The 60,717-nt window shown below is 34.9% G+C and overlaps 2 protein-coding genes across 2 annotated transcripts; both read left to right on the top strand.

Annotated features, from left to right (window-relative positions):
* Window positions 1–17,234: 17,234 nt before the first annotated feature.
* On the top strand, window positions 17,235–26,423 carry LOC149410566 (ATP-binding cassette sub-family C member 4-like). Its single transcript, XM_089648288.1, has 6 exons — window positions 17,235–17,431; window positions 20,464–20,671; window positions 22,041–22,272; window positions 23,731–23,887; window positions 25,023–25,283; window positions 26,318–26,423. The coding sequence occupies exons 1-6, from the start codon at window positions 17,235–17,237 to the stop codon at window positions 26,421–26,423; spliced, it is 1,161 nt and encodes a 386-aa protein (XP_089504414.1).
* Window positions 26,424–27,516: 1,093 nt separating this feature from the next.
* Window positions 27,517–53,853, top strand: LOC149410565 (putative multidrug resistance-associated protein lethal(2)03659). Its single transcript, XM_089648287.1, has 17 exons — window positions 27,517–27,616; window positions 28,180–28,415; window positions 30,987–31,088; window positions 32,449–32,870; window positions 33,742–34,275; window positions 34,473–34,599; window positions 34,944–35,094; window positions 35,609–35,848; window positions 45,662–45,771; window positions 45,873–45,987; window positions 46,865–47,024; window positions 47,339–47,525; window positions 48,495–48,667; window positions 49,637–49,753; window positions 50,788–50,982; window positions 51,599–51,797; window positions 53,207–53,853. The coding sequence occupies exons 1-17, from the start codon at window positions 27,517–27,519 to the stop codon at window positions 53,243–53,245; spliced, it is 3,207 nt and encodes a 1,068-aa protein (XP_089504413.1). The 3' UTR covers window positions 53,246–53,853.
* The last annotated feature ends 6,864 nt before the right edge of the window (window positions 53,854–60,717 follow it).

The following is a 60,717-nucleotide window of genomic DNA, read 5'->3' as shown; positions in this document are numbered from 1 at the left end:
CGTACATTGGTCGACATTGGTATTCTTGAGTTTCTTCGTAGGTACCTATATACTTAGTCGACAAACGTCAAAAGTCATTCGGAACTAACAACGAGTGGGTTGAACCAGTCGAAACCATAGATTGGAGTGGACTGGATAGGACTGGACTCAAGGACTGGAGAACCAGATTTAGAGTCTGCTGTTATACAACATGATGTTTCCGGATTTGCTTAACAACACCGAGGCACCCAAAACCGTTATTTTAGTTTTTTTTTAGTTGTTTTACTGCAAATATGTGCACATCATTGTATTATTATACATGTTCTTACTTGTTCTATATTACCACCATGATACGGGAATTTGCATGTAATTATTATATTATTTCCTAATTTAATTCTTAGGAAAGGAGTGCTAATCAATATAAGAAGGCAAAAAAGTACTTATACAGATAAAAAAATAAAAATAAATGTTTTAACTACAGAGAGATGATAAGCAATTTAAAAGTGTTTTATAAAAACTATTTATATGCACGATATAAAATATCTCAAAATAATTCTAACGTGCGTAGTTATATATTGTTATCGGAGAATGAGATATAATAATAACGAGTTTATTCCGAATTGTGGAGAGTTTGGCGCAATCCCACACATCCCATAAATCATAAACAATAATATTACAACATTAATTTATTTAGAAAATACACATATTTAGGAAATGAAATGAAAAGAATTTGGCATTCTCAGACTATAAAAATATTACCATTTGTTATTTCGGCTACTGGCATTATAATGCCTAGGTATACATGGCACTCTCATTCAAAATTTAGGAGTATTAGATCTGTCAAAGAATTTATACATAAAAACGAAAAAAATCAGTCATTTTAATTAAATACATGTAGGATTGCGAAAGATTTTTTAAATATTTATATTGAGGGATCAGTAGGATTTATAGGTCCAATTAGGAGTTCTACCGAGCCGAACCCTCTGATATGAAAATATCTGGAGTCGGTGAATTATTTTCCCATTTGATCTCTGGTGATTTGACGTGTTGTTTTTGTATTATTTTGTATTTATTATGCTTATATAATGCAGTTGCATAATGTGGATTGACTAGATGATCAATTGTGGAAAAGTGTGTGAAAGGGTTTAGTTTTTCCTGTGGGGAAGACTTAACCCGGACATAAAGTCGGAAAAAAATACAATAATAAGAACAGCACCAAAAATGACGTTAAGGCGAAGCTTAATACTAAATCACTATTTTTATTAATCTTTATAACGAATTGGTGTACATTATGAATACAAAAAAATATGATTTAGATAAATTGAAGGTTTTCCTATCGTTTCGCTGGAGTAGATAAAATTAAAAAATAAATTACTCAAAAAGAATTATAAATGTAAACTACAATTTTTTTTCAATAGAAATGTATGAAGGCGTGAAGTAAACAACTTTTAAAAAATACAGTATTATGGCTAAGATTATCTGCGACAGTTTCACTTGATTAACTTTTTTGCTTAGTTATTAAATTATTTTCAAAATAAATAAAAACCAGTTTTGTGCTTGAAATTGATGCCTATTACCTACAATATAAGGTATGCCAAGAATATAGACTTTTTTAGCTTGTAGCTTTGACGGGGCTAACAACTTTCTCCAGCGTGGTGCGATCCTTTAGTCTGGATTCTGGTGGGATTCCATGATAAGGACATTTTTGGAGTTGTTTGTCCTCTACCTTAAACCTGCTACCCGGACTCTTTATGAGGGCTGCAAAACCCGATATTCGCCCTTCCGTGAGCATTTTGGAAGCACTGCAATATCTGGAAAGGCCAAACATCATGCGCACCTCTTCTTAAAGTTGGTCTAAAGCTTGCACGTATTAAGGGCCCAGTCTACGTTGGAATGAAAATACCCTATTCTGCGTTGGCCATTTGATCTTCTTTTTTATGCGAATACCTCGCAAGAGTCCCAACTTCTCCTAACCTTCTAATGCCTGTGAAACTACGTCATCCCCAATTCGGGTAAGGAGTGAGGCTGAAGGTAGTGGAGAGGGAGAGTAAATGGGAGCAGAACAAGTTAACGATGGCAGAGTGATCGCACGCGGTGACGCGAGTGGGGTAAAAAGTTTATTTTTATTATCGTTAAAATAAGTTCAATACTATGAAATGTATGTTATATCTCTGCTTACTAGCAGATTTAGTGTGTGATGGGAACTCTTGATTAAGTAAAAGGTTCTTTACTCTTAATTGCGTGTATTTACGTTACAATAAATTAAGTCTGGATTTAGCTAAACTGTTTACTACCCGAGGGTTGGTAATTCTCTGTTTCTACTCGCTTGAAGTCTGATAAGGATACTCCACAGGCAATTGCTACACTCTAGCGACATCTGTCGGACTCTGGAGTAAGCTTTATGGCTGGTGTCATCTATCGCTAGAATACCCAACTTTTTACCATATATTACATAATATCATCAAAGATTTTTAAAAAATTGTTATTCTATACAAATACTTTGATTTGAAGTCGAGCGTCCATTTTTTTAAACTTTATCCACTGTGTACATTGTAAGCTCCTACAAACTAATCTTTCACATATTTCTAAACGGTCGGATGCAGGCACTTTAGGCGTTTACAATACGCCTACTGTTATATATACTCGTAATATACTGTTACTGTTATATATATGAAAGTCTGCAAAAAATATTATAAGAACTTATGTATATAAGTTCTTGTAATAGTCTTATATGTAAGTTCTTATAATATTTTTTGCAGACTTTCAGAAAAATGAAATACTGACAGGTGAAAAATGAAATAATAATTATAATATTTTTTGCTGACTTTCAGTAAATGAAATACTGACAGGTGAAAAATGTGATCATTGACAGGTGAAAAATGATGACATACGCAATCGAAACGAAACGGACACATACAATTATAAATCAGACAAGAATACGAAGCCAATTTGAATAATCTTGGGAGGCTGATGCTCTCATTGTAAAGTACAGAGGATGGTCAGCAGGAGTATGAATATCCTTCTACGTCTTAGTGTACAAAAAGGAAAAGTAAATAAAAAAACTGTGTTAAAAATAATTTTACAGAATGATGGACATCTAAAAATACTAGTTTTATTTTTAACACCGTATGTGCACCAATTTTACTACCAAACGAGGTAAAAAATGCAAGAAATCATTGGGTTTTTATTTCAAATTCTTCCTTTACCAATAAACTTGTAAAAATATACATAATCCCCAAAAAAATCTTCATGCCAGCAAAAAGAATAAACAACTAAAATGACAGTTGGAGAATTGTATGTTGTGTTTGGTGGTATTATGATGGTCTGGTAACAAAATGATATACCTTTTCAGGGAAAAAATTACATGTTAAGCCCCCGCATACTCAATTTCAACCGATTTATAACAAGTTTCTTGTTATCGCCATAAGTTTTTAAGTTTTATGCAAGGATATTATCTTCAATGCAACTAAATCATTTGTCGAGAGATTTTTGCTCTATTTCAAAAGAGTCGTGTTTTATCAAAATTTTTCATCATTTTCGCTTAATTGTTATAGTTTTTTTTTAATATTAGCGCGCTCCCTTTAACATTCGTATTTAAATATCTCCCTTTCAAACCATCTTTGAACGCTTACTACGGGGTCTCAAGTGAATGCCAAATTGGTCTCTACCTGAAATGTTTAACGAAACATTATTCCTACGTAATACATTTTTAGTACAAGTTTTCAATTGGTTTTCTACTATGTACGCAGTAACTTTTGGATCCAATTTAAAAATAATGAAAAATTAAATATTACATTTAATACAAATAACTAAAATCAAAACCCAATTCATATCACCAAAAAACAGAATTTGAACAATTGAAACAAGAAAGTTTTAGTCAAGTTCTGTTATTATGTAACTATCAATCAACAGGCCCACGATGAAATAATACCGATACTGGAAATGAACTTTCACAGAACTTGAATTTTCCTTTAAAATTTGATGACTTTTTGAAATTCTGTCCGTACAAACATAGATAGAATCTATGCATGGCGTCCAAATTTTTAGACGGCATTTATTTTACAAACTATTAAAAAAATTATAATTTAATAATATATTTTTTTTTAAATATGTTTTAGTGGTGCCAATATCATAAAGATATGAAGAAAAAATGATAAAACATGTTACGTTAAAAATGTAAAACTTTACGCAGTTATGGGTTAATTAACGCCATCTGTATTAATTTTGACTAAGAGCCTCGTCCCACAGGTCGGTAAATTATTGACAAAAGCCGAGTGCTGTAAAGGTGCGAGAAATGTGGCGCGATGTATATTGCATAATCTCTACACACGGCAGATAAGATGTCAGTATTGCAGATTTCTGTTTTCGCATTTACAGCATTTACGCCGAATGTAATTATCTTATCATCGTCAAATTGACTCACGGGTGCTATTATAGCCCGGTATATCGGTTGACTTAAAGCTTGGCTTAGTTGGAATGTGGAGCTTAGCGCGGCTTGGAACATAATCCGTATATAGTTTGGAAGCCAAGATATCAGCAATACCTACTACATGTGTCGTATATGATTTTATTAAAGGAAAGTACTCGGTTTTCTATGTTGCGTGAATGGTATATCTATGTTCCTACGTCATCGGGAGATAGCCAGCTTTCAAAATGTCAAATGTTTGAGGCGGGCTACTTTACGAGTTGATTTTTTGATAAAGTATCCCACTTTAATCAGCATGGTGCTATACGCGAGGATACTAATTTTAAATAGTATTTGTTTTGCTGCAGTCAATGCACTATTAAAAAAGATAAAAAAGAACGGAAGAATATCCAATTCTCATTCAAATAAGTGAGGAAACTTCTTTTTTTGTAAGATATTAAATACGCAAAAATCAAAAGTCTTCTTGACCATGCAATTTAATAGAAAATTTTTGCGGTAAAAAAAAAACAAGATAAGGTAAATAAAATTTAAAGATTTAGGCATTGAGCTCTAGTATTGATAAGATAAGCGCAGACCCGTTTTTCAAAATTTAAAATCAGTTTTAATTTTGAAAGGCTATTAAAATAATTTTCTGTTAAAAATGTTATTATTTATTTTATTTTTTTAAATAAAGACAAACACTCCTAGGTTATGAATAACCTGACAATATTTGAAAATCTCCTAATACCATTACAGTAAGCGGCATATGTTGCTTATGTTATGATGGAGGACTTATCCAGCCGAGGAATTGAACACACTACGCCTGGGTGGGACCCAAACGCTATGTCAACTCGGCCACCGACCGGTCGAATATTATAGGTAGATACTTTACCGCTTGTATGAATTCTCCAAAAAAACACATAACACAGAGGAAATCAAAGTTATAGAATTATTTGAACCGGAGTTGCAGACAGTCACAACCGAAATTTATAATTTTGCTGTGTTATGCTGTGTATTTATTTTCTGTTTTTGTGCTTTTCGATTTGTGCGAGAAGTGAAAAAATAGCACGAATTCAGGGATGTTAAATGTAAAATAATGCGAATACATAGTAGTTTTAGTGAGAAAATAACCTTCCTTCCTTAGGTTTTTATTTTATTTAAGTTTTGGAGTTTCTGGGCCCATAGCCGTGGAACGATAAACCCTCTGCCGCTACCAAATCGAGCAACTAGGAATTCTGCAACAATAATTATTTTTCGCCTGCATACACTACTTGGAAACAAATTCACCTCAAATATCGACATATTTAATAAAGGTATGTTTACCAATATATAAAACAAACCTGAATGATGTTTTTCTGTAGCAATATATTATTATTTAGGAGTATCGCGTAGGAGCGAATAATTTTTTTTCTTCATATTCGCCTTATTGTAAATTACTTGTATTCACTTGTAAATTACGTGTTATCAACCTATACTATTATTTTTATGCAGATGGACTATTAAAACTGGTTTATTTATTGTTTTCTCTTCTCTTATATTATGTACATTTTAATAGAAAATAATATGTATTGTGTTAATTTTTTAAAGTTTTTTTTGTTGTTGTTATTTAAACATTAAAAACTTCTATTGTCACTGTATTATGTAATAAAATCTTTTAAAATATATATCAGCTTTTCACTTACATATTTCCGAAGGTAAATATTTACCCACGCCAAACGTTAAAAGTCATCAACAACAAGTGGTTCGACCCACTCGTTGTTCGAGTGGAATGACTTCGCAGAGAATCGTAACGCCTCGAAACGAAACGTTTGGCGTATGAAAATGTGTACCATCGATGAGATTCAATAATAAGAGTGTCGACCAATGTATGTATTTTTTTTGACGGCGATTGCGAGCATTGTAATCGGTAATGTAAACTGCAATATTATTGGAAAATATGGCTTAGTTTTCCACAACAAAGTACAACACCACAAAAAAACAATATGTGAACAATGGCCAACATTAAAAACACTTAAGAAAATCTATTGTGAAAACATTGTTTCACTCATTTTTCTTTTGTGAATACCGCGCAAGATTCTCAACTGTTCCCAACCGTCTGAAGCCAGTGAGACAGTGACAAAAAGTATGTTATCTACAATATATAGGTGGTAGGTTTCTCCTTGCGGAATCTTAAGTATGTTTATTATGTACAATATATAGGTGGTAGGTTTCTCCTGGCAGAATCTTAAGTAAGTTTATTATGTACAATATATAGGTGGTAGGTTTCTCCTGGCAGAATCTTAAGTAAGTTTATTATGTACAATATTTATAGGTGGTAGGTTTCTCCTGGCAGAATCTGTGATGTTTTGAATATCCACATAAATAAACGATAAATAATAAACGAACGTGCTCTAAAATTTTTTTGTCTAGACTAGCAACATGGGATAGATTATAGGCCTTAAGTAAACACATTCCCACAGAAAGGGATAAAATACGGGCAGTCGGTCTTTGAACTTGAGTACGTTGACAGCTCCGAGAAATCAATACAAGTCAGAAGTGATATGTGAAATTACAGTTAATTATTGAATTCAAATGGTATTAGAGAATATTGTGGAATATTGAATTAAAGAGAAATATTATTGATCCGGTGTTTGTGTGAAGTGAAAGTGTGTTAGATTAAACGTGATTTCGTAAATATGTAGTTCAAACTAAGTGACTTGTCTTAAAAACATGGAAATGATAAAAATAATGATTGCGTTTTTAAAACAGAGTGAACGTATAAAGGCAGGAAGTGTTTAATCGGGCTAGGTTATTGATTTGGCGAGATGGCATTCTATCCACGGAGACCGAAATCCAGAGAATTAAAAAAATCATAAACTCGGGTTCGAATCCCAACAGAGATTAGGGAGGTACAATTGTATTTACAGAATTATTTAATTACCCTTTTATAAGCGTAGGGAGGGGACCAAAATTGAACAGATTGCAAGGATTTCGCTAAAATGAGGAAAGAAGCCGATAGGGGGGAGATCAAAAATTAAAGTGATTTAGCTATATAGTGTAACCAGGTAAGCTTCCCGCTGAGAATGAGAGATGACTAACTGGGTGAGTTTTTTATATTATTTATTAAATTTCAGAGGACCCTTTTAAAAAACGGATACAACCGAGGTACAGGAACTAAGTTTACGACACCTGCCGCCCAAATAATGTTATCATTAAAAGGGATGTGCTAGGCGAACTGTCAATCAGCTGTGAGCGAGAGACGAGTCAGCGACCTTTTCATATGTAGGCCGATAACTTTTGTTTTAGGGGAACGCCTTGGACCGAGGGTCATATCGAAAATTTACCTACCTGCCGATCTGTTATTCTTTTAAAACATTACGAATCAAATCATGACGTTGTCCCTGCGGTAGGTATTGAATCGCCGACGAAACATAAAATACCTATTACAAATTAGGCCAACCAATATAAATTTGCAGTATAAAAATACCTATCTACAGGGTACCTACCACAACACTGGCGTACAATTGAAACAGCGAACACTATGAGGCCGAGAGGCACGGTGTACAGTCAGTCAAAGGGGAAGTTTTGCTAGCGTATGACCGCCCGAATAGAAAGCGATCGGATGCAACCAGATAGAACAAAATGAATACTTTTCTTCTGTTATTTGACTTTCTAATTTAATACTTTTCATCTATTGTTTGACTTTCTAAGTTACGAATTGGGATGCACAAAAACAAATCTAGTGTCAAAAGAGGGAGATGGTAATCTCCGAAATAAAACTACCAACCGAACAACTTTTCTCAACAGGTACCTTTCGAGAGGTAGGCAGCCTCTTTAAATTAAATGCAAAAATCAAACCAATTATCCGTTTATACCTTACCTGAGAGGATAGGTATTCAGTAGAAGTTACCCATATCTAATACACGAGGATGCTAGTAACCTCATAAAATAAACACTGGAACCAAATATTAAAATACAGACAGTCCTCATCCTAAATTTGGCATTTCGAGTAGACCTTACATATATCTCACATGATAATTGGCTGAATGGGTAGGCACACAACCTATCGCTAAAGGCAGGCTAAATGTCGACAAGATCGTCGTGTGTTATTTATGTTATTGACCTAGAAAGGGATGTAAATCCCCGACGACGAGGGAGTTTTCTAGAGGTGGCACGTAACTTAGGACCTTACGTGTCACATTTTCGCGACTAGATTCGTGACAAGGGATGTCATGGTTTTCCCCTTCTACACTCAGTAAAGTAGATTTTCCTGGAGGTGTTTGAGGTTGGGGCAATTCTGAAATTGGTGATGAGACCTGGTTTTCTTTATTCTGGCGTGACGGTTGCCGATTTGGAACAAGGGGAGACCCGGCCGGTTGTGATATCCAGACACGCAGATATCGATCGCCTTGCTCAAATTATAATCCATCGGTTTTGTTTGGTAAAGAGGAGGAGCCAATCTTAACTTGAAAAAAATTTCATTTCCTTTCCTCTCCTTCCCCTCCCAAAATATATACATGGATGGCGCCGACAACTAACACCATAAATTTATCGTATGTATATCACATATATAAAATCTAACACTTTATTATATTCACATTACCCTACGATAGATAGAATCACGTAGCTAGTTGGGGGAGCAGGCGACTTAGAAGATAAGGTTTATAAAATGGCTTTAAAACACAGCGGTAATGGATTCAACTCACTCTATCTCAAAAGAACCAAGGGATACCACACATACATAGATAACTAGGTTTCTAAACCGAGAAACAAAAAACCAACACAACGTTCGGTGAAGCCTTTTTATACTGAACCGTCACGTGAAATGAGTACGTTCAAGGTCGTACGTCACGTAGACAAACTAGGATGTACACACTTGAAGGGGTGTGTAATAAAGAAAGACGGCAGGGAGGACCTTCCTACCCCGGATATATAAAACCAAAGCCTTATGGAAAAGTTACCTACGGGACTTAAGGAAAATTTATCGTAGAAAGAAGAGAAGAAAAAGTTTGAAGTAGAAAGGGTAGATCATTACAAATCTTAAGTAAGTTTATTATGTACAATATATAGGTGGTAGGTTTCTCCTGGCTGAATCTTAAGTAAGTTTATTATGTACAATATTTATAGGTGGTAGGTTTCTCCTGGCAGAATCTTAAGTAAGTTTATTATGTACAATATATAGGTGGTAGGTTTCTCCTGGCAGAATCTTAAGTAAGTTTATTATGTACAATATATAGGTGGTAGGTTTCTCCTTGCGGAATCTTAAGTAAGTTTATTATGTACAATATAAAGGTGGTATGTTTCTTCTTACGGAGTCGTTTAGTATGCGACACCATAATTATTTTCTCTGGAGTCAGGAGATCAAATACCGCCTGTTTTGGGACCATTTACCAACACAGCCACTAACCAGTCAAATGTTTACAATAAAATATTCTTAGGTCGTAGCGTTGGTAATATAGTTTTAGTGATTTGTCTTATATGTAATATTTTTCTTGTTTCTATATTATTTTATGTTACTGTTACATGTTTTACTAATATTGTTTAAAATTCAGTTTACTATTCAATCACTTCGGACTTCAAAAACGTAAATACCCTTAGAATTCTTTACTGCTCCTTGGTTCGCCCCCATCTTGAATATGCTTGTGTTATCTGAAATCCTTTTTATGCTGTCCACATTCGACACATTGAATCTGTTCAACATCGGTTCTTAAGAGGGATTGCTAGGAGGTTAGGATTAGAAAAAGGCAAATACTCATATGATGAAATTGAACTAACTCTAAACCTCTCTCCTTTGGAAGTCCGTCGGGAAAGAAATGACCTCATTTGCTTCTTCAAAATTATAAATGGTATTATTGATTCACCTACTCTACTGCAACTCATTCCCTTCAATATCCCCTCGCACAGACTCAGAAATAATGAACTGCTCTTCCTCAACCATCATTCAACAAATTTTGGATTTTTTGAAAATTATTCACCATTGTCCAGAATGTGTAGACTGGTCAACTCAAGTCGAAACCTTAACTTTTTTGGGATAAGTCTGAATGATTTTTGCCGGTCGCTAAACAAGTGACGGAATATTATAAGTGTCCCGTGGTCCTGACCCACGGCGTAGTCTTGACTTGATTCGACTTGTCACTTTATTTTCTTATATTATATATATGCCTTATGTCTTTTCTTTCATGTACCTTTGTCTTATCCTGTATTTTTCATTTTACTTTATTCGTGTTATTGTTTTGTAATTTGGACGATGTCCGTTAACAAATAAATAAATAGCATTCTTTAAATTTTTTGTATAATTTTCCATAGCTCACTAGATATATTCTGTTTTTAAAATATATTATGTAAAAGCCCGGCTGGGCGTAAAACCAAATAATAAAAAATAAGAAGGTTTCTTCATAAGAATGCAATAGGAATTATACTGGATAACTTGGAGGCACTGGAGTAATGGAAAGCAAAAAACATGAACGGTCAAGTCATCAACAATCAAATAAACGTAAATAGAAGCCCAATACTTAAGTTCTTCCCATTTAACAAAGACCACTACCTTTCTAACCCCCTACCTACTCCTACAACCTCTTCCACTGGAACTCAGTCCGATTTCAACCCCATATAAGCTTAATATATTGATAACACATGTTACTGGTACAAGATAGAATAGTACTGGAAGAATTTACAATTTTAAAGTTGAATACAGAATTATACAGCCCTGATGATGCTGCGGCTGTAGTGAAATCTCTCCAATTTTGGCAAATTTTTGGGCAATTTTGTCTTAGAATTCATCTACCCATTTAGAATGAGACGCTCGAGGAGATGTTGAACTGAAGGAGGATCGAAATCCAAACTTCCGAAATTGGTGTGTTCGGAAATACTGAAATGCAGAAGTTGTACGACCCGGATCTTATTTTTGACCTTAATACTCTTTTTGGTATTAGATTCGGCGTTTTTGTATTTAAGATAGCTCTTGCTTTTATTAGATTAGCTTTGTTGGAGGAGGTTGAGAAAGTGATTCTGTATTTTCACCGTTTGGGTATCAAGGGGCGGGGGATCTGGGAGCTTTACAGTGGATCCAGGAAGGAATTGTTCAACAAAATCCTTCTCCATTTTTCACAAAATTACTAACAATAGCAACAAGAGTATAGAAAGTGATAAAAGAAAGAAAGTTTATAAATATCTAAAAATTAGACTCAGGACTAGGAAGATCAGAGGTGGAAGAATCCCCAGGCACAACGCACAAAACTTTTTTTTAGGGCAGCAAAACAGAAAAATATTGGTTTTTCTTATTATTTTTCGAAGAAGCAAAACGAAACAACTGTTGACAGCCAAAGTTTATTGTTGCCCGATAATACACGTAAATGAATAAGAGGAAGGTGTGGGGGGGGGGGGGGGATTTGGCTATTCAGATCTGGTCACCAAACACGGCTAAAACTATTTCAAGCAACGTTTCAAGTCCGAATGGTAAAACTTATATATAATGGGATGCTGATACTGAGAGTATCTTTCACTCTAGAACGTGCCGCAAGTAAACAATATATTATATTTAATTAATAAATAACGAAATACATCAAATAAAATTTACTTACGCGCGCCGGGATTTGAAGCAGAGACCTTCGGATTGCTAGTCGAGAGCTATGCTTTTAATAAATTGTTATTAAATTAACTAACTAACCATCATGCGGTTTCCCCGCAGGGGAAGGCAGAGAGGACGGACCGCCAAACAACTCGGTCTTGACACACACTCCTTGCATCATTCACATTCATACATACTCTTCTATTATTCTGACTCTTGACATGGCCCGACTCCAGTATCTGATTCACTTGATCGTGCCATGTCTTCCCGGACTTCTGCTACCATTCGCATTTGCGTCATATATTCTCCTTACACTCCTTTCTTCGCTCATTTGCTCTACAGGCCCAAACCATCTAAGCGTCTTTTTCTTAATCTTACTCATTACGCTTACATAAGCCTTGCACTCTTTGCGATCTCCACCTTTCTCACACTATCATAAATGGTTTTACCAAATGTACGCCTCAGGGATCTTATTTCTACAGCATTCAGTATACTTTCATTCTTTCTTCGCCAGTTCCATGCCTCACTTCCATACATCAGGGTAGGTACCAGCACTCCGTTGTGGACTTCTAGCTTCGCTTCTTTGGACAATTTTTTGCTAGCGCCAACTGCGTTCAGTCCTCCATCAATGGAGTTACCTGCATTTACCCTTCTTTCAATATCTCTGCCAGCCTTCCCATATCTCGTAAACGTACCTCCTAAAAACACAAACTCATCCACCTGCTCCTGGTATTCCTCATTCACAACTATATTGCACATTGCTTTCGTACTCTCTCTTTCAAGCACCATGACTTTAGACTTAGTTACATTTATCATTAACTCATTCTTCATACATCCTACTTCGTTCATCCTAGACATAAAAGACTGTAGATCTTCCACACTGTTAGCAATCAGCACCACATCAATTCTATTATTATACTTATCATATTATTTTAAACTCAAGTCAATAATTTTTTCGCTAATCGCACTGATAGGACTGCATGATTTATTTGTTGCTTTTGATAACCTGAGATTAACTACATCATAATATTTTTCGTTCAACAGTCTCTGAAGAGATAAATAGATAAATGTTTGAGGTGGACGTGTTTGAGGTAAAAATAATAATAACTGTTTTCGTTACTTCTGGTGAAAATGTGTATTTTATAAAAAAATGTATATCGTAAATCTTTCCCATACAAATTGTAAATTTAATTGCTCATGTAGAAGTCGGTAGGTACTGTACGAATTGACTACTTTAGTGTTACACTTCTAGTGATTTTCAGTTCTGTGCACAAATCTAGTTAAGTAAGTAACCTGCCCCATTTTCATGACATAATATTTACATTTAAAAGATTCACAACAACATAAAATCAGACATCAAACATCGGATCTAAAGGGACAGGTATTTTGAACCCGTTTTTTCCCCATCGCCTTCCCTTCACTCCGCCCTTTAAAAATTGGTTTAAAAAATTTAAAAAAAGATTTTAGTGTTAATACTATGTGACAATAATTTGAATGATACAAGATTTCTTGATCTCTAGGAAGACTTGTCACGATCGAGTGAACCTAATACTTAAATCGTGCCATGTCAAGAGTCAGAATAAGAGAAGATTAGGTATGTATGAATGTAAATGAGTCTACATGCCAATACTGAGTTGTTTGGCAGTCCGCTCTCCATGTCTGCTGGTGCCGGCTTTTTCATGATATAATTATTTAGATTTCAAAGATACAAAATATCATAGAATGATAACCAAATATTGACACAATTTCAAAAATCAGATCTGAAGAGCTAGGTAGGTACCTACTCCCCAACCCACCCTCTTGCCCATTTATTCCTTTCACCCCTCCCTTTATACTCAAAACGCACCCCAATTGGGGATGCTATGGTCCTACTGGCTCTAGAAAATTGTGAGAAAAACACTGACAAAACATTTTACTAAGAACTACCACGCTCGATTTCTCAAAAAAGTGTTGATTACTAATTGATTGAGTGTAGTGAAGTCATGTTTAAATTCCGACTACTCTAGCGTTTTGCATTTCGTCTTTCTGTAAATTTGTTTGTTACGTTCCGGTTCCGATTTAATACGGTGCCCGTTTTAACCTGTGGTGCGCCACAATAGCCGATAGGCACAATCAAAATAATATATATTTTTAATATAAGTAGTTATTTTGGAGAAAATACGTATACTTTATTTATAAAAAAATATATTTGAACACATTATCTTGTAAGACAATGTGTTTATAATTTACATGTACACAATTTTTTCAAAAAACAAGTAAGTTTTTACGGAAATAGAATCAGCTGACGCACGGCGATGGATTAATAGTTCTGTAAATATCCTTTTCAATATTTTTATAGTGAATTAAGTTATCGAATAAAACCTCAAAATTGTAAAGGCTGATGTCCTGGGTTCAATTCCTAAAGGCGACCAAATATTTTTCTAATTTTTCTGTTTCACACATTTCGTTTAAGAGTTGTTATTTTCAAGTAACAAATATCATTTTTTCAAATGTGAACTATTCATGTTTGTAGGTAGGTATGTGTTTAAGTACCTACTTAAAAATCTTGAGAATTCAGAGGAAATTTTGGTTTGATTAAGAATAAGAGAATGAAAGTAAAAAAGTTATAAAATAAAAATGGAAATAAAAAGGTGCGTTTTCACTGTTGCTACCGTTCACAATTGTAATTTCTTTCTAGATTTCCTATTTTGTGACAACTGGGGGCTTATTATCATATGAAATATGGACCCAGGATTTTACCCCCACGACAGGAAGCAAAGCCCCAGGAAAGGGGCCAACTTGTTTTCAATCTTCACATTTTGGTATGCTAACCAATTTTATTTCATTTTTAAAAAGAAAGACATATTCTCGCATTAAGAGGATTTAGCTAGCAGAAGAATTGAACCCACGTCTCTTGGGTGGGAAATCAGTCACGAACCGGTCGAATTATTTTTGGGTACATTGTTTATTTTAATTTTCCGAATTGTGATGGGCATACACTACCAAACCTCTCTCTCAATGTTATAGGGTAGAGACGCACTGGGTCGTTCCCAGGTCAACATTGGGTCGACACTGGGTCGCACTTGTCAACATTGGGTCGCACTGGGTCGACGTTCCCAGGTCACGTATGGTTTTACACATGACAGGTGGTCTCAGGTACTTAAGTACGCGGCGCGCAGGCGCGTCAGCTGATTTCAAATTATTTTTTTAGTTATAACAAAAATATCATTAGATGCATAGATAATATCACTCATAGATGTGAAATCAACCCATTGGAGGCGTGACGTTACCCTATCCATCTTTACACGTCCCACGCCGATCTGGATAGCTTAGATCAAGGCTGCCCAACCTTTTTAACAGTTGGGCGAAATTGACGATTTTGAATCACTGGCGGGCCACTGAATACCTGACGGTTCCTATTTCCATGGGGGGGGGGTTGTTAGAGAATTTCTATAAAACATAATTCCCCACAAAAAAAAATTCTAAATGAGTGCTCCTTTGAAATCCGTGGGGGGGGGGGGTTGTTTCTTCCCTGATAAAAAATTCCCCGCACCCAAAAACATCATATGTGATTCCCCACAACAATTTTTCGAATTCCATGGGGGGGGGGGGGTGGCTACAGGATTCCATTTCGGACGCAAAAAATATCATATCTAAAACCGGTGTATTTTTGTTTAAAAAGTAAGTTCAACAGGTTAGATTTTTTCGTCGCTGATTCTAGTTCTGAGTAGCCTAAATAGCGATAAATCGCCTTCGTTGGCACACTGGTGACCGCGCGCAAGCTGCATTGTTTGTTTTACCGCGGGCCCGCGACACTTTTTCAAATTGGCGGGTTTTTTTGAAAATGGTTCACGCGGGCCACTTATAATTCGTTCGCGGGCCTGGGGTTGGGCAGCCTTGGCTTAGATCATAATGTGACAAGTATGTTTCTAAAGGATCTATTTCCATAGAAAATGTATGGATTCTAATTAGATATCGCAATTCATTGCTTACAAAGGGTACATCGACCCAGAGTGTTTCTACCTTTAATGGTTGAAACACGTACGCATGAAGGTACCCTATCGTCACCCACCGATTTCGTTTCCAAAAACAGATTTATCGTTAGATTTTTTAAAAATAAACTAACGGTCGTATGAAGCCGGCTGTATTTTATCAAGTGGTTTACAGCCAATAATCAATTACAATGTAACAATGATTTTCAATCAGTATGTGGGTAGTGTAAAACCTAACATTACCACACAATTCGGACAGTTTAAAAGTACCTTCATTTTCACAAATAGCTGATAATCTAACCTAATCTAACCTCACCTAACTTAACTTAACCTAAACTAATGTATAGACTGTATTAGACAACACATATAATTTATCTTCCCATGTGATTAATAAAATAAAGTCTATAAATAAGTCTAAACAAAAGCTACTCTATCATGTTACAGTTGACAACGTGACTGAAATGGTTTAGGCTTTGTAAATACGCACGCGGCACGAGGAAATACTTCCTCCAAGGCATGAATATAACCGAACATACTGTTTTACTAGCAAATCTTCCCCTTGGGACAAATAGATTATATCTGACATTAAACCTTTTCGTCCCAAGGACAACATGCTGGAAGTATTATAATAAATCCTTAGATTTAAGAACATTCTATACAAGAAAAATGGCATTTAGCCAAAAAAAGAATAAAATGATTGGTGAACCCTGTAGTTTTGAGATAAACTGATTTTCAAGGCAACAATCCGTGTTTTTTTAAAGTTAGTTGTTTTGATAAATTCCTTGTATTCTTTTGCGTATAATGTTCCTAAACATAAACAAAATTGAATAACAATACGTTCTTCATTTTCACTTTTTCATAAATTTAATGTGTTAGTGCATTATTAGGGATTCAAACTTTGAACCTCAATATCTCAGTTTCATACAAATGGCAGCTAGAACCTTGTTGATTCAAGGGATCGAAATCCAAAATCCCATGTTTTAAGCCGTTATACAGAGAAATGTACAAACCCGTCAACTATACATAAAATAAAAGTGCCATTACCGTCATAATTTTTTTTCAATAGTAAAAAACAGTGAAATTACCATAATAGCAATAAATTGCCAGACAAAAACCGTGGGTTTTATTTGCTTCTTAAAAACTTCAACGATTCTTTTTATTTCCGAATATCAGAGGGCACCACTTCCGTTTACAACACTCCTAAACTGTACAGTCATTATGATAATAATACTATATTAGATAATTGTGATCATTCATGGTCATCTCACGTGGCGGGTATGTTTCCAGGTGGTTACTCGACCTGTTCAAAAAAGGTTTTAAACGACCGTTAGGGATGGGAGATATCTACGCCCCAATGAACTCTCACTTGGCTGCTAAGATTGGAGACCTGTACCAGAAGATGTGGGACGAGCAATTATTGCTGAAACTGCCACAGAAATCTCCCTCTCTTCTGTCCATACTGATCAGGGTTCATGGCCGGAGACTGCTGGTCATCAATGTGATATTTTTAGTGTCCCAAATTACATTCAGGTAACCATTTTAATCTTTATTTGAGACAAATTTTTGGTATTGCACTCAGTAATAACGGCCCTCAATATTAAATATGTTTTTACAATTCTCTGGAATGATCTCTCGGGAGGCACAATCGATCCAAGGCATAAACTAAAGAAAAACGCAAGAAACGAAATGTGGGCGTGTTTTGAGATCCAAATGTCTAACTATTTTTTTGCTGAAGGCGACACAATACCCTAAAATTAAGTCGGAAAGAAGTGAAGTGAAGAAGGCGTGTACAAAAAATATGGCCGTGGTGTAATGGGACCTATGCTTGAATTTGCCCTAGCAAATTCTTTCAAATACAATTTCAGATGTTTTTAACTGAATACCTCGGAAAGTTACTAATTCGTCGTCTAGAAAAAAAAAAATCTTTCGCTTACCACTAATTTTATAGTTGAAATATGTTTTACAATATTTTCGAACCGTTTTACAAAAACTATTTTTATGGTAACGCACTGTTTTTATTATTCTTACACTGAAGCAACTTACATCCGTGTGTCTGAAAAAAGAAGCATTATAGTTAAGGCGATGCTATACGTAGTAATGCAAAATCATGTGTTTTTGGTTTGAAAATTTGGTCGCCTAGAAATGTTTCAGATGCTTTAATTAAATATTGCGAGTAGAATACATCTTGGCCTTTGAAATAATCGAGTATTTTTTAGATAAGTCTGTTTATAATCCCAGAAAAAAATAATGTATAAGGCCTATGAAAACTGCTTTAAAGTTCAAAATCTCCTACTTACGAACCCATTTTCGGTTATGATTTTATTGTGTAATGTGGAAAATTAAGTTATTTATAAAATGATCGAAAAAAAATTAAATATTTATGCCTGAACATCCACAAAATAAAATAAAAGGCACTTTTTGGACATGTTTTTTTCTTGCATAAATCAAAACAGGCGGATGGTGTTAAACGGGAATTTAAACCTTATCGCCATCTACGTAAGGGTTGTTATTGATAGCGGCTCAATTTAAAATATTACACGACGTAGTGCATCGCCTTAAGGATTCGTTGGAATAAATTAAAATGTTAACTTTGAGCGAACCCCGTTATAAGAGCCTAACGTTAAATGCACAAATTAGTTTCACCATCTTTGCTAAATTTAAAATTAAATCAAATCAATCAAACGATGTTAGGCAGTGTAAAAGAGACAGAGCGGGTGTGCTAAATGGGCTCGGCCTGTGGGTTTCTTTCTAAACGAGATGAAGGCACTTCTAGCATGTATTATTATATTCAGTAATCCAAGACTATCTCTAGAGACCGACTGTGATAAGTTTTTAAATAATATTCAAAATAAGCAAAAAAACTACTGATTCCTTTTCAATCGTCCACAAATGGTTTAGAGTGGACATTGAAATATTACAATGTAACTAAATAATAGATATATTATATTGGTAAAGAAATGTGACAAAAATAGTGAATGCTATCTTAAAACAAATTGGTATTACCTTTTGTCTCTTTGCGTACCCATTTATAGCATTTTTCAAGATTAAAACATTATATCGTTACACAAAAGAAAACAAATTAGGTCTAATAACCGAGTGTAAGAAAAAGATAAAATAAAAAGATAAGATTAAATGAAAAGGCCTTGGGGCATATTTCGTTATTTTGTTTTGTTGTGGAAAATGGTTGGCATTCGACTATTATAAGATATGGTTCGACAGAAACAAAACACTGGGTATCGATTCTAGAATCCAAGCTGTTCGCAATTGCCGTCGAAAGTACATATATTGGTCGACATTCTTATTCTCGAGTCTCGTCGAAGGTACACACTTGCGTACGTCAAACGTCAAAAGTAATTCTACACGAACAACGAATGGGTCGAACCACTCGTTGTTCGAGTGGAATGACTTCGTCGAGAATCGAGGACCTGTTTTCAAATGCTAAGTATACATCCGCGAACTGAACTGCACCTCAACTCATGAGAAAGAAACGAAGCAACCGCAAATGGCGTGAAACGCCGTTTCCAGTTGATTCGTTCCTTTCCCGTAATTCGTGAAAGAAAGGAGTCAAATGCATCAACACACCTTTCTGCGCATGGCAAGAGACGTGTGTCTGCGCACTTTAGGTTGCTTTGGGTCTAGCTGTAATATTATGTTCAGCAAACATCGTAAATCTTTAAGAACACCAACCCAAAATACGAAAATCCCCCATTAGCACTACTGATGCCTTAAAACTTTCAATTGTGCTAAAAACAGAACATTTTAATCGTTCTGATTTCCCGGTGATATTTTTTTTTACATAAACCCCACACAGGATTATAATTTCTCTCAGGGCATATGTCATCTTTTGAGATGTTTTGTGGAGTTTTTTTTAAAGGAATGGAAGGAGAAGAAGTTCTGAGAAGAATACAAGTGTGGGAGTTGGGTAGGAATCTAGGTATCAGTGTGTCCAGGAGTGATGGACATATGAATATATCCCTCCCACTGCGACGCAAGGCGATGGGTCGAGACACCAGTTGGAGAGGTCAAGGGTCTCCCCAAACCAGCCTCTCCCGATCTGGCAAGCCATGCAGCTGGTGGGCAGATGCATCCTGAACGCACGTCACCCGATGAACCCGGAAACTCCTGCTAAATCACCAAATATAGCAAACCACTTGGGGTGACCTACGGCAGAGGTATTGGTTATCCAATAAGTGGTTCCCGGGGCGGCGGGTACCCAAACCCTGATCGCTATTTGGTCTGATAAAAATTTTGTACGGTTCCCGTTCTGTTTTACAAAATATGAAAGGGTATCGCAACAAATGCATGTTTCTTCAATATTTTGATTCAGACGCCCAAAATTCAAACTACTTTTGTACATAAAACGAAGAAGTGTTATGTAAATGACGGAGAAATGGTTATAAAGTGTCATGGCAATATGCAGTATAAAGATACTTCAAGATACATCACATAAAAGACCAAAAGAAGATACTAAATTTAAAGAAATCTCTACGCTTATACTCTCTAAAATCTCTCTGAAATCTCTACCCTATACGCTTTTGTGATTATTTGTTGGTATATTTCAGAATTGCCCAGCCCCTGTGCCTTGGTCAGCTCATATCCTACTTTTCCCCGGGACAGACTGAGATCACAGAGCAAGCCGCTTACCTGTACGCTTCTGGAGTGGCGTTCAGTATGCTTCTCAGCATCTCCATAATGCATCCGTGCCTGAATCAACTGGTCCATACAGCTATGCAGATCCGCGTGGGATGCAGCTCTCTCATATATCGGAAGGTGAGAATAAAGATAGAGAGGTATTTATATTAAGGCGACAGTATATTATATCATAGGGGTTTTCTAAATACTAAAGATTAGACAGATTACCGAGAGACCTAAACATTTAAGGCGATCCAATACCAAGTAATGCAAAATCAGGTGTTTTTGGTTTGAAAATTTGATTGCTTAGAAATACTACAGATGCTTTAATTAAATTATGCAAGTAGAACACATCTTAGCCTTGTCAGCAGACGATAATTTTTTTGATTTGACTTTTTATAAGCCTAGAAAAAAATAAAGTATCAGACCTAAATAAAACTGTCTAATGCAAAATATCCTATTTATAAAATCTGTTTTCGGATATGTTTTTTTGTATAATGTGGCAAATTAATTTTTTTATTCGATTATCGGAAGAAATTTTCATATATGTACCAGAACTTCACAAAATATGTATTTTTGCGTTGTTTATTTTTACACGAATATTGATCGATTTTCAACGTGAATTTCGGAGATTTTTTGAGATGAACATTTAATTTGCAATTGTGAAATAATCCTTATGCCGTCTACGTAAGGGTTTCACGCATTTTTATTCAGTCGCCGCCCATTGCTAACGGTATAAAGACGTTCTTTACCTTAGTGCCGCTCTGTTCTGTGAATTTTTTTCAACTAAAATCAGTTTACGTGTAATCGTTATTTTTTAATTCCTAGATATATATATTGGAGAGGAAAGATACATACATCTGGCATTCGGCTTTCTCTGATTGGTTCTCAAGTCTTGCCAAGTATTCTATAACCCACCCCAATAGGCCGCGCCCCTTCCGAATTCGATGGTCAGCTGGACTATGAGATCGCCTTTAAACTTAGCTTTAAACACGATATATGTATAGAAACTCATACCTAATATTCGCATATTGTTAACTTAATATCAGGAAATACTTTTCGTGGTGCTCTACAACTCTGCAATGAAACGAATTGTCATCATTTACAAGAATGTCATCATCATCCGGATACCTCCTTTTCATTCATACCTCCTTTTAAAAAATACCTTCACACAGAAGACAAGAGCCCTCTGAGAATCTTGTGGGTCCGGCGGTTTTTACGTCTTTCCCATTCTTTGAATGGCTGATGAATGAGTTATAAACCTCAACCAAGTTATTCGAGATGTTTTTCTGTCACCGTTTTTGCTGCCAGGGCCTGAAAATTTAGTTATACGAAAAGGGAGTTTAGTTGATTCATTATTCTTCTGTTTGCCTGATATTGATCATAGGAGTTTTTTCACGTTTTCTCATCATTAGAGTTCCCTTTTCTGCTCATATATATTTGCATCCGAATTGTGTTGATTTTGCTAGTAAATGTTTGTTTTGACTAATTTGGAAATCTTTTGCAGGTGCTGAAACTAGACGTGAAGTCCAATTCTTCAATAAGCAAAGGGCTGAGAGGAGTAGTGATCAACCTTTTGAACAACGACGTGAACCGCTTTGACGTGGTCAGCACTTTTCTCCCGGAGATTATCAGAGCTCCAATAGAGGGGGCCATCGTTATCTATATCTTGTTCTGGAACATTGGTCCGGCTGGTTTAATTGGAGTGGGTTCTCTACTATGCTTTATACCACTGCAAGGTTGGTTGGCCATTATTATTTTAAAACAACCCATGCTTACTGTTGAGCCTTTTTCCTGCAGTCCACCGTATATACCGTATATACACCGTTGAACTTTTTCAGAATATTTTGTAAACTTCTCCATAAAATTATAGCATTTCATGTCGTGCAAAACCAACCAAATGTTGTATTTGTAGTTGCTTGTTGGATATGTTTTTGACCTAAGATCTAGTTTTTCGATATATGGGATGGTGTTATACAATTTCAGTCAAGTGTAAGAGACATAAACATTGTGTATTTTTACCTATTGTTTATGGGTTACCTGTAAAAAATTGGGTGTAGGTACCTATAAGCAATACCCTTTAAATCTTTATTTAAATTGAATTTGCGTTCAAGGGCATCTTAGCCAAAGTTTGTACATTTTTATGCATCCATTTTCTTTGCTTTTACCTTTCGGTGTATTGGACCAAAACCTTCTAGATCACATCTGGGAGGTTTTTATTGGACAGACATGCTGTTGATTTTGCAGTAGCAAATATCTAAAATAGTGGGAATCTTAACGAAATAAGTAATGACGTTGTGTAAAAACAATATACGGCCCGCTGTTCGGCGAAAACCCCCTTTCCGTGGGGTTTATTTGAATTATTTCTGATGAACGTATTACTAAAATCTCAGATGTTTCTAGAGGAATCCCCCAGAAGGTTTATAATCTATCGTCTAAAAAAATAAAATCTGGTGCTTATAATTTTGCAGTCGAAAAACGTTTAAAAGAAATTTCAAACCTTTTTACATAAAATATTTTAGTGGTATTTTAGCTGATTTTATTAATCTTAAATGGAAATAGCTTACATCCGTAGGGATCGCTCTAATATAAATATATATTATTTTTACGATTTCGTCGGAAATTAAAATGTGAGCCTTGAGCAAAACCCCGTTAGAGTCTTGTGTCGCCTTACAAACAAAAGATTTTTACTGGACAGTTTTTCATACTTTAATTGGAAGTAGAAATGGGACATGGTAAAAACAAGTTACCTTTTGATCTAAATAATTAATTAAAAATATAAACAGGTTCGACTAACTATCCACTCGAGTGATTTTCGGAAAATTTATATGCCATTTTTGACTCGCAGAATTCACGCATTCACAATTTTTTTGATATATTTTTTTAAATCATAAAAATATAGCATAAATGGTAAAACAAAGGTGATTTCATGGGCACTATAGTCAGTTTATATGTCTCCTTATTAAAATTCAAAGGTATAATTTTTGCAATGAGGGCGCGAAATTTATGAACCACTAATTTATATTCCAGTTATTTAAATTGTTTCCAATATTTTCTAAAACGCAGCTTTGAAAAAACCAATTTGGCGAAGATGCCCACAAATTTCAAGGTCACAAATGTAAATAATTTTTTATTTCCACCCAGTACGTAATTTTCCTGTTTGTGATCAAGCATTGTTTTCTAATTTCTTTTCTCAGGATGGCTTAGCAAGATGAGCACCACGATAAAGAGGAGAGCCGCCACGAAGACAGACAGCCGAACCCGGATCATGGACGAGGTCATCCGGGGGATCCAGGTCATCAAGATGTACGCCTGGGAGAACTGCTTCGCCAAAGTCATCACTGAAACCAGGCTGTAAGTCAAATTGCCAAACCTTATGGTATTACTAGAAAATGTGACCTAAGATATAGATGACTAACAGTAATGCCATCAGAAAGGCAATAAGTAATAAGTGTTATGCTCTGAGCCCTTAGACAAGGGAAGGGCTCAGAACTCAGAGGTGATTACGACACCCACAGTAAGATGACTTATGCAAAAGTGTTATGCATAAGTCATCTTACTGTGAGTGTCGTAACCACCTCTGAGCCCTTACACAAGGGAAAAAATATCTGCTCTCATCAAATAAAATTTATTTGCGTATGCCGGGATTTGAACCGGCGACCTTCGGATTGCTGGACGAAAGCCTTATTCCTCGACCACGGAGGCCGTCCAAATTAGCATTGTCACTATCGACATTATCGGCCAATATAACGGCTCAATTTCACGACTCATGTGCTCTACACCAGATTTCCATTTGTGTTTTATTCCTTTCCCTAAAAAGTGTAGGTCCTCTTGAATAAACAGAACCAATGCAACTTGAATGAATGAATGAATGAATCTTATTCTTGAAAATGCGTTAGACTTTGATATTCCTCCATTTAAAACATCGATATTGTCAAAACTAAGGCTCACTTCTCCAACAGAACCTCAAACCGACATCTCCAAAAATCAAATAGTTTCTGAGAGAAACCTGATGGCCTCCTGGTTGTGTACGATGATACATAATCTAAAATAATAACCAAAACACAATATTCTGAGATAAAACTACTGTTTTATAAGGGATTAATAAATCGTATACCTACCTACTTATTTCTTATAGCCTACTAAAACAATTAGCAATTGATCAACAAATATTTGAATATTTCTCGGGAGATTTTTTAAAAATTGTTTGGGTGTTTTTACGCTAATAATTATTCCTTATAATAATTTGTTTTCCTTTGTACTATGCATAAATCCTTACCTTATAAACATAAGTTTATCATTAAAATAATTGAAACTATTTTTTAATAATTGAGGTTTTTAAAATAGGTACATAGTTCATAGTACCTATGTCCTAATTCAATCCTTATAAATATATTTTTTTGCATGAATCAATCACATATTCTCGTACTTTAAGTATAAATTTGTTTATATGTTCTTTTAATTAACGAAATAATCTTTTTTTGTTTAGCAAAGAAATTAACCTGATTAAGAAAACATTGTGGATCCAAGCAGCGACAGTATGCTGTATCAAAATGAACACTAAAATATCCACATACGTTACTATCACGCTGTACGCCGCCTTCGGGAATGAGATTACGCCATCCAAAATCTACATGCTGTATTCTCTCCACGAACTTATCAAGATGACTGTAGTAGAATTCTTTCCTCTGGCCATATTGAGAGTCAAAGATGCGAGAGTTTCCATTACGAGAATACAAGAATTCCTACTGTTACCAGAAGTAAACAAAATAACACAAGGAAAAGGAAAACACCAGGATCCGACAGATTCGCGTTTAAATAAAGACGGGCACAAATCCAGGAAAAGAACAGAACATTTTGGAAGCGGATGTTTGGAATATGGAAAGCATATACTTTTGCATCTTCCCCTTTCGCATCTCCTTTACTTCCCTACTCCCTTCAACCTAATAACATACCCGAACTGGGGATACTGTGATTATATTTTTACTCCCGATATTTTAAATGACTACGAATCAAAAAAAGGTGATCAGGAATCTAAGGGAGAAAGAGAAGTTTTAAGAAGACAAAATACAAAAGCGAATGTAACATATTTTGAAAGTGGATGTTTGGGATTAGGAAAGCAAATGCTTTCACACCTTCCTATTCCACATCTCGTTTTCTTCCCTACTCCCTTCAATCTCACAACATACCCGAATTGGGGATGCAATAGTCATAGCTTTACTCCCGATATTTTAGGAGAGTCTAACATGAATAAAATCTGGAAGAATAAAGAGGCAGGTCTGCCTGCCTGTTTTTTTAATTTGGGAAACTGGAGGAATGGAGCTGAAGGGGTTTTGAACCTGGCTGCTTCACAGTTGTCTGATTTGAACGAAAACTGGGAACATGGAGCTGCAGCGGTTTCGAATTTAGCTGCTTCAAATATGTCTGATTTGAACGAAAACTGGGAACATGGAGTTGCCGGAGTTTTGAATCTGGCCGCTTCAAAAATGTCTGATTTGAACGAAAACTGGGAACGTGGAGTTGCAGGTGTTTCGAATCTGGCTGCTCCAAAGATGTCTGATGTGAACGAAAACTGGGAACATGGAGTTGCAGGAGTTTCGAATCTGGCTGCTTCAAAGATGTCTGATTTGAACGAAAACTGGGAACGTGGAGTTGCAGGGGTTTCGAATCTGGCTGCCTCAAAAATATCTGATTTAAACGGAAACTGGGAACATGAAGTTGCAGGGGTTTCGAATCTGGCTGCTTCGAAGTTGTCTGATTTTAACGAAAACTGGAAACATGAAGTTGCAGGGGTTTCGAATCTGGCTGCTTCACAGTTGACTGTTTTGAACGAAAACTGGGAGCGCGGAGCTTCAGGAGTTCCGGCTCTGGCTGCTTCACAGTTGTCTAATTTAAAAGAAAACTGGAAGAATGATTCTGAAGGAGTAACGAATCTAGCTGATTTACAGTTTTGTAATTTGAACGTAGCCTCGAAGAATGAAGGTATCTCAGATTTTTTAAAACACTTCGAATTTAAAAAAAATACTGAAAAATTCAAGGGTTTAACAGAAGATTTCGAAAACGGGGATTTGGGATTAGGAAGGAATCTACTTTCTCATCTTCCTCTTCCCAATCTCCATTTCTTCCCCACTCCGTTCAACCTCACAACATACCCCAATTGGGGATGCCATAATCCCACTAGCTCCACTGGACAGTGGGGAGCAGCTGGGACTCTTCCACTTTATTCACGAAAAAAAAAAGTGGGAGCTGCAAGCCATATAAATCTGGCGGCTTTACAGTTGTATAATTTGAATACACTCTGCAAGAATGAAGATGCAACTGGAATGGAAAGAAATGTGATGGCTGCAGGGGATACAAATCTGGATGATTCACAGTTGTCTAATTTAAACGCAGTCTGGACAGATGAAGATGCAACTGGAAAGGAAAAAAATGTGATAGGGGATCCGAATCTGGCAGCGTTAATTTTGTCTAATTTGAATGCAGTCTGGAAAATTGAAGCTACCCCTGGAAAGGAAACAAAACTTATAGCACTGGATAACATTTCTTTAAAAGTAAGTGACCTAGTTATTTTGTTATTATTTCTTGTATCCTTTTCTTTTTTTACAGTTTTCATACCTCCACAGTATTGTATGATATCATCTGCGCTAAAAATCTTTAAAAAATTCGATTAATGTTGTTTTAAACTACCGACTATAATTTGTATTTCAACTGTTAACGATTGCGATAAAAACCCTTCCTTCTTTAAGTTTACTTTGTATTCATTTTATTTTATTCCATGTATTTTACAGATATTTCCGGGTGAACTCGTTGGTTTAATTGGATCTGTAGGCTGTGGTAAGAGCACTTTTCTCCATGCCATTTTGGGAGAAATCTACATAGAACCAGGGTCTTCTGTATATACAAACGGGAGGGTGTCTTACTGTAGTCAGCAGCCGTGGCTTTTCGAAGCCAGTTTGCGACAAAACATTCTGTTTGGGGAACAAATGGACCAGCAGAGGTACAAGAAAGTAATAAAAATATGTCAGCTGGACAGAGATATTCAAATATTACCGCGTGGAGACAAGACAATTGTTGGTGAAAAAGGTGAGTAAAACTTTAGTTAATTTTTTAGTTTTCACAGATCTGGTCGACATAATAGTAACCCATCGTAAACAGAAACGTTAGAACCAGTCAACTGCCATGTTTGATTGTAAAGCTGTAAAATAAAAACTACAGAATGAGCCACGACTCCGAAGAAGAGTAAGAAAATATCGTAAGATTCTGTTTGTCCCAACGATTGCAATTTGCTGCCCATGTGGATATAATTCTGGATGACAGGACACTGAAGGAAAATCATATCATATATAATGTACATATATAATCATATCATGTACCAGTGGAAACGACCAAAATAGTCAGTCCGAGGGAGAGGTTGACTGACTGCACAGATGAAGGTTCATGCAAGATGGGAAAGCCTGACGAATAAATAAAGTTTTTTATGAACACATTTTGTGAGGGGTCTAAATCAAAGTAGCAAAATCTGTAAATGATATAGTCAATAGGAAGAGCGACCCGCTGTCTGATTTCGGTGGGTGGACTCTAATGTATTTTCATGTTTTTAGTATGACATAATATAACATCAGTACAATCATTGCACTTTTTTTCAGGGGTGGCACTATCAATGGGACAAAAAGCACGAGTATCACTGGCGCGCTGTGTGTACCGCAAATGTCAAGTCTATCTTCTGGATGATCCCCTTTCCGCAGTTGACGCAAACGTGTCCAAAGCCCTGCTAGAATCTTGCATGAGGAGTCTGCTTGGTAATGCTGCAGTTCTGCTGGTAACGTTTCAGTTGCAGCAGCTTACAAAGGCGAACAAAATCTGTTTTATGGAGGCGGGGAAGGTAATAAAGATTGCTTTTCTACGGATCCCTTGATCACGTCACTTCTCCACACGTTCAAGTCACTGTCAGTGCTCACACCAAAATACAGTTTAATTCTATCAATTTGATTTGATGTAAGCAAACCTACGTAGCCACATAACCCAGAACTAGCTAGACAGCCACTCAATATGGATAAAAACTCATCGATAGACTTAGTAGAAATATTAATAGACTACTGCCATCTTAGGAAATACTTATTTATTTATTTAGAATTGACGGCAAAAGTGCCATTTACATACATTATAGTTATTGACAGTTATTGTATAATAAAAAAGAAAATAAATATTTTTGTAGGCAAGAAAAAAAAAATGATATACATTAGTACATAGTTAATGAAAATAAAGGAGAAGACACATAAACAAAATTCTGTTTTGCAGTGACTTCGTCAAAGTATGCACTGCTAAAATGTTTAATTAGTACAGCTTTATACTTCAATAGAGGCATATTAAAAACATCAGCTAACATAGCATAAGAGTTATTAACAGTCAGGGCCGGCCCGGCGCAATTGGAGCAGTCCGCTACGGGCGCCGAATTGTCGAGGCGCCAAGGCGCTGATAACAACACCTAACATTCCTAACATGTCGCTCTTGGGATTATTTTTCACTAAAACGGCGCCAACCAAAAATACAAATCATCTATATAGAATATTATTGATTACAGTGATCACCTACCTAGGCGTCTACTGGTTTTGACAACGGGCGTGAAAATGTTACTCGTGCCTGTCGCAATTTGGCTCAGGACAGGCTATGCCAATAGTGTGTACTATGTATAACAGAATTTTTGCCTGAAACCGTCGTTTAATTGTCGCAATAATACATACAGGGTTTTCCAATATGTGTTGTTATTTTGAATAGCCCGCTATTTCGGTAGATGTTACTTTTGAAGCTGTCATTTTTCTGACATTTGACAAGTAGAAACTACGCCATAAAAATGGAACGATAGACGCTTCAACAACGCATTGAAATTATCAAAATTCACTCGAGTGAATCAAATGCAAATCATCTTGAGTGATGTGGCCCATTTCCACCTCGGTGGCTTCGTCAACAAACAAAATTGTCGCATCTGGGGCTCGGAAAACCCAAGAGTTATTGTTGAAAAGCCTCTCTATCCTGACTGTTTTTTAGTGCGGTTTATGGTCCGGCGGAGTCATTTGACCTTATTTTTTCGAAAATGAGGCTGGAGCAACAGTTACGGTGAATGGATCGCTATCGAGAGATGATTAATGATTTTTTATGGCCGGAATTAAATAGTATTGATCTGGATAACGTTTACTTTTAACAAGACGGCGCTACGTGCCACACAAGCAACGAAACCATTGATCATTTACGATTGAATATCAAAATAACACCTCTTATTGGAAAACCCTGTATTAGGGAACCTTGATCTAATGGTAAAAACGTGAAAGTAAATTAACATTATTAATACATAGTACGTATTTTAATATACTGATACGCGGAAAGGCGGCTCTAGGGATCCAAGTGTTGTAGGTCATTTAAAAAAAAATGTGTGACTAATCTTAATTTTATATTGTGAAAAATGCTCATTTATTATTATCTATTTCAATTTGTAAGTAGTTACGTCATGAGTCCGCGACTCAAAATACACATTATGTTAATATAGTAAATTGTAAATAACTACACAATCCATGTACTTACGTCAAAATATTTTAAAGAGGATACGTTTTAATGTAGTTGTGCACACCATAAAATACATAAAATAGTAAAGTGTTTTTTTTTTGTTTCATTCTTCAACATCAATAACAACATAAATAATTATTCCAAACTTTTCCCGAATTGTCCAATTGAAAAACAACCATTTTTCCACACACGAAAAGCGTGTAAAATGAAAAACCGACATATTTTAATGTCAACATCCGTTTGAAACATAATATTCCGTGCTGTCTCCCTCACGGCCATGACCTAAGCATCCCTAAGCTTTCCTCGGTACCTAATTTTTACGTAGACGAAAGACTCAGTGCCATCTTGTTTATTTTATAGCGCACATAGAGACAGAATATGCAAAATCTGGGGACATTCTTTAAATTGACCCAGCGAATCGCATGTACTTGTGAATGAAAGCTTCTGTTACAGAGAATAGATGTCACTGCTCATAACTCGCCGCCGCCGCTCGCAGCCCTGCTATTTCACGGTACATTTAAAATGAATTAAGAATAATACCAGTTATTTTGATGCATATAATTTATTATTATTGTTGTCTTATAATTTTGGGGGGTCAAACACCGGTTGACCTAATGGAAGAACCGCCCCTGTTGATACGTATTGATATTGGGAGTGGAAAGCGCCAAATGTATATACGATGCTAATGTCCGACGTTATTGGGAATAAGACACAGATCTGGCCGGTATAATACCATGTTGGGGACCCAGGAGACATTTCCACACTGAGCTACCGTTAAGAGAGTAAAACATAGGAGATGTACAGTGGATCTATTATAGCCCGAGTACGGAGGAGGGACATGCAGAGCGTTCCGTAACAAAAATCTAATATTAAAGTATATTTTCTACACTTCCAGATAGTTTTCCAAGGGACATATGAAGAACTGCGTCTGTCTACTTACGATTTATCTAAACATCTACCAGAAACTAGAGAAAATGAGCATCCGTCAGGAGATAAGGTCAAGCTTCATATCTATTTTCATACGTAATGTTAATTTAATATATTGGTAGTGTTGTTACTATTTTTTATGTGAATACCTCACAAGAGTTCAAATTGTTCACTACTATCCTTGGCTCTTGAGACAGTGGGACTATGGCATCCATCCGAAGCTGAAGAAAATGGAACGATTTAGGTTCATTAGTTCGAGTTGTTCAATTGATGGCGAATGGCGACCTAGATAGTGATGCCATTACTAAAATATACTGGGGACAGTTTTCTCTTTGAAGTTCTATACCCAACATAAATATAACAACTAGCCCCTATAAATATTTGGCATGGCATCAGCCAAATGGTTCGGGGTCAAATGGCTCTGCTGTGTGTGTCCAGTTTTAGGCTGTCTGAAATGTTGGCTAAAGGTGGATCAGACTATTCACTCAGGGTATGTTCACTCGAGTGAACGTTCATTTTTATTTTATACATACAGAATGATATAGAAATTTACATTCATCCTTTCCTCTCCCACTATGATGTCGTCGAACAAATTTAACTAAAAAGAAGCGAAGAAAACGTAGATAGTGGTGGGTGCGACCACGAATTTCAAGGAGAACTGTATTGGGATCTTCAAATATATAATTGAGAGAATTAGCGGAAAAAGGTCCTGAATCATACTTTAATCACTTTCTGATGGATAAAAGTAAATTTGAAGAACTACTTGTTGCTCTGTCAATAAAGAAAGAATATTTTTTTCGCGTATTAACCCTTGAGTACTTTCATCACATTTGTTCGGTTTGGAATGTTTTCTGTGTTCGTTCGTTTTGTTTGAGGACTTTGTAAGAAAACTGTGCTTTCTTTGGCTATTTTTAGGATTTTATTAATAGTTTCCAGTTAAAATATTTGAAACAACTATTATTTTTCTATCTTACGTCAAAAAATTTTCCGCATGATAGAAAAAAAACTAAAAATACTTTTATAAACTATGGACATATATGACCCTCAAACGCGGGAGGGATTTTAAGCGTAATGCTGAATTCAAAAAGTTTATCGAAGATACTTCGATGAGAGAGAGAAAGAGTAAACTTGCACGAACAAAACTGAAATTGCACTGAGAGAAATTCATTCTTTGTTCAGACATTTTCATTTTTATCTAATTCCGTAAGTGAAAGATGCCGAATGCCAAAACCAACATCGACGGATCGGTTCACTAATGAATTCATTCGGCACTTTTGTTTCAGTGAAATAGGCAAAAAGAAAGACCGAAACTAACGAAAAGTGAACCGTCTGATTCCTGCTTAAAGAAGGAGAAAGTGCAACGCGGCTTAAATAAGGTAATCCTCAAAAATCATTCACCATTAAACTGATTCAGATTTATTATTTTTCAGGAATTAACAAAGGGAAAAAAAAGAAAAAAAGATAAAGGTGAAAATGACAACGATGACGATAATGATAACGATAATGGTCATGATAATGAAATTGGAAAAGAAGAATCAAATGATGATTCGGTCCAGGAAGGTGTAGAGCGGAATCTAGAAGGAGAAGACCAACAGGATGATTCAAACTTTCAGGAACTTGAAGGACTGAATATGGAAGCAGAAGACCAAGAGGCTGATTCGGACTTTTTGGAACAAGTGACGGGGAGTATTGAAGGAGACCAAGACTTAGGGGCTGATTCTGTGGACTCAGGTGGCATTCTGTCCTTTATGAGAAGCTCTGGCTCTGGAGTTTCCAGCCTTGTTGGCGTGGCCACTTGTGTTGTCGTGAGCCAAGCAGCTTCCTCCGGCAGTGATTTATTTGTCAGCGACTGGTAAGATTATGACGAAATGCAAAAATGTTAGGATGACTATCGATTCTTTTGTTAATGTCCTACAATTCCGTTTTTAACAGGAATACGAAAAAGTTGAAAAGATTCTTAATAAATTACCAATATTTTTTTTCGGGAAGTTTTTTCCGTTTTTTCAGAGACGGTGTTCGGTGTTCAGAAAGTTCTTTTTTTCGTTAGAAGGAAGTTTTTTTCCGAATATGACTTCAGATACGGTGTTCGGTGTTCAGAAAGTTCTTTTTTTTTGTTAGAAGGAAGTTTTTTAACGAATATGACTTCAGATACGGTGTTCGGTGTTCGGAACGTTCTTTTTTTCGTTAAATAGAAGTTTTTTCCCAATATGACTTCAGATACGGTGTTCGGTGTTCGGAAGGTTCTTTTTTTCGTTAAATAGAAGTTTTTTTCGTATTTGACTTTAGATATGGTGTTCGGTGATCGGAATGTTCTTTTTGAGGTAAAAATAGATAGAAGTAGTTTTAAAGGAAGCTCATTGTAAAGGATCAAATTAATACAATAACAAACACTGACAGAATCCTATGTTTACATGCAAGCCCTGGAGTGGCATCCTACCTTATGAATAGAGAAATTGCTTTATTATTTAATCAGTGAAATATTGGTAAGACAGCAGGGTTCAGTCAAGCTTGAAACCTTAAGATACAACATAGAGGACAATATAAGTCACCTTGTATTATCTTTAGTCATTTCCTTTTAAGCCTAATTGCTATCAAAACGGTTGCTAGGATAAACTCGATTTGTACATTAAAAATAAATCGTGGCAAAGAAAAAATAATACCAAATGACGTAACAAGTCACCAATTAAACGCCTTGCTAAGATCACCATATTTATTTGTTTTAGGGTAAATAAGGAAGAGCTGTTAAATTCCGTGAACATAATGTCTACAACAGAATCGCCGTGGACAACAGATCCATCGTCGATAACAGATCCATTGTGGACAACAGATCCATCGTGGATAACAGATCCATCGTCGACAACAGATCCATCGTGGACAACAGATCCATCGTCGACAACAGATCCATCGTGGACAACAGATCCATCGTGGACAACAGATCCATCGTCGACAACAGATCCATCGTGGACAACAGATCCATCGACAACACAACCGACAGAATCGACTTTGTCAACAGAACCCATAGTGAAGCCAACAGCTATTGTTTTATTGTCCGACATGCAAAATACATTTCCAGAGAATATGAATTCCAATAGCCCAAGAGAATTCGACTTGGAGGGTGCAGGACTGTCCAGGGATTCGTCTGTTGTTGTGTACAGTATTATGATGGTGGTGAGCATTTTGCTCACACTGAGCAAACTTTTACTTTTCTTCAGAACATGCATTAACTTGTCCAAAAAGTTACACGATTCCATGTTTAGGTAAGTGTTAAGAAACCCTTGTATTTTTTTTTTGCTTTTACATAATTGAGAGACTCAAGAAGAGACGAAAGAATTAACATTCACGTGTATTTCTATATTGACCAATTGACAAATCACTCCTTTTCGCATACTCCTGCCCAAAATCCGGAAATACTAATGCTTTCGAAGATTGTATATGTTCTATATTTCCTTTAAAGCGGTGTCACCCGAGCTCCAATGGGTTTTTTCAATAAAAACGCTTCGGGAAAGATCCTGAATAGATTTTCTGAGGACATGAGTACTGTGGACACCGTTCTTCCTCCAGCCTTATCAGACTCCCTTGCAGTAAGTTGTTAAAATATTATTAATTGAGATGGTTCAACTGAAGAAGACATGTTTCAAGGATGAAATATCACCAACCACCAAAAAGGCTTCGCAATAATTAACCAGCTGGATGCAGGAGTATTGAAAGGCTTGCACTGATGTAATCCATAAATAAAATTGGTATTAAGAGCATTTATAATTGGTTAAAATATACCCTTTCCCGCTGACAGAACTTTTGCAGGTTACTTTTAGTGGGCAGGAAGGTAAAAAATATGTATAATAACACTGGGTTTGGTCCTTAAAATGGTTTCGAAAACCAGCGCCTCGTGCAGATAAATCTCAACGTGTTGCTTTTTTTATTACAGTTCTTCTCGGAGACCATGGGAATACTAGTGGTAGTATGCACTGTCAACGCTTGGCTTCTCATTCCAACGGTTTTGTTTGGCGTCCTTCTGTACTTCTTGAGGATGGTATATACAGGAGTAGGACGAAGTCTTAAAAGACTGGAGGGTATAGGTAATTTTTAACTTTGTAACTTCCCGCTGGTTCTTTTCCGAAAGGTGCCCAACCCATCGTCTTTATGTAACCGACACTGAATTTAAAAAAAAATAATTTTACTTTGTTTTGAGAGTTCTTTCTAACTGCCCATCAGTGGTTCCACTTTGAAAGCATTCGGTTGAATCTTCTGTGTAGATTTATTGAAGCCTCACCGTACCAATTATTTTCCACCATTTCATTTCTGTACCGGAACCCAAAACACCTAAAGTCCGATTCTTACTTTAAAAACAATGCTTGTTTTTCTGGTGTACGCTCCTATCGGAGGTCGTTAACGATCAGGTCAGTCAGATCATGGAATTATTCAACTTAAGCCCGAAATAATTCTGAAGAACTGCACTCACATAGACCATTAACCCATGAGTTACAGTACTGTGTATATTATAGAACTATTTAAAAATCCATTAAAAATTGCAAGTTTTCCGTGCTGAAAGCCGTAAAGTCAACCGAAACTATCTAAATATTTCAATTTCAGGCAGATCTCCAGCCTCAACACATGTTAATGACACCCTATCTGGTTTGGTGACGATTCGTTCCTTTGGCGATACTGTCAAAATTCTGACCATGGAGTTTGACCGCTACCAGGATCTGCACTCATGCATTTGGACGCTGGTTACCAACTCCAACCGAGCCTTCGCCTTCTGGATGGATGTTATATGCTGCTTCTACCTGGCCTCTATCTCTTACAGCTTCTTGCTTTTTACTAAAAACGATGGTTGGTAATAATAATAACAATGCTTTTCTTAATATTTAATTAAATTCTAAATGAAAATTACCGTATACATTTGATTTTAAAAAAACTCTGCATAAGCCGGAAAACACCCGGGACTTCAGGCAGAATTGGATAAAATTATCCCGTAAGCGGCTTCACCACAGTTTATGATGCCTTCAGAAGACGAAAAAGCTATCACGGTTGATAATAATTACACAACTTGTTTATTAATAAACTTTTTTTAATAAAATTATTGAATATATTTATTTATTTAGAATGAACGGCACAAGTGCCATTTTCATATTTGATAGTTATTGACAATCATAGTACAATATGGAAAGAAAAATAAATGAGAAATTATAAAACTTTATAAGAAAACAAGAAAAAACATCAGTACAAAGTTAGTGAACGAAATAAAGAAGAAACAAAAACAAAAAACCTGATATATAGTGACTTCGTTAAAATATGCACTGCTAAAATGTATGGAGTATATTAAATATATTGCGAAAAAAATAGCACAGACCACCAGGCTTTTAGCAACTCGTGTCTCTACAAAAATAAAATTCTCAAAGTAGCAAGACGATCGCCTACGAATAAAAATGACAGACGTCTTATATATTCCACTAAACACAAAAAATAACATTAACGAGAAAATATATAACAGTTTTGAAGAATACTGTCTCCACCAAAACGACCTGAACTACAGCCCACTAATTCTACATATGAACATAAGAAGCATAGATCGAAACATATATGAATTTCTAGCAACAATTAATAATGATCTCAAAAAGCCGGCATGCATTGTGTTGACAGAAACTCATTCGAGTAGTGAAGTGACGTACTATATACCTGGATATAAATATGTGTCAACGACAAACAGAATAAACAAGAACAGTGGCATCGCAATGTTCGTACAAAATAATTGTGAAATTTTGTGCACTGAAGAAATTAAAATAAATGGAACAAACTGCCTACAAAGCAAACATTGATATTATCTCTCTGTATAGAACGCACTCGTCTACTCATCTCATCATGAAATATCTGTTTGTACAAGTGTTATTAAATTTTAGAAATGCAAACACAATAGGCGACATAAATTTAAATATATCGAACTATACAGATAACTTCCTAAACACGATAGCGGAAATGAATTATGTACGTACAACATCCATCGTGTATCGACCATATTTTCACTAATATTAAGGACATACATAATTTAAACTCGGGAATTATAATTATTATGGAATTATAATCAACAACCGAATATACATGACTTTGCTCCATTACAATATAATAATACCCCAAACGGCAAATCAACATAGCGGACAATCTGGAAATAATAATAAAGAAATTACTGTTGTTAATAATGGTTGAATCATGGTTGGATATACTCCGAAATGATGAAGTCAATGAGTGCTGTTAAGTATTTGAAAATGATTGACAAATTATATAAACGGCTCAAAAAAAATTCATAAAGGAACTCGGCATTTCGTAAAATCAAACCTTTTATAACACACGGACTTATTGTTTCCATAAGACATAAAGAAAGACTTTATAAATAAACTAAAAAAAAAACACTAAACATAAATTTAAATAATCATTTTAGAGAATACAAAAATAAATTAGCTTATCTCATAAAAAACACTAAAGAAAAATACTATAAAGATAAAGTTGATGATTCTGAAAATGACAGTAATAGAGAGTTTGGAGTATATTTTTTATTTTTTTTATTTTAGCGACTATATAAAATAATTGTTACATACAAAATTTAATGGTGAAATTAAGTATAAAATATTGTATTTCTTAGTCCTCCTCACTAGGGGGTCCTGTGCCGAGGCGGACTAAAGTTATTTAAATATGGTTTATTTGTCTTCTATGTCGTTTTTAGTGTCTTCTATGTCGTTTTTAGTGTCTTCTATATCGTTTTTAGTGTTTTCATTAGGGTTTTTTCATTGACCTCTTTCAGCCATATTTTTATTAATGATTTGTATTCATTAGGATTTTTTATTAGTTTTATGTCTTGGGGAAGGATGTTATGGAGTTTTGTTGCAAAGTGTGTATAGTTTCTTTGTCCGAATGTGGTTTTATAACTTGGAATATTTTTTATATCATTTTTGTTCAATCTAGTGCTATGCATACACAGTCTAGTAGAGGATTTGTTATTTTTGAAGAGCTTCAATAATATATTTTTGGCATATATTTGCTGTACATTTGGTACGTCAAAGGAATTGAATATTTCAATTGAAGGCGTTCTAATTGGTACTTTCAATATGGTCTTTATGATTCCTTTTTGAATCGTATTCAGGTTGTGTAGGTACGTATGTGTAGCAGATCCCCATCCTATGATTCCATATTCAATTCGAGAATGACATAATGCGTAGTAGACCTTTTTCATATCCTTTTTATTTAATACGTTTCTTAGATTTTTAAAGAAATATATAAGGCTTGTGAGTTTTTCCGTAATACCTTTGATGTGTAGGTCCCATCTAAGATTTTCGTCGATTATTACTCCGAGATATTTTATGTTTTGTGTTTTTTCGATGACGGGGCAGTAACATTGTATATTATTTCCATGGCATTCGTGTAGTTTTAGTTCTAGTGATTTTATTGGTTGGCTCCTTGCGTTTATTGAAAATGTTATATATTTTGTTTTGCTTATATTAAGGGTAAGCGAGTTGATTTTAAGCCAATTTTGAAGTGCACTAAGCCCCTTTTCAGCCTCATTAAATGTATCCGTCCAATTTTCTTCTTGAAATAATAAAACAGTATCATCAGCAAAACTGATTATGTTTCATTTAATGGTAAGGTTAGTTAAATCGTTGATATAGATAATGAATAGGATCGGTCCCAGTACACTTCCTTGAGGGACGCCATAGTTTAAAGATAGTAGTTTGCTCTTTTGTTTGCCAATTTGTACTTGTTGTTCTCGCCCTGTTATATATGACTCTAATAAGTTCATTGTTGTTTCGGCCATTGCTATTTTTTTTAGCTTAGTTAGTAATATTTTATGGTCTATTGTGTCAAAAGCTTTTTGAAGATCTATGAATAAAGCCAAACACTTTTTCCCTTCATCTATGTATTTTATGGCTATGCTTGTTAGATTTTCTATGGCATCATTGGTGCTTAGATTTTCCCTAAAGCCATATTGGGATGGTGATAATAATTTGTTTTGTTCAAGAAAATGAACAATTTGCTTCTTCATTACAGTTTCCAAGATTTTTGAAAAGGAGCTTAAGAGACTTATGGGTCGGTAGTTATATATATCCTTTTTGTTACCACTTTTATGTATAGGTATAAGTGTTGCTTTTTTAAGGCATGAGGGGAATACATTTGTAGATATAGACAGATTGACCAAGTATGTCAAAGGGAAGGTCAGTTCATTTTGGAGTTGTTTTATTTGAGATTATATCATTTCCCGATGATTTATTAACATTGAGGGATACAATTGCGTTTCTGATTTCAGTATTGGTTACATTAGTTAACTTTAATTTATCTATCTGGTTCATACTTTCCTTTTCTTCTGGTAAAATGCTAGTTTTTGGATGTCTGATTTGCTTTGCCAATTTTGACCCTATATTTGTAAAAAATTCGTTTACGTATTCGAGAATTTTGTCCGGATGCTTTTCGAAAGAGATTTGGGTATTTTCAATTGTTAGTTCATCTATGCTTTTGTTATGGGATGATTTTGCACTTGTAATTTCATTAATGATCTTCCATAATTTGCGTGGGTCATTGTTACATTCGTCTATTTTTTTCTTATAATAATTTTCTTTGACATTGCGTACAACATTTTTGCAAATATTTCTGTATCTTTTATAATATCGTTGTATAAAAATATCACAAGGATTTAAACTAACTTTTCTGTGTAGTTCATCTCTTTTTCTAATGCAATTTATAACGCTTTGGGTTATCCATGGTTTAAGATGTTGATTTTTATGTGAAATCTTTTTTTCTATTGATTTGGTATTTGACATGATGGTATGAGTTATATATTCAATGAATTTACTCCAGGCACTATTTGTATCAAGGTTCTCCAGTAGGTTTATCCAGTTTGTATTTAGTAATTGTTGTTTTACTTCATTCCATATGGTTTCTGTCTTCTGCACGATAATTGGGTAGGGCTGCGATCTTTGTATTTTCTTTTTTGTAATAGATAAAATTGTTGTATAGTGGTCGGTTATAGTAGAGGTGAATATGATAGAGTTGGTTGGTTTAACAGTCTTACTGAATATGTGGTCGATGCAAGATTTGCTGTCATTTGTAACACGCGTAGGTTTATTTATCAAACTTTCAAGTCCGTGGGCGGCCAGTGTTTGCAGATAATCAGTTCTATTTGGATGACCGTTTTCTAGTATGTCAATATTTATATCTCCGATGAGGAAGACATTTTTTTTGTTTTTTAGAAGATTGAGTTCATTAGAAAGCGTTTCAAGAAACTGATTAATATTAGTTGTAGCTGGTGATCGATACAGAGCTAATATAGTGGTTTCATCACCCACTTTGATTTTCAAACAGTTTGCATTTGGGAATTTTATTTCATTGACTTCAGTTTTAGTGTCATCTTTAATGTACACTATCACACCATCGTTTTTTGTGTAATTCAAATTGGTTGCATATGAGGTGTAATTATTAATATGTAAGGGTGAATATTTATCCTTTATCCAGCACTCAGTGAGGATAATTATATCAAGATTAATTTTTAGATTCTTAATTAGTATTTGAAGTTCATCGAAGTTTTTGTTGATACTTCGTATATTTTTATTTAATATATTAAAATTATTTTTAAGAGTTAGCAGTTCATCTGGTTTGTTTGTAGTTATTGTTTCCTTATCCATGTTCTCAGTAGGTATTTCAGTTTGGCGTGTTCAAGTAAGTGATTTGTTATATTAATTTATCGAGGTCGTCCAGATGATTTACGTACAAAATTTTTTGATCATGACCTTTACGAACCATTATTTTCCCATTTTTGATCCAAACAAATTCATAATTTTTTTCTTTGGCTAGTTGCTTTGCTTTCCAAAGCAACTCTTTTTTGTAGGGACTTATTACTTCACCTATGTACACTTTTTCGTTTGTCAAATCCTTTAGTAAATTAAGGTCCATTTCTCTCATATTAAATGAAATCTTGGAAAATAAGCAGAAAACTAAAAATAATAAGGAGCATAATACAAAACAATAATACGGGGTTTTCCAATATGAGGTGTTATTTTGAATAGCCCACTATTTCGGTAGATGTTACTTTTAAAGCTGTCATTTTTTGACATTTGACAAGTAAAAACTACGCCATTAATAAAAATGGAACAATACACGCTTCAACAACGCATTGAAATTATTAAAATTCACTTGAGTGAATCAAATGCAAATAATCTTGAGTGATGAGGCCCATTTCCACCTCGGTGGCTTCGTTAACGAGCAAAATTGTCGCATCTGGGGCTCGGAAAACCCAGAAATTATTGTTGAAAAGCTTCTCCATCCTCAACGTGTGACTGTTTGGTGCGGTTTATGGTCCGGGGGAGATATTGGACCTTACTTTTTCGAAAATGAGGCTGGAGCAATAGTTACGGTGAATGGATTGAAGGTATTGATCTGAAAAACGTTTACTTTCAACAAGACGGCACTATGTGCCACACAAGCAACGAAACCATTGATCTTTTACGATTGAATATCAAAATAACACCTCTTATTGGAAAACCCTATATTTATTTTATTTATTTATTCATTTTTGGGAAATCAACAGTTTATATTTTTACAGATTGTACATAAGTAAAATAGCCAAAATAAAACCAATTACGGATTTCCTCCTTGTGACTTTACGTAAGACAGCATTAGAAGAAATAATTAAATTTATGAGAAATGTGAAGTTATAATTATATAAAATAAAAAAATTGTATAAAATAATAGAACAAAATAATACAACAAAAATAACAAAAATAAAGGGGAAAAAAAATCTAATATTTATATAAAATAAAAGATTATCGATACATTGGTAACCATAAGAATACAAACAATATTGTGCATATTAGTTGGTATGTAATTTATTTTAATATTGTTCAATATGTTGTAGAAGACGTCAGTTGCGGATTGAGTATTCAGATGGTTCAGATTATGATCCCAATCAATTTCGTTTAGTTTTGTGTTTATCATTGAATAATCTGCTTTTCTAAATTGTAATACTTGCTTTGTGTTAGTTTTCAGGTTTTTATTTTTATTTTTAATAGGAATTGAAATTAGCAGTGTTTTATGATAAATATCTTCTGGTACTAATGAAATGTTATTGTGAGTAATTTTCAGTTGTATGTTACTTATAGCTAAATCAAGAATGCGATTATTTATATTATTACTTTGAGAGTTATATTGTTGCCGATTATTAAATGATAAAAATTCTATAAAGTTAAAATGGGCGGGATTTAATGAATTGATGGGTTCAGTGTACATATAATCACAGTTGTCATTTATTGGTAACCAAAGTAAGTGAGGTAGGTTGTAGTCTCCCACTATAATGAAACTGTCATTATTGTTATCCGTCATAATCTGTGATACTTTGTTTATGTGAGAAGTAATATTTATAAGATGTTTATTGTCAGGTGGGATGTACGAAGTACATATGTGAATTTTTTTACCAGGAAGTGATATAGTTACCCATATGTCTTCCGCTTCAGAATCCCATTCTAGTTTTTGATCAGAAATTAATTTACTTTTGACTGCAATTAAAACTCCACCACCGCGATTTTGATTGAGGTTATGATAATCTCTATCTCGTCTGTAAATATGGTACCGTGGATCGAAAAGTTCCTCATTAAAGATTGAATTGTTAAGCCATGTTTCACTGAGACATATAATGTCATAGTTGTTTAATAATACATTTTGAAGAAAAATATGTGTCTTGGTTCTGAGACCTCTTAAGTTTTGATAGTATAATTCTAAAGATTCCATTGTATTAAGTATATAGTGCAGTTAATATAAAGTTGCTGGAAAGTTAGTTGATGGAAATATTGTATGTTTTTAGTTTTTCTAGATCATTATAATTATTTATGCAATGGTGATTTGTGTTTTCATTAAGTCTTACATAAATTTTACAATTTTTGATCCAACAGAATTTGAATTTATTAATTTTGGTAAACTCTCTGACCTTTTTGTAGAGTACTTTGTTTTTATGAGTTAAATGTTCATTTATATAGATCCGTTGTTTTCCATAAAAGTTAATATCCTCTGCTGTTAGGCCCCTTCTTGTCCGGATTGCTGCTATGATTTCGTCTTTCTGTTTCCTGCCCTTTAGTTTTACTATAATATTCCGCGGTCTTCCTTCAATCTTCTCCTTGGGGGTGACTCGGGTGGCGTATTCAATGTCGTCGCTTACTATATTTAATTCTGAATAGATCCTTTTGATAATCTCCTTCAGGTTCTCTTGTTTTTTTTCTGGTATCCCAATGATCTCTATGTTATTAATGCGTGCGTGTTGTTCGTTAGCATCCAATTGTTTTTGTAATTCTTTAAATTCACTTTGTATTACGGCGTTTTGTTCCAGAGTTTTTTCAAGGTTGTTGTTTTTTTTCGTATTAATTTTTTTTTCTAGAGTTAATATTTTATTTTTTAATTCCTCGATTTCTTCTTTATACTCGTTTCTGATGATTTCCAGAAATTGTACCTTAAATTCTTCAAACTTTTTGTCAAGAAGTTGGAGGAGTTGGGTGTCCGTAGTATTTAGTGTTTTTGCAGTTGCTCGTGTAGTCATTTTGGCACGAAATATTAATTAGTATAACTTCACTTCACTATTAAAGCTATTAAAATATAGGTATTTAGATTTTAGCTAGAATTTTTTATTTTATTTTGAGATATTTCAAGAGTGAAATAAAAACACGACAGCTGTCATTGAATGTTATTGTTGTAATATAATAAACTGTATTGAGGAACCTAAAAAAGGAGCAAATGCATTTAATGATTTCTTCGCGAATGTCAGAATCTAGCTTAAAAAATCAAAATAAAATAAAAAAATATTACAAAAAATCAGTACACAGAAAATAAACTAGAATTTTTTGAACTATCCAATCCGCCCGAAATTGTACAAATTATATCAAAAATGCGAGGTGGTTCTGCCCTGGGGTTCGACGGTCTTTCCGTAAAAACACTAAAAGTATTAAAAATTATGTTTCTACACCAATCTCTCATACAATAAATAACAGCTTCAAGACAGGAATTATCCCCAGCATGTATAAAAAAGCCATAATTACTCCAATATTTAAATCCGATAGTCCAGAGGACGCGGACGTTTCTAATTATAGACCTATTTCACTCTTATCTAATATATCAAAAATCTTTGAAAGAATTGCTAAAAAAAAGACTTAATGCATTCATAAAAAAAACTCGAAAATTAATTTGGATTCACAGACGGAAAAAGTACTCAAGATGCCATTGCAAAAATCTCATCTAGTATTCAGAGTACCCTGGACAAATCAAATAAATGTATAGGAATTTTCATTGACCTAAAGAAAGCAGTTGATAGCATTTCCCATGAAAGACTTGTATTCAAACTAAAATAAAATGGCGTAAACCACATAGCCCTTAAATGGATAGAAAGCTACTTAACAGAGAGACCTCAGATTGTAAAATTAAACAAAACATTTAATACGTCACTAACAAGTAAATTTGGCATTCCTCAAGGCACGGTTCTCGGTCCATTAATATTTCTAATATATGTAAATGACATTTTCCAACAGAAAATTAAATGGGAATTAATTTCTTACCCAGATGACACTGTATTATTAAAGAAAGGTAAAACATGGGAAATAGTTAACAAACTTGCAAATGAAGATATTAATGCTTTAAAATCATGGTTTGATAATAACCTGCTCACACTTAATGCAAAAAATACAACAAATGTGTTATTTTCTTTAAAGAAAATACCTAATCAGAAAGTTAGTATTATAATCCACGACGAAAAATGTGATAATGTAAACTGTAAATAACACGATCCTATTTGTACTGTAATCAATCTTCTTCTGAAGTTTTAAATATCTCAGTGTAATCATTGACCAAAACCTGAAGTGGAACAGCCACATTGCAGAGCTAGTAAAGAGAATAAGGAAATGTATATTTATATATTTGTTTATATTATTTGTTACTTGTCCAGTCTTTACTTATCTACATAATCATAGGCTGGAGAGGATCCTATAAAAACAATCCAAACTCACAGTTTCACAAAGAACCATCATAAAAGTAATACTAAAAAAAAATTCTACCTTCTCAACAAATCACTTTCTAAATTGTTTCCAGTACCAATTGTAAATGACATATTTAAGCAAGCTTCCATTATAAAAATGTGCAAAGAAAAAAATAAAAAAGAATTTCAAGAATTTTACAAACTAATGAGAAATGGAAATCGATCTATTACACCTAATTTTAAAACAACACAAACGCAAAACCATTATATTTACCAAGTCATAAAAAATACAATAATCTCCCTTCTGAACTGCGCTGTATTTTCAACCAATCAGAACAAGTAAATTTAAAAAAAAACTTAAATCAAACATTATATTGAAAAATCAATATTCTATACAAAAATATTATTATAACATAAAACTTATATAAGAATCGTGGAACCAGGCACAAGAACTCCTCTTTTCTGATAAGGTATACATAACCAATGATGATCTAAAATGTAATATTGTTAAATATTTATGTATCTATCTAAATTAGTAAGTTCAAAATTATTTCAAAAATTGCAATGAATATAATAAAAAAATTACAATCAAGTGATTCTGAAGTTATTCCAAGTCTAAAATTAATATGCTTAAATTTTTTTCCTTTTATTGATTTCAGATACTGTTGGTGGTAATGTGGGCTTAGTTTTGACTCAAGTGATGGTTTTGGTAATGATTTGTCAGAGAGGATTAAGACAGACTGCAGAAGTCGGAAATCACATGACATCTGTGAGTTATTTACTAAATACCCATTCACTTCAATTAGGGCAAGTTTATTTTTGCATTCAGGATAGAAAAAAAATTTCGTAATAATCTATTCCCCCTTTTAGGTTCAAAGAATAAATGAATACTCAAACAATCCATCAGAACCACCACTAGAAACAGATACAGCTGCATTTGAGCATAAGTATCCTAACATCGAGCTCACGACTTGGCCTAAAGAAGGTAAATATTAACCATGTTAAATCTTTAAAAAAAACCTTCATTTCATGATTTTTCACTCGTCAAAAAAATTTAGATGTTTGATTAAATACTGCGGGTAAAACTCATAATTTTCAATGATTTAAAATGATTATATTGAAATTTATTCTTTTTTCGTATGCGGGGGGATAATCTAGGACTGTGATCCAGTCTAAGACCTCAGGCGTTGCCCTTGGCCCTCATCAAACCCGCCTGGGAATGAATAGAGCGGGCATTCGTTGAACACATGATCGGTGATCTGCATCATGTGGGCACAGAGACTGCCGAAGCACCTTATTCTATACATAAGGCCGTGAGAACCCAGACTATCTGGGGGCGAGTTTCATGGGCGAGATCGGATAATTGCCACTCACGTTTCCACCGGTTTCTGGAGTTAGAGGTAATAGTAGAAGCCTCTCTCCTTCAATCCAGAAGGGTTTTCGGGACTTAAGTATAATATGAAAATAAAATATTTTGGATACACCACTATTTAATCAAAATAATCGACATGTTTCGAAATCAATGGTTTCTTCATTGGGGTAAACGTATACTGAAAATTAATAAATATAAGATTAGACAAATAAGTATAGACAAGTGAGTACCCAGAGAAAAAAATATTACAATTAAATATTATTAGAAAATAAGTTAAGTAACTTATTAAAATGTTACGCTTCATTGGAATATTGATTATTGAAAGAAAATTAACAATCTCCAAAGAATAGAAAATGGAAGAAGACAAAAAAAATTATTCAATATTAAAAAAAAGACTCGAACTTCAGAGTATCGTAATAATTTTCTAGCAAACGACTTATCGACCCTAGTACAGGTTGCCGGATAAAATTTTAATAATAATTACTTTTAGGTGGAGTTGTAATGAAGAACGTTTACATGAAATACGAAGAGGGCGAAGAAGCTGAGTATGTACTGAAGAACGTAAACTTCTTGGTGGAAAATGGAGAAAAGGTTGGAATTGTGGGAAAAACTGGGGCAGGGAAAAGTTCCATAATCGCTGCACTTTACAGGTAACACTACACTATCTTTTTAATTTTTCTTCTTGACGGGAATATTATGATGATCGACGCAATACAGGCACATAGGGAAATAATTTCCCTCGGGTCCTCCAGTGTTAAGTTGATATACAAAGCAAAATAGAGACAGATCAAGCAAGAAGACCTGGAAACTGGAGAAGAATATCAAGGGACAGAAGCTAATGTGCAGCATTGGTGGAAGTGGCCAAATATAATATTTGGCATCGCAAAGAAGAAGATATCTCCCTTCACCCAGATAGTTAAATGTATTTCATTCGAGCATCTGAAAACATAACTCAATTTTCCAGGTTAGCAGAAACAGAGGGGACGATCAGGATATGCGGAGTGGATACCAAGGACCTGGGCCTCCACAAGCTGAGGTCCGGCATGAGCATCATTCAACAAGAGCCCGTCCTATTCAGCGGTACTCTTCGAGAGAACCTGGACCCCCAGGCCAAGCACTCTGACCAGGAGTTGTGGGATGCCCTGGAAGAGGTAACATTATTTATTTCCACTAAGTAGATACATTTATAGCTACACTAAAGGGGAAATCATTTTCATATTTTTCTTTGTACTGTGACACACCTCTTGTCCTCTGATGAATTACAGTGTTCTTTGTGATATTAGAAAAAGTGGTGGTGGATAAGTAATGTGCGATCATTGTGTTGAGTGGAACTCAGAAATGTTGTTGCTGACCCTTTAACTCCTGGTGATTCACTTATCAGAATTGTTTAAAGATTACTTGAATACAATTCGTATTCATGTGATAAATATCGCAAAATATCGCTATGTCGTTGCACGGTGATGATTTTATTTTATTATTATTGTTTTACTTCATCACATGAAATCCTAAAAATCCTTATGGATGGAGAGAGATTCATTCGGTTAGCTCTAAATCCGAGTGGCAAATTTGTAGCTGACGTAAGAAATACTGTGTAGTGTTTGAGATCCATGGGGCGATGCCTGAGGCGCCAGACTGGCTTCAGGCTTTGATGTTCAATTTGACCATCCACCATACGTAATAAGAAGTGATATATTTACCTATCGAAACACTGAATAGAAAAAAACCTCAAATCTACTGAAAATTCCAAAATTAAAATATAATTTGGGCCAAAAACTATGAGCTCCACACTACAAAATTAAATAATTCCATACTAAATGAAATTAAAAATACCATGAACAAGATTAAAAACATCAATGGCTATGTAAACAATTATGAGGGAATCATACAAATTATGATGTAATACCAACACAACCTGCAGTTGAGAAACATGATCTTTTGGAAATCAACAACATATTTCAACATATATGAAAATGAAGAAATCAACAAACATGAAGATGAGGAAATTATATTGTAACTCCAAAAACTACATCGGAACAGAAGATGTAACGCGTTGTGGGATGCACCACGTTTCATCTTCGTTCTTCTGAAGAGTGATAAAAATATGTGTGATATAATTCCAGGTGGAGATGAAGGGCATGGTATCGAAACTGGTCGGGGGGCTCAGCTGGCAGGTCTTGGACGGGGGCGCCAATCTGTCGGTGGGACAGAGGCAGCTGCTGTGCTTGGCCAGGGCGGCCCTGAGGGGGGCCAAGGTACTGCTCTTGGACGAGGCCACCGAAGATGTTGACCATGAGTAAGCCAAAGACTGTTTCTGAAATTTTAAATATTATTAGTATGGGAAAATCAAATGCTCCGTGCAACGAACTACGTGAACAGAAGTAATGACAGCTTTCAAATATGCTTGCATGTCATCCTATATCACCTATTGCCACTTGCGAAGGTGGCAATAGATGACGAGTTTTTTATGAAATGGGGATTATGTTGAAAAGTCCTATAGGGTTAGATGCTTGGTGAATTGACTCAGACCAAACCCAGCATATTACTTGCCAACCCTGCCGGCTCAGCAATATTTTGTGACCATTGTTCTGAAAGGTTTAGATATTTACTGTGTAATATTCATTGTGAAAAACATAGATTCTGGTAACATTACATACAATAATAACATGCATATAATACATTAATCAATTGCACACGTCAATTATATCAATTGCGATGCAGCCTTGTGTTAAAAAATCCTTATTCTAATTATTTATTAATTCACTAAAGTTTGACTGAACAATATCAATCTCAGAAGTGCTTTAATAGCATAGTAACCCTCCTCAGTGGCATGGTAATGGATAGGTTGGTCCTGCTTCTTGGAAAAATAAAAAAGCATGTGCTGCCTAGGCTAGCTCTGGTGAAGTTATCGGGGACATAAAACGTATTACATTCCAGAACATCAGGATTAAAAATGTGTCCACTAAGCGACTTATGTGCTAACACCATTTCCATATTCCTCCTAACGTCTAGAATCTAGAGTTTAGACGATCTAGTCCCAGCATTCCAACGAAGCTTTCATATGAAGCCTTGGCCGAGACACAGTTTTTATGAAACCCGTTGATGTGTTGTTATGTATAAATTATTTTAATGATGATCACAAAGTTTTCATTTATGATGTTTCATCTTCTATCATCAGAGAAATTCCAAAACAACAACAGATATGTGGATTGGCCTAATATTTCTAAGGTGTGTTTTCTTGTCAGGTTACTGTCTTTATTTGCAGAACAGACCAGCTGATACAGAAGATCATCAGGAGCCAGTTTGCAGATAAAACTGTCATCACCATCTCCCGCCGGCTGCACACTGTCATGGATTATGATAAGGTTGTCGTCATGGACAGGTATATAGATTTATTTTTTATTAGAAGAGTATGTATGCGACGATGTATGAATGTAAATGAGGCAAGGAGTGTGTGTCTAGACCGAGTTGTGTGGTGGTCCATCTCTATGCCTACCCCTGCGGGGAAACGGATTGATGGTTAGTTAGTTAGTTTATTTGATAATCAAACAAATGGTTTCAATCTGGATCAAAACAAAAGATACACAATTTTACCTAACTAAATATAAGTAGGTGTACCCTATATATATTTTTTTTAATATCACATCTTCTTTATCATAATAAAATAACTAGGTAGGTATAAATACGCATGTACACCTACAACCGGTAGGTATATATGCGTAATAATGGTTCATTGCCCATCGATAGGGATAAGATATTGAATAGGGTCTTCGGTTGTATTGTCTAAACTTTAGACTCTAATGTCTAGAGTTACTCATACATAAAAACCAACACTTTTTAAAATAAGTTTGTATGTACATGGTGAAAGCATAATATAAGAATAAAGTCAATGTTTTCACAGTATATTTAATTTAGAGTTTAGTTTGAACCTTTGGTATGCCAAATTTCTTCTTTACTCAAATTTCTTCGTTAGTTAAATTTGATGCAATTTATAGCATCTATTTATTTAAAAGAGGAGACGATTGACGTAAAGTTCCCGTGAGCACTGAGGCCATAGGCTTATTGTGCTATCTTCCATTTTACATAATTCCTTTAACAGTAACTCGGTCCCTTATATAAAGTTCACTATGGTTATCGTTGGATATGTGGCTATGTCTTCTGGTTCTATAATGTGTCTTCCCAGGTATCTGAGCCTTGTTCCCAACAGAGCTGGACATTGGCACCAAAGGTGAATTGGAGTCACTACATCCTCGTCATATTTTCTACATCTATTGGTTTTTTCTACTCCCAACATGTGTCTCCTGAGATGGCATTGTCCCGTTAGTAGTCCTACAAGTTGCCTCAGTGAGTTTCTGTCTATATTGAGTAGTTGCCTGATTCGCTTAGCATCTAACTCTAACATGATTTTATTTCCAGTGGCAGGGTAGTAGAAATCGGCCCTCCTTACGAGTTGCTCAATTGGGATAATCCATCGTCCTTCCTGCTTCTTAATACCGAAAAACAGAATCAAGTTGCAGGAGGTTCTGAGGAGGAGAGTGGAAAGAGAACCTTCAAATCCCTGGCCATGGGGGGAGTCCAAGCACTTTCGCGCAACTTCACAACGCAAAAGAGGTAATAATTATTTATTTTTTTATTTAGTCATTGAAAAGAATACTAGGCACTTTCAATCGATAGCATCTGGGAATTGAACCCTCTGTCTTGCCGGGGCATAGCGATGTTAATAGCGGAGTTAATTCGTCCAAATCAACTTCCTGTATGACTGTAAGATTCTACCTGAATTAAATTGCAATCCAGATAGTGTCCGAGACAAATACTAATCCCTTGTAGATCTAACAATTTCCCTGACAAAAATCAAGATTTTTCAAGAAAAAAGTTAGCGAAAATTGAGACTTTTTTCACTCGACTCGCCCACAACACACTTAAATCGATCCATCTCCACTACAGATAACAGAAACAAGGGAGACAGGCCGTGAACCATTATTAGGAAGAAACCGTGCGTACAAAAGTATCGCCAAAATCGTTCACCCATACTACTGAGAATTACATCCATGCAAAGCGACAACCCGCCCATTTTTCCTACACAACAAAACGCATAACTTTGTACTTTGATAGTCCACGCGGTTTGGCTAAAGTTCGGCAACAATCAGATTTCTCTTTTGTCCAAAATCTCCCTTTGTCATATAAGCAATAACTACGCTCTAACCCTGTAAAATGATTTTATTTCCAGTGATAGTGAAGAAAAATTTGGCAATCCTAAAGAGCTGCTAAATTTATACGATCCATTGTCCTTCCTACTTCCTAACACCAAAGAAGAGAACCAAGATACAAAGAATGCAGAAGCACCAAGCGGAAAGGGAACCTTCAAATCACTGGCCATGGAGGGAGGGACAGAGACTTTCAAACAACTTTTGCACCTCGCAAAAGAGGTAAGAATTAATTTATTTATTTACGGACTATCAAACATTGAACCAGGATTGTTTGTCTCGGATCATTTCATCAGATTCTTCCTAAGTGCATAACTATCTTACCAATGCCCCTTTCCAATGCCTCTAGGAGACTAGAATAATTTATTAACTGCTTTTCGAAGCATGATGGATAATCTCCATATGACCTACAAAAAGTTTAGCCACTGGACTTTATCTGGAAATTGGCCACATTATGGCCAATTTCCGAACGCCCGCGGCGAGCCCATGCTGTCCAAAATGTGGGCAATTTGAAGAGTTATTTTAAAACATTTATTGGAATTATTTCGCAAGCTCCAGCATATTGAAATCTTCGATTAATCATAAAACTAACTTAGTAGTTTCACACTCTAACAAAAGATGTTTCGTATCTCTTCCGACTTATGGTTATTCACATTCCATGAACATAAATTATTGAAATATGATTTCTTACAAATCATTGATCACGTGTTTAAATATTAAAAAACGCATGTTAGAATTATATTTTATAGCAGTGCTTATCAACTAGGCCATAGAAAACGCACAGAAGTCATAATATTTAATTTTGCTCCAAGTAGGTACCACAAACGGCAATTTTAAAGTAAATAATTAGCAGAATTCCCGCTTTATAAATTTAACGGTTTTTTAATATTTTTATTATGGATCCTAAAAATAGCGATAAACGATTAAATATAGGTGCATTCAATGGCTCTCTTGCACCATAAGCATTTTATATGTCTCCATATTGAAATTCGGAGGTATTATTTTTTGAAAGAGGGCGGTAAATTTCCAAACCAATACTTTCTGAGCACTTAAAGCTGAAATTGATTATATATAAGAACGCTTCAGTGGTTAAGCATGAAGTATTCGAGATATAACTATAAATCTGTATAATTTTGAAAAAACGTCACCGGAGACCAACATACCAAAAACACATTTCTAATCCAAAATATCGCAGGAATCACTGGTCAAAGTCAGGAATGTTTCTTAACATCCTGCTTATTGATAAGGCCTGTAAATTTGTTTATCTATTTTAGAATTCGTTAGTTTAAAATTTTTTGATAAATTTCACCAGAAGTATTGAAAAATGGACCTTCTTCGGGCATGCAAACCTGCCCACAAAACACTTCTATTGCTTAATCTCTTCAGTGAGAAATAGAGATTTATGAAATATTTTGTTTAGACACCTTTTGGATTGGGAGGAAAAAACATAACCCGCTATTTCCTCAAGTTCGGAATCATTTCAAAGATCACCACCGTTGACTGTAACCTATTTGTTGGCCATAATTCATTGCCTATTAAAGACTTCATACGGTTTTTATTATAGTTTGAATGTGGCTTTTAAAAGATCATGAAATAGGAAAATTACATTACATTTATTTATTTGTTTACAGAGCTACGAAAATAAAATGTGGACTGAATCAGAAGTGTAGGGGTAGGAGTGTCAGTTCGTGTGTTCCAGATACGTACCAAAAGATGTCTCCTAATCTTATCTTCTTCCCCGTGTTATATTCGGTCCGTGGATTCATCGCCTCGTCAAGATGCCTCCAGACATGTTTTTCGAAAGATATCTATTTCTAAAGTAAGGAAGGAAAGTCCGGTCTTTTTGCCCCCGTAGAACATGGATACAAATACATATGCACCTGTGAATCTATGTACAATGAAATATGCATAACTACATACCGTAGAAAATAGACGTTAGAAATAAAACCTAATTTTAATCAACTATAATACGCATCACATAACATTTTAGTTGCTAGAAATAAACTTACTTTTAATTCATAATGCAACATGTATGCATGTGTCAAGTAAAACTTTAAGATTAAGTTTTAGGAACAAAAATTACTGATAATATCTAAATGTATGGAAAAATGTAAAAACAAGAGACTTCTTACAATCTTACTGTATATTACTCAATTTGATAAGTAAGTAAAAAGAACCCTGCGCTAATTCTTCAGCCTCCGTCCATAGCTGGTACAGCCTCTCCTCGCACTGCCATTTGAGTTGCTTTTCCCAAGCTTGCCTGGGGCTGCCCCCTGGATTTCTCCCAAGATTTTTATTGTTAAATTTACAAATGATAAATAAAATATTGTTCATGATATTGAATTCATGATTTTCTTTTTATTTATAGTGAACGTAATCGAGTAGCACTTAGATATTTAAGAACAATAAATTAGATTCACGGTACACGCACAAATGAATATCGCTTTGTAATTCCATATAATCGGTAAAGGATTGTATGGGTTTACATAATTTTATGTCATCTGTGTATAATAAAACACAATTATTCTGAAATAATAAAATACATAAATAAATGATAATGAATGCGTAAATGTCATAATATAATAAGAGTGGTCCCAAATGCGATCCCTGGAACGCACCGTAGTCGATTTGATGCAAAGCCATTGAAAATCGTGATTTTGTGCCAATTACTAACATATATTATTCAATTCATCTATAGAGATCACCGTGTATTCGTATTTTTCCAAAAGAATATTGTTATTAACACGGTAAAAAACTGTAAAGTAATTCGTATAAATGCCATTTGGTCGTGAAGAAATATCGTAAAAACGCAAGATTTGAATTTGCGGAGCGATTGATGTCAGTGAGGAAATCAATACCAAAACGTGTAACAAAATATTGAATCAAAGCAAACATCATTGAAACAAACACAGCAATCTAACTTTTTATGGAGATACCACACAGTCATACAGAGCCAGTCAAACAATTGGCATCTCCAATTATGATTGTGAGGGGAAGGAGATGGGGTAGAGGATGGTAGGCAAATACCTACAAAAAATACACAATCATTCATGAAAGTTAGAATTATCGTGCTGCTCAGAGGTCGAATTATTTTACATTAAGAGGAGAGCGTGACCTTTTTCATACAAAACTTAAAATAGGATTTGATGTAAAAATACTGAAACAAATTGAATAACTTTTTTTTCATCAAAAGCTAATATCTAGCGCGGTATGTGCTACTTTATTGATTTGTGTTTTAAATTATAAAAATAGGCCAAAAGAATTTTTTTTTTATTTATTCACATTTAAACCCGCTAAACTACTTGTGTAGTTTGTCAGCAGGGACATAGAGACAACATTTATACACTCATAAGATACAATTTGAACGGTACATAATTACATAAATTGGTTACATTGCAGAAAAGTTTAAATAGCAGCATAAAAGCCTTATATAATAAGCAAGTAAAAATAAATGTATGAACAAATTAGTATTATCAACATAAAACATAAAAGCCTTATAAAATAAGCAAGTAAAAATAAATGTATGAACAAATTAGTATTATCAACAAGTACATCAATAGTTTCATAAATAGAGGTAGGTAGTCAGGTATTACAAAATAATTGTTTTTCCATTTTCTAAGAATATGAATTCCATTTCAGGGGCATCAGTATAGATCATTATTATCCAATAACCATTTCCTTAGATTATATTTAACATTAGCAGTATACATGTTATTATTTTTAATTGTCATTGGTAATAAGTTAAACATTTTGGGTACTATATAGTTTAAAGTTCTTTCACCATATTTATTAGTACATTTCGGAACTACCAGTCCTTCATTTTGAGTGAATCTTGTGTTATGTTTATGGCAAACTCTTTCCCTATACAATGAATCAGACAATATAACATGTTGACTTACAATATTATAAAACAATAATCCTCTGACAGGTAAAATATTCAGAGACTTGTATATTAATTTAATGTTACTTCTGTGTTGATTGTCATATTTATGGATTAACAATTTTATAATGGAGTTTTGTAATGTTTGTATATAGCTTATATTAGTTTTACAAGAATGTCCCAAAGAAGTAATTCCATAACGTATAGTGGATTCAGCCAGAGATAAGTAGATTAACTTTAAAGTACTTATAGGCACGAAATATTTTATTTTATAAATCCTACCCACAATAGCTCGTAGACGTTTACAAACATTAGCAATTTGTACATCCCATTTCATGTAGCAGTCAATAGTAACGCCCAAATATACATAACTTTTGACAAAATCAATGGTTTCACATGAACAGGGCTGTGCAACATTTTTATGTATGCAGTCAAATGTGTGTGTATATAATGAAGGAATTACATTACATCTGGCGTGTGGAGATCTGATGTGCATAATTTTAGTTTTTTTGGCGTTTATAAAGAGGCCTGCATCATGCGACCATTTCAGTAGGGCAATAAAATCATGTTGCATAAGGTTCATTGCAGTAACCAGATCTTCGTGCGATATTACGAGCGCCGTATCGTCTGCATATACAAAATGTTTAACAAATGAAAACAATTTTCTCATAATTGAGACATAAATAATATAAAGGGTTGGCCCTAGAATTGACCCCTGTGCAACACCTGTTGAGATATATTTTCTTTTGCTAAATTTTTAAAGAATTTTTACTCTTATTTGTCGATCAGTTAGTAATTTTTTTAATAAAACTAGCAGCTTTCCTCTAATTCCTATTGCCTCCAGTGTTTCTAATAGTTTATTTGTATCAATGGTATCAAATGCCTTAGAGTTATCTATGAATAAAACCAAAACTTGTTTTTTTAGATTTAATTCATAATTTATGTGATTTGAAAATTCCTGAAGCAGCATTTCCGTGCTTTTTTTCTTTTGAAATCCATATTGGTTGGGATCCAACAAAGAGAAAGATTCTAGATATTTATTAAGTTTTATGGAAATGTATTTTTCAAGTATTTTTTCTAGGGCTGGCAATATGCTTATTGGCCTATAATTTTGAATATCTGTATGTTTGCCCCCTTTGTAAATTGGCCTAATGATGCTACTTTTTAGTTCATCTGGTATTACTGCTTGCGATAAAATTAAATTGATAAAGTGTGTTATAACAGGCCCTAAAATATTAATATGTGTCTTAATGTCAAACATTCGAATGTTGTCAATCCCTGGTGACTTTGAATTGTTTAATTTGCTAACAATAATATTGATTTCTTGGCAGGTAGCTCTGGGTAGGTACATACTATGTTGCACTTCATTCGGCCTGACGGTCGATGCTAAACAATCATCATAGAGTTAACACTATTTGTAAAATATTCAACAAACTTATCTGCTACGGTTTCTTCATTATTCGTATTTAACATATATTTCGAGATTATTTCGTCACAACTACTTTTGGACTTGCGTCCTAATAATTTATTTATTTCATCCCAAGTTTTTTTTGTATTTCCAAAATAATTTTTGAATTTATTGTTAAAAAAGGTAGACTGACATTTAATAATTTCTTTTGTCACCTTATTTCTGAAAGTTTTATATTCCAATTCAAAGAATTGATTGCTAGGAAAATTCTTCCACCTTCTGTACAATGAATCTTTTTTTTTAATGTTTTCTAAGATATTAGAAGTTATCCAAGGTTTTATTGACAGAGGTCTTTTTTTGGGTTTATAATTCATAACGATTTTACTCTGTTTATACAAATTCTTAAAGTTGTTTTTAATTTTACTATATAGTATATTGCAATCTTGTTCCTCAAGCAAGGAGTGCCACTTAAAATTATGAATGTTTTTGTCGATTTTGTTTTGCGATAAAAACGAAATTCTTTCCCCGTGTTCTGGGGCTTCTTTCCTTGCACTATATTTAATATTAACTGCAGTTAAAAAGTGATCCGCTATAGTAATATTATTACATACACATGAGGAAAGAGAATCGCTTTGTTTACATCCACTGTTAAATCGGACAAATATGTGGTCTAAACAAGTACGAGTAACTTTTCCTGCTAAAACTGCTTCTCTAGTTACGTCACAAATACATTTGATTAAATAATTATCCGACATTATATTTTCATATGCCATAATAATAGGGTTTTGACAATTTAACAAGTCTAGATTAATATCTCCTATAAGTAAAACATTTTCTTTGGGGCTTATAGTATGCAGAATGGCAGATATTTCATTAAGAAATTGTGGTTGGCTAGAGTTGGGGGGGCGGTATATTGCTATGATGTTTAAAATACTCTTGTTTGGAAGTGTCATAGAGCCAAGCACACATTCAAAATGATTTGTTTCTATTGTTTTCTGTTGAAATGTGAATTCATTTCGAACATATAGCAATATACCTCCTCCAGATTTTTTAGTTCGGCAATAGTTGTAACAATTAAATAAAGGAATATTATACAGACAGACAAGATTCGGTGTTATAGCCGTTTCACATAACATTAACACATGAATATGCTTCCAACAAGTATTTAAGTAGACATTCAAAGTATCCCAGTATTTATAAATCGATCTAACATTCAACTGAACAATATTAATATTTTCCATATTGTAGTTGCTATGAAACTTTAGCCAATCACAGAAATTATGAGTATTTTCGTAATCTACCTCGTCATCTTCTTCAATGTAATTAGACGCCATAATCAATAGTTGCAAAGTCCTTGGCAAGGGCAGCCTTGTAGGCCGGGCAGGAGTCCTTGTCTCCAGTCGGATGTGCAGCGGGCTTCCCAAATCTTGTACAGGTGGCGCAGACAGGCTCGGCGGCGGCTTTTGGGCAGTTTATCCGGGCGTGACCTTCGCCTGCGCAGTGTCCACATCTTTGCTGGTCCTTGCAAAACTTGAAGGAATGTCCGATCATTTGGCACTTGGAGCACACTGTAAGTCCAATGAAGTCACGAACACGGCACACATTCCAGTCCACAAAGACTTTCCCCTGCTCCACCAGCACGTGACGAATGTGGGCAGGAACCTCGAAGACCCGGTGGCAAGTTGATCCAGTTCGAGCGCCAGCAAGGTGACTTAGCTTGCAACATTTTACTGCGAAATCTAGGCCTGCTTTGTCCTGGGCTCCTGCTAAGGCATTTTTTAGGAAGCACTCGTCCGTTAGGTCACGAGGAACGTTGAATAAAATCACCCTTGGAAGCCGTTTTGTTGGTAATCGAGCGCTTAGAGTGTCCGAGTTTGCTAGACATGGGGTTTTCAGTATTTTATCCTGATCTTCTTGTGTTGCAGTATGGATTACAACACCTTTGTTTCTGATACTCCTAATGCCCGTCACACGGATTCCAAGTTCTGATGGTCGTAATGTATCTTTTAGTAGCTGTTTCGTATCGTCGCTATCTTTTGTAGAATCCAGCTTTGGGAAGATGCATACAGCAGGTTTGGGGGTCCCAACGTTAAGTCCTGAGCGGTTGATTGATGGTATCATCTTCTGTGGGCCATTTTTCACAATATCGGCAAACGATAGGCTTGCTTCCGTGGCATCGGCTACTCTACGCATCACTGGTCCTAGATCTGACTCCAACTGCAATATTTTTTCTAACCTGTGTTGGTTTTCTGCTTTTTCAATCGCGATCTCTCCCTTTGCCACTATTAATTTGGCATTGACTGTTGCCAGATCAGCTTTGAAGCCCTCTCGTTCCAATAACAGCTGTGAAACTGATCTGAATACAGCGGATACATGTGCGCTTATCCGCAGTTGTTGATCCTTTGAGACTCTTGACTGCTTTTCAGCAAGGACATCTTGGAGTGCTCTTAGACTTGCTTCAGTGTCGTTCAGTATCTGGACTGAGGACACTGGGATTTCACTCTCATTTTCAGACACGTCGGAATAGTCCGATGCTCCGTCAGATTCCTCATCTTCAACCACTGGAGAAATCATTCCCGAGGCCTTTTTTTGTGATGGGGACGTCATCTTATCTAGCATTCTTTTTTTACGCCGATGGCAGCATTCATCAGGCATCGGTGGGGTGGACATTTCAATGAGAACAAACACACAATCTTAGGTTGTTTTAAAACTTTCGATAAAAATGTTTAGAATCCGCTAGAATAGTATTATTTTATTACTGTTTTATCAAATAAACTTTTTTGGCACTTAAATTTTCCATATAAATACTGTTTGCAGACGAATTCGGAGGTTTTTTTTAGTTTTTTTGCAAGAGCAAAGTGTAAACACGAACTGCTGTCACTGCGATTATTGTTACATTGTGAATGAATTATATCACGATTTTAGATAAGTTTTTTGAGTTAAAGGTATCAAAGAAATTATCTTACCCAACTTACTATGTAAATATAAAATAAATAAAAATAAAACCCCGAAAAAAAGGCAATTTGGGTCGAAATTTTAAATTAATATGTAAATGGTAAATCGGTCATTTGTAATTCAAATTTAATCCTATCAAAATATATTTTTCAATTTATTATTATTATTTTATTTATTTCTATACATACATTACAGTGTCTACCAAATATTTACATTTGTATATAATACATAAATTTAGAACTGTTGTTAATATGGTGTTTTATTTTAATTTTTTTATTTTTTTTATGCTGGGTGTGAGGTAGGTTTGAGTAGGTGACACTGTGGTGGGTAGTGTTATATGTTTCGTGAACACCTCACTGGGAGAACCTGTGCTGAGGTGTTTACATGTATTTATGTGTATTGGTTAAATTTTCTTATATAAGTGTAAGTTGGGATTTAAAATTTTTTTTTTAATGGTTATTGTACATTGTTATTTAAAGAAAAAGGATTTTTTTTTATTTATTTATTTGCACATATATACATACACCCATGTATACAAATACATACATAAATACACATATATGCATGCATACACACATATAAATAAATACATACATTCACATTCATCCATGATTATGTTTGGTTTGGTGTTATAATGTTTTGTATAAAGTGGATATCTTGTTTTTTGATCCAGGCTGTGATCAGTTTTTTGTGAATGTTTGTGTATGTATTTCCCATTAGTAGTAGTTTCAGAGTGGTGGGCATACAATTAAAACGTTTTGTAGCGTTATACTGGAAGTGTCTCAATAATTCGTATTCTTTATTTTATTTTTCATAGTTTTCTATATTTCTTTAGTAAGGCGCTCGATTAGCAATTCGAAGGTCGCGGGTTCAAATCCTATTTTATTTTAGGAATATCT

Source organism: Hesperophylax consimilis, chromosome 27 (genome assembly GCF_061612785.1).
Source record: "Hesperophylax consimilis isolate HC1 chromosome 27, BYU_Hcon_1.0, whole genome shotgun sequence".
In the NCBI taxonomy this organism is placed as follows: domain Eukaryota; kingdom Metazoa; phylum Arthropoda; class Insecta; order Trichoptera; family Limnephilidae; genus Hesperophylax; species Hesperophylax consimilis.
The sequence above is the reverse complement of the archived record's forward strand: the minus strand, read 5'-3'. Positions and strand labels throughout refer to the sequence as shown.

Bases quoted from the DNA above. Each gene is read 5' to 3' on its own strand.
- LOC149410566 (XM_089648288.1), top strand. From the start codon at position 17,235: ATGGGAGATATCTACGCCCCAATGAACTCTCACTTGGCTGCTAAGATT. The intron at 17,432-20,463 runs GTAACCATTTTA...GGTATATTTCAG, and splicing joins GTGTCCCAAATTACATTCAG to AATTGCCCAGCCCCTGTGCC. The intron at 25,284-26,317 runs GTTACCAGAAGT...GGAAACATGAAG, and splicing joins AGAATACAAGAATTCCTACT to TTGCAGGGGTTTCGAATCTG.
- LOC149410565 (XM_089648287.1), top strand. From the start codon at position 27,517: ATGGACCAGCAGAGGTACAAGAAAGTAATAAAAATATGTCAGCTGGAC. The intron at 31,089-32,448 runs GTCAAGCTTCAT...ATTATTTTTCAG, and splicing joins AGCATCCGTCAGGAGATAAG to GAATTAACAAAGGGAAAAAA. The intron at 32,871-33,741 runs GTAAGATTATGA...TATTTGTTTTAG, and splicing joins GATTTATTTGTCAGCGACTG to GGTAAATAAGGAAGAGCTGT.